General features: G+C 40.9%; 1 protein-coding gene across 1 annotated transcript; it reads right to left on the reverse strand.

The window, feature by feature from the left end:
* Window positions 1-14,714: 14,714 nt before the first annotated feature.
* On the reverse strand, window positions 14,715-45,603 carry LOC308306791 (transmembrane protein 269-like; the record flags this gene model as incomplete). The annotated part of the gene is made up of 6 exons (XM_080751833.1): window positions 14,715-14,884; window positions 15,935-16,135; window positions 16,501-16,644; window positions 18,091-18,188; window positions 20,981-21,128; window positions 45,579-45,603. The coding sequence occupies 6 exons, from the start codon at window positions 45,601-45,603 to the stop codon at window positions 14,715-14,717; spliced, it is 786 nt and encodes a 261-aa protein (XP_080607959.1).
* Between the last annotated feature and the right edge of the window lie 26,486 nt (window positions 45,604-72,089).

A 72,089-nucleotide genomic window follows, 5' to 3' on the forward strand; every position in this document is an offset into this window, starting at 1 on the left:
GAAATACTCCGATTACATTTACTCAGATTGATTTCACCCCAAGCCTCCAAAATATGAAGAAAAAGAAAATCAATAAAATCAAGGCACTCAGCCTACATAGAACTTTTTTTTCTTTTTTTTAAAACAAACATGGTTAACAGATCCTGTGGCTGTCTAGTGTAGTGGTCAGGGAATGTGCCTTTCATGCAGAAGGACGTTGGATCGAATCCCGCTTGGGGTTGATATAAGCTTAAAATCATGACATTTGGTAGACTTTACAGTTTGGATCCTTGAACAATGTCTGATATGGAGCCTTCCCAATAATAATAATATCCGCCATTACTAAATAATGTAGTTTGCATCATAACTCCTGAACCAAGCGTTATAATACAAACTGTGATGTCTACACCTATGTTGTGATGACCAAGGATTGCAATGATATCATGTACCAGCTCAGTGGCCTAGTGGTTTCAGTGTCTGCCCTGAGACTGGGAGATCCGGGTTCAAACCCGGGTCGTGTCATACCAAAGACTATACAAAATGGGACCCAGTGCCTCCTGCTTGGCACTCAGCATCAAGGGTTGGATTGGGGGTAAGTCCCTGCGACATACTAGTGTCATGTCCAGGGGGTGTACTTGTACATCAAGCTGCCTCATGCTACATAAACAGGAGATAGGCTCCTGCCCTGTGAGACTCATGGCTCGGCTGAGTCATATGGTCTTTATGGCTTGGCAAGGCTTACTATGTACAGTATCAAACTGGGTGAATAGTATCACAGTATTTTATGTCTGTTGCATATAGTATTTTGCATACATGTTGTGTAAAGGTCAATTTGTGCTTTTACCTATAACTCCCCCGATTAGTGTAAAACTTTGTATGCACACTTCCCAGAGGCCAAGGAAAAACCTGTGCCCTGCATTTTTCACATCTGCCACCAGAAGGCCGAAAACACATTCTTCGATATTACTCCTTCAGATTTTATCAGAAAATCACACAAATCAGTACACACAGTATCTCTACAGTGATGGATTGCTCCTTTTTGAACAAAATGTCTCAAATCATGAACGTAGCCTGCTATGCGTGTGAGATTTTGCACACACATTCCCACTAGGCCAAGGAACAGATGCCACCCTTCTCACATTGGCCTGTTATAGCGCCACCAGCGGGTCAACTTTAGCAAAACACATTTTTGGAACAAAATGCCTCAAATCCTGCATGCAGCGTACGATTGCCGTGAAAGGCCCAAGAACGCATGGCACCCTTTTCACTTTGGCCTATTATAGAGTCACCACTAGGCCAAAAAAACCTACCTGACCTGCCGGAGTCCTGTTCGGAAGAACACTGCTTCTTGATGTCTTCTTTGCTTTCCCTTGATGCCTTTTTGCTTTCCTGCTTTTTATGCCTTGGCCACTTTATCGCTGCTTGCAGCTATATTGATTGATTTATGTTCATGGTGTTTATTTAGGTTTGTTTAAATATATTCCACTACAGTCGACATGTTTAATATAAATGACCATTGTGTTACTGTTAATGGTGAAGATGGCTGAATACTAATTGTTTGTATGTTGTTCCCTGTAGAACCACACACCTTGATCACCTGTAACTGTGCCTGTGGATTTATTAGTAAAACCCTCAAAAGACATTTCTGCCTCCTGCGTTGTGACTGACACCCCATATTGTTGGCTACATCGTGACTACTAATTGAAGCCGAGGCCGAATTGCACGAAAGAGCCCTGACAGCACATGGTTGGTTCTACAGACTCCAAATTTCGCACACAGATAGCTCAGACCTTTGCCTACGTTCTTAGCTATGCCTCGACCCGAACCGATGTGCGGTTTTCCGGAACCAACGCGAAAGGTTCGGAATCTCCATATGCGGAGTCCTGACTACTAATTGAAGTCAATGGACGCGAATCCGAATTGGCCCGAATCGCATGAAAGAGCCCTGACAGCACATGGTTGGTGCTACAGACTCCAAATTTCGCACGCAGATAGCTCAGACCTTTGCCTACGTTCTTAGCTAGGCCTCGACCCGACCCGATACACAGTTTTTCGGATCCGGCACGAAAGGTTTGGAATCTCCGTATGCGGAGATGACTGACATCGGGCCGTTCCGGAGCAAGCGCTGACTCATTGTGACATCACTTCATAAAAGGCTCTGACATCACATACGCCACATGAGTCAACAAAAAAATCTCTGTGAGTGTGTATGTATGTATGTATATATACAGTATGTATGTATTATGTGTGTAATCCGCGTATCTTGAGAACCGTTTGTCCCACCAGCTTCAAATTCAGCGCGCGTGTTCCCTGCCGCAGCAGGTAGTGCAGTGCCCGGCCTCGACCTGACCCGATACGCGATTTTTCGGAACCCAGCGCAAAAAGTTTGGATTCTCCGTATGCAGAGCTGTTGTCTGACATCAGGGTCTTCCGGAATCGGCACTGTGTCTGCAGAGATCTCCATATATGGGCATAAATGGACTCAGGCAAACAGATGGTCAAAATGGATCCTATGACAACAGGTATAATGGGGTTTGCATTACACAGAATTCGGCACACGCGTTCCCCGCCGCAGCAGGGAGTGCAGTGCCCGGCCTCGACCTGACCTGATATGCGGTTATCCGGAACCAGCGCGAAAGGTCCGGATCTCCGTATGCGGAGCTAATGTCTGACATTAGTGTTTTCCAGAACCGGCACTGTGTCTGCAGAGATCCCCATATGGGCATAAATGGACGCAGGCAGACAGATACAGATATCTACATATATGGGCATAAATGGACACAGGCAAACAGATGGTCAAAACAGGTTATGACAACAGGTATAATGGAGTTTGCATTAAAGGGTGGGGCATTCATTCCGTATTTACATCGTTCCCGAGTAGGCCGGTCCTCGACTAGACGCTCTTCCGACTGTCAGGCAGATACAGAGATCTCCATATATGGGCATAACTTGGACGCAGTCAGACAGATATCTCCATATATGGGCATACATGGACACAGTCAAACAGATGGTCAACACGGGTCCTATGACAACAGGTATAATGGGGATTGCATTAAAGGGCGGGGCATTCATTCTCTATTTACATCATTCCCGAGTTGGCCAGGTCGCCGACTAGACGCTCGGCCACCCCTAGTAGCCTGAATCAATCCTTCACTACAATTAATGGTCCTTCGGAGCCCGGATAGAGTCAATGATATGGCAACCAGTAGAAATGCAAGCAGTCTCCCAGCTTCATCAACTGTGCGCCCCAAACGCTCCACGCAGTGCCCCAGATTCCTGGATTAGTACGAAGTTTCATATCCAGGCCAACGCCGCACACATTATATGCACAGGCACGAAGAGGAAAGAGAGCAGCCCAGTCCTGCTAGAAGCACAGCCGCACTGACAGCAGGGCAGGGCATGAACAAAGCCATCGTTCAGCAAGTTTTGGAGACAGCCCGTCAACAGAGTGAGACGGCCAGGAAGCAAACAGAACTTTTGGAGTTTGTCCTGCGTCATTCCCCCCGGTCCTCAGCTCAGTCATCAAGGAGGTCATCACGGCATCAGTCACCTGTTCGCCAACTCAATGACAGATTATGTGAACTATCCATTTCCCAAGGCCGTATCCCTCAATATTCCCAAACTGAGCACAAATAACGGACCAAATAGTCACCACAGAACTAACCCAGCAGTCCGAAGATGCACATATCCACGCGCAGCAGTGGAAAACACCGCCTCGCAGCCATGTCACTCAACCCACGCAGTGGAGAATGCCACCGCCTCTCCGGCGAGCCACTCAACCCCCTAATCATGCACTTGACTTGAACCTTCAGGCTAACAGTCAGGCGAACGAACATGACTTCGCTTCCCATCTGCGGCCTAGCCAACCTAATGTCCAACAGCAGCCACCCCAGGGCCAACAGCAGCCAACAGGCTCACCAACGGCTGGATCACCATGCAGTAGTGAACTGTCCTCCTATCCCATCCCACTGCGTGTAGCTTACGCAGCGTTACCTAACCATAACCAGGCACAAAGGGCTGTTGCTTCACTCCCACAACAGCTTCCAGCACATCAGCCCTCACACCAGTTTGTGTCTTCGCATGCAACTCAGTCCACACATCAACCTGTGTCTCAGTTCATGCCGCAGTCCATCCACCAGTCGGCACATCAGCCTCCTTATGGCTCCAACCAGTACCACCAAGGAAACACAACCAGATCAGTACCCCATCAACCTATGGTGTATCAGTACACACCTGTCAATATAGAAGGCCTGTCGTTTCCTGATTTTACCATGGAGGATAGAGCCCAATATGTGGAGTTACGCCTTCGCCTCAGCAACCTCCTGCATCCCTCCCAATCCGAGCACTACAAGTATGCCATCCTGTTGAAGCATATTAAGGTGCCACAGGCTCATCGTCTGGTGTTAGCTTATGCAGAGTCTAGAATGCCCTACTCTGATTCCCTGGAAGCACTAGATGAACGTTACGGACGCCCATATCAGTTTGCACAGAAGGAGATAGAGGACATGGAACGTCTACCTCCTATTCGTGACGATAGAGACCTTGATGACTTTGCCGTCAGAGTACAGTCGCTAGTCGGGATGCTGAAGTCTCTCAAAGCTGAAGGTTACGAGGAACTCCACTGTGGCTCAAATGTGAAGCGCCTCCTCAATAGGCTTCCCAAACACCAGCAAGAGAGGTTCCGTCGCCAGCAGTACAGGAAGGATCCTGGCAAGATGAAGCTGTCTCTCATTGACTTCTCAGAATGGCTGAAGGCAGAAGTCAGATGTTTGGACATTGAGCCCTCCCATCAAGTTTATAGTGAGAAGGTTAAGAGAGACAACAAACAGCAGACATACAACCACAAGTTCACTACCGTGATGCATGGAACAGTCAGCCCTGATGATTCTCCCTCCGACATGCCCTCCCAAGTAGCCTCTCCTGTTGAGACCAAAGGGGAGGCTAAGATACGCTGCCCTTACTGCGAGTCAGAACACTACCTCAGCCAATGTGAGCTCTTCACCCAGCTGACCAAGATGGAAATAGTAGATTGGATTACAGCCAAGAGAAGGTGCTGGCGATGCGGCCGGTCTCACCTAGCCTCCGCCTGTGACTTGAAGAAGCCGTGTCGACTTTGTAAGGCCATGCACCTCTCTGTCTTGCATGAGGTCAACCAGAGGAGTGAGAATGGTTCAGAGTGAAGATGAATCCACCATCACGTCCACAGCAGAGACTAGTGGAGTTCTGCTGAAGATTGTCAGAGTCAATCTGCACTACCAGAACAGAGTGTTCGACACATATGCAGTGTTGGACGATGGCTCAGAGAGAACATTCCTGCTGTCCTCAGCAGCACGTTGCCTGGGAATTAAGGGTCAAGCGGAAGATCTGACTCTCCGTACTATCCGCCAGGATATCAAGACACTGCCAGGCTCACGTATATCCTTCACCATTGCTCCATCATCTCAACCAAGAAAGCTGTTCACCATTAAAGATGCCTTCACAAGTGAACATCTAGGCATGTCTCAGTACAGCTACCCTGTTGCTCAACTTCAGAAGAAGTACCGCCACCTCCAAGGCTTGGCACTCCCACCCATCGATGGAGTTCAGCCAACCCTCCTGATTGGATCAGATCATGCTGATCTGATCGTTCCCGTCAATCCAGTGCTCCTGGGCCCCCCTGGTGGGCCCGCAGCTGTCAAGACTAACCTCGGCTGGACACTCCAAGGTCCAGCAAAGTACCTGCAGCAACAGCTACCTCCCATTAAGTGCTTGTTCGCCGCAGTTTCCTCTTCTTCTGCTGAGCCATTCAGTCAGGTTGAACGGCTGAGGCAGTTGGATAACCTGCCTTTCAAAGGTGAGAGTTCAAGGACCAGATCCAGACAGGACAAGTACTCAGTGGACCTGTTGGAGGCCGAGACCATCAGTGTAGACTAGAGGTCAGTGGAGTGCTTCAACAAGCTCCTCCCCTCCTGCGAGTCCAAAATATGCCCAAGCTGCAAGCTCCAAAGGAGGTTTTGATGAAAAACCTACGGAGCCGAGTTCCTGCCTTCCTTAAGCAGCCACGCGATGGCTGGCCACCCTCACCTGCTATCAGTGATGTTTCAGATGAGATAGAGACGAAGAAGTCTGCATCCTGTGGCCTCATCATTCCTACCCCACACCTTTCAGTCACTGAAGACTGTGATCCAGTACCTGGCTTAAAGTCCTGCTCGCAATTTGGTGTTAGGGGAGTTTCTCACCTGAACTGAGTCAGTGGTTCCCTAGACATGAAAAATCACAGAGGTGCTCGTTCGCCATAGTGGCACGAATGGCGCAATGGCCAAATCAAATATGGCTGCCATCGGCTATGATGAAAATCCAACTTTTCTATTTCTGGGTATATATGCACATGTAACACCTCTATTTGGACTAATTGGGGTGTGGGGAATTCATTTCTGACATTGTTTTGACCATTTTGGGTGATTTGGACCTCGAAAAGGTCATGGTCAAGGTAATTTTGCTATTCCGAAGACCATGGCCATAACTTGGCCATTGTTAGGAGTACACACACACACACACACCACATGGGCATGAGCAACTTATGTCTCCATATATGGAGATATGATGACATCACACAGTCCTCAGCCGATGATGTGGCGTGATGTCATACAATACACAAACGAGCCCTACAGTATAAAGGGGCAATTCTTGCCAGGAAAGAAGCATTTCTTCGACTCAGACCTTATCGCCAGGGTTGGCTTATAGCAGCTGTCGGTAGGACCATATATGGATTCTGTTAGTGTGGATCTCCTAACAGGGCATCATCTGGAATACAATCCCTTTTATGCCCATATATGGAGATCCCTAACAGAATCCCTTTCATGCCCATATATGGAGATCCCTAACAGAATCCCTTTTATGCCCATATAAGGAGATCCCTAACAGCATCCCTTTTATGCCCATATATGGAGATCACTAACAGCTAACAGAATCCCTTTTATGCCCATATATGGAGATCCCTAACAGAATCCCTTTTATGCCCATATATGGAGATCCCTAACAGAATCCCTTTTATGCCCATATATGGAGATCCCTAACAGAATCCCTTTCATGCCCATATATGGAGATCCCTAACAGAATCCCTTTTATGCCCATATATGGAGATCCCTAACAGAATCCCTTGTATGCCCATATATGGAGATCCCTAACAGAATCCCTTTTATGCCCATATATGGAGATCCCTAACAGAATCCCTTTTATGCCCATATATTATGGAGAAATCCCTGCTCTGAGTATCTGACATCAGTGTGATGTCACCTGTTTATGCCCATATATGGAGATCCCTGCTCTGCGTATCTGGTTGCTATGGTAAACAGTTGGTTGCTAGGGTAAAAAACATGGTTGCTATGGTAAACAGTTGGTTGCTAGGGTAAACAGTTGGTTGCTAGGGTAAAACCATGGTTGCTAAGGTGGTTGCTAACGTACACTAACAAACCAGCAACAACAGACTGTTGCCACAGCAACGTACACAAAGGTTTGTGTACACATGTGGTGTCATACTGATGCGGAGATATGAGCAGGGCAAAGGTGTGACGTGTGACGTGTGACCGACCGACCGACCGACGGACGGCCGGTGGAGGTTTTCATAGTAAACTGCTCCCTGACGGTCGCAATTATGACATCACACTGCTGACATCACCGGCATTATCTACCGACAGATTAGTAACAAGATGTCAAAATCGTTGAAGGTTGAATCTCCAGATATGGAGATAACCAGTAAGACTCCCTAATCGGGAGATAAGCGACCGTTGGTCGCTTATCTCCACAAATATCACAACCTCCACCTCTCACGTCATACGGGTAGCCATAGTTACACCTGGAATGTTGAATCTCCATATATGGAGATAACCTACGCATCACACAAAGTCTGACCTCACCAGCCCATACTTGGGCATGGACGACTTGTATCTCCATATACGGAGATGGCCATATATGGAGATACGATGACATCACAGAGTCCACAGCTGATGATGTGGCGTGATGTCATACAATACACAAACAAGCCCTATATAAAGGGGCAATTCTCACCAGGGAAGAGAGCATTGCCTGGAATGTTGAATCTCCATATATGGAGATAACCTACGCATCACACAAAGTCTGACCTCACCAGCCCATACTTGGGCATGGACGACTTATATCTCCATATACGGAGATGGCCATATATGGAGATACGATGACATCACAGAGTCCACAGCTGATGATGTGGCGTGATGTCATACAATAAACAAACAAGCCCTATATACTGATGCGATACGATGACATCACAGAGTCCACAGCTGATGATGTGGCGTGATGTCATACAATAAACAAACAAGCCCTATATACTGATGCGGAGATATGAGCAGGGCAAAGGTGTGACGTGTGACGTGTGACCGACCGACCGACCGACCGACCGACCGACGGACGGACGGCCGGTGGAGGTTTTCATAGTAAACTGCTCCCTGACGGTCGCAACCAACACATCCCTCCATATATGGAGATAACCGACGCAGTGGTGTCCGGTAAGAACTTAACCGAGATGCCTTGAATCGTATGGAAGGCAAGTATTGGCTTCCATACGAAGCAGTATTGGAGATGGTTGGATGTGATGATAAGCTATAAGCCAACCCTGGCGACAGGGACGGCTTCAGGGGGGGGCGGGGGAGGGCTCTAGCCCCCTCTAGTGGAGGCTTAGCCCCTGCTCAGCCCCCCCTCCCCACAGACCCAATTGTAATGAAAAGTATTTACAGAATAAATAAATAAAAGATAATAAATATGTGAAAGAAAATGGACTTGCTTCTATGTAAAATCATACAATAAAATGAATTTTCTATAAAGATAATTCTTTGCTATGAGTCTGCATGTCACATGATCTTGCGTGCTGCTAGGGGTAGTCTTGGATTGGTTCCTGAAAATGTAACACTATTTAGTCTACTTCCTGGTGGCTGTCAAGATAACTATAAACAGTCAGTCAGTGTGTGATGCGGCTAGCAGCAGGGCTAGTCATAGTATGAGACCCCATAACTCTATGTATGAGACAGACAAAACGGCGGAGATTTTTGCAGCAGACAACCACAATATCACCGCTCACGGCGTCACGCGCATCAAATACTGAAGTGTTGAAACGGCACATCTGCAGACAGTGCGAGCCCCAGACACACACACGCTCCCAAGAATAGGAACGCTCCAAATTGTACACGAGCACATAGTAGCCTACGACGTCCTTTATTATACAGTGCTCTGCCTCCCCAGACCCCCGCACCAACATGCTAACAGTGACCACCAAATGCTTGCAACAACAGCCAGAGAACCCACATACAGTGGTTAGCAGTTAAGAGTGTCACCAGTTGGCTGCCTCAGTGGCAAACAGGTTTGGGCCCTGTTATGGCCCAAATCCGGCTGAAATCGTTAAGTCTGGCTGACTATGGCTTGTGTGCCACACATCTCCAACGAGCCATCAGTGTCTCTAGTACACTCTACATCATAACAGCTGGGTTTCTCATAGTGAACTAGGGTGCCCAATAACACCAGTCCAGGGTGCCTCAGAATACTTTGATAATATTTAGAATGTATCAATATTACTTCAGTTAAACCAATTCAGACCCTCTAATGCCTCATGCTTGCTTTGTAAAACACCCCTGAGTTGCACTGTACTTGAGTTATATTTATAAACCAATTCTCTTCACCAAAAATAGCCGATCTACAAGCTCTTGTAGCATCTTGTAATGAGCTTTTAAATCTGCTACTTTTGGTGAATATCCCCTTAGAATAGGGATGCTGAGGTTTAGTGATTGAATGCCAAGTTTATTTTAAATCTGTCCTAATGAAAGATTCAAGGGAGCCTCCGCACACTCAAAAGTGAGCAAAATCATGTTCTTTATTTTCAGTTATTAAAGTGCAAGCTTTTGGTCATAGACCTTCAGGCATGCAGCACCTCGATGAGCGGTGGTCCTTTCACTATTAATCTGTCCTAATGGAAGCAGATATTTTCTCAAGTTGTTGTATGTTTGTTAGGCGTATTATGGACAGTATTTGTTATTATTCCAAATAATAATAAATATGCTGTATTTGCATAAAGCAAGTATGCTATTTGTCTACTCCCATGTTGATATGAGTATTAATATCTGTTTAAGGTAGATTTAGAACAAATACAAAATATGCGATTAATTGCGATTAATTGCGATTAATCGTGCGATTAACTATGGACAATCATGCGATTAATGGGATCACATTTTTTAATCGACTGACAACCCTATTATTAACAATAAACAATTTGTAACGTGTATTTTCTTTATGTGGCCCCTTAAATTAGGATCATTGAATCTCGTTTGTTGTATTAGTGTTATTCATTATTATTTGTTGCCAAAATTCATTCGCCCCTGCTCTAAAAAAGTCAGCTCCCCCATAGCCCCCCCAGTCATAATTTTCTGGAGCCGTCACTGCCTGGCGATAAGGTCTGAGTCGAAGAAATGCTTCTTTCCTGGCAAGAATTGCCCCTTTATACTGTAGGGCTCGTTTGTGTATTGTATGACATCACGCCTCATCATCGGCTGAGGACTGTGTGATGTCATCATATCTCCATATATGGAGACATAAGTTGCTCATGACCAAATATGGGCTGGTGAGGTCAGACTTAGTGTGATGCGTAGGTTATCTCCATATATGGAGATTCAACTTCAATGAGTAACCATGGCAAACTGTCAACTGCCCGTATGTCTTGAGCGCAATTGAGAGCCTTCGTTACACCCCTAAAAACCAGTACTTGGGATTTGTTGATGTAAATGTTCACATAGAGTGTAATAATTGGTAAAACAAACTTTTGGCCTATTTGTGGAGATAAGCGACCAACGGTCGCTTATCTCCCGATTAGGGAGTCTTACTGGTATAATATAAAATATGATGCATAATACTTAAGTACTTTTACTCAAGTACAACCTTCACTTGTAATACATAACATTTTTACTTTATGGGACATAAATATCTGTGTAAGCCAGAATATAGGGGGAAATATAGGGGGATATAATACGTATCAGAAATATTTTGAAACAGACTATATCATATAAAAGTCAAATAAATAGCAATGCATTCAGCTGTAGATATGTGGATGTTTGTTAATTAAGTTGTATAGTTTAATTGTGTAAAAACGTGCGGCTGTGAGGGAAGAAACTGATCGGTTGAAGTAGCTGATGGACTTGCAGTGTATAAGTGTATAAGCCACAAGAGGGCACAAAATCTCACTAGGCTGTTTGCAAAGGCCCCAAACACTTATATTAACTGTCCAATATGTCAAAATCATTCCTTTGTGCCTGGCCTGAATGAGCTTCACCAGCTGGAATCATAGGAAATAAGAGAATTATACTTTGAAGCCTTGAAGGGCATTTCATGTCATTTCAACAGCTCCGTATAACTTACAACATTCCAGTATCACATTTGTATACTGGAACTGGTTTGTACTGTATATAGACCAGTTAATAGTTGCCAATTAGAGATTATGTTAGGAAAAACATTCAACATTTTGAGAACCTTTGTCGAACTAATTACTTGACAATATAAAAAGATTGCCCATAATTCAAGGGCAATTTCTTATTTCTACCATAATATACAAAGACATGTTCAAATTGACACAAATGCCCTCAAAAGAAGTTGGGAGGCTTAACTGGAAGAAGGGACACAGGAAGGGACATGGACAGAAACTTGCAAGTGTGCATACAGTATACAGTAGACACAATCTGATACAATTCAAAACAATACATTCTTTATATTACTCTAAAGATAGATTGCACAAGATTTTCCCTGATGTATCCCCCCTTTGCAATAGATGTAAGATAGCAGCACACTGGCACATTCTTTCTGGTCATGACAAAAACTGACTAGGCCACATTCTCATAATATAATTCGGTTTAGTCGTGCGAATGGGAGTTGCCACATTCTTGCATATTTAATTGATACGTTTGCGCTCACACTGCACTTTGTCATCCGAAACAAGGAATCGCTGAGGCCGCGTCTGTCCACGGAACATGTATGTATCCAAGCTGCATAATAATGCCACCTCCATCTCCCTATGTTTATTAATTCTTCAAGTTCGACTCACAATGTAACCGCAGGACCCCCGCAAAATTGCGGCACAGGCGTTAGCCTATTTATCTGCGGTCGGAATAGTTAATGATGTCAAACATCAAACATTTCAAAACCAAATTCATAATATATAGTATAAATACAGTTTCTGACTTGGCATGAACACATTTCTCTTTATATACATTCCATAATGATTGTTGTCATGTTTTTGTCATCATTGGTTTTGTTTCAGTTATAATTGTGGGCTCGCCTATAAGGCGAGCACACTTTAGATATTGTCATTATTTATCTATCAGGCAGGCGGTCAGTAGACGGGAACTTCGGTTCCTTTCTACTCCTACATACTTAGTGAGAAAATGAAAATAAAAACATCAATGTGTTCAGCTTACAGTGGCGAAGTGTGCTATTATTTTTTACAGCAATCGGCCAAATGGTGGCGCTGTAGGTAGCCTTCGAAAGTGCGAACTTTGAACAGGTATAGCTCATGCTGTGTTATACATACAGCCATGAAACCTGTATACACTTATGCGTCTCCTCATGCCGAACAACTTTTACCCTCTAACTTTTGACCTCTGACCTTTAGGTCTCCCACAATTTGGAATTATATGAAAAACAGTAAAAATCTATCTCCTCCTGGGATTTTCGCGTCAAGTGCACAAAACTTTTTTCACATGAACTTTGGACCAATACGGTCAAACTGTCTGGTCGGATTTCTTTTAAAGTGAAATATAATTTTTTAATAATTCAATCAATATTGCGGTTTTATGCAAATTATTCTTCGGCCTCTAAATCATACATGCAAAGTTACACGTTCATGGCATTTGGCAAAGATGTGGAGGGTTAGTCAAAGTATCACTGAAACCAATTTTATTCCAATCGGCCAAATGGTGGCGCTGTAGGAAGCCTTCGAAAGTGTAAACTTTGAACAGGTATAGATCATGCTCTGTTTTAAGTACAGCCATGAAACCTGTATACACGTATGCGTCTCCTCATGCCGAACAAATGTTACGCTCTGACTTTAACCTCTGACCTTTAGATCCCCCAGAATTTTGAATTATATGAAAAACAGTAAAAAATCTATCTCCTCCTGGGATTTTTGCGTTACGCGCACAAAACTTTTTTCACATGAACTTTGGACCAATACGGTCAAACTGTCTGGTCGGATTTCTTTTAAAGTGAAATGTATTTTTTTAATAATTCAATAGATATTGCGGTTTTATGCAAATTATTCTTCTGCCTCTAAATCATACATGCAAAGTTACACGTTCATGGCATTTGGCAAAGATGTAGAGGGTTAGTCAAAGTATCACTGAAACCAATTTTATTCCAATCGACCAAAGGGGGGCGCTATACGAAGCGTTTGAAAATTCAAACTTTAAACGGGCATAAGTCATGCCTCGTTTCGTTTGAAGACATGCAACTTGCTTACACGCGTGCTTTGACTCAAGCGGAAGACATCTGTGTCTTTGTTAAGTAAGCTCCGCCCTTCGATTTTCCGCCATTTTGAGCAGTTTGTAAAACGCTTAAACCCGCTTTTATTCTGGAATTTTCGCGTCACGTGCACACAACTTTTTTTACGTGAACTTTGGACCGATATCTAAAGATCTGTCAGATCGGATTTAAAAAAAGAATTGAAACATGCTTTTTTAATAATTCAATGAATATTGCAGTTTTATGCAAATGATTCTTCTGCCTCTAAATCATATATGCAAAGTAACATGTTCATGGCATTTGGCAAATATGTAGAGTATTAGTCCAAATATCACTAAAACCAATCTTACTCCAATTGGCCAAAGGGGGGCGCTATATCATTTTGAGCAGTTTGTGAAGCGCTTAAACCCGTTAGGATTTTTTTTGTGTGTGCAATTTGCATGAAACATTCTACACACAATCTAAGGACCTTTATCTAATATGCCTATGAAGTGCACACACACAAAAATAATAATAATAATAAATATAGCTGCAAGCAGCGATAAAGTGGCCAAAGCCAAAAACACCTCAAATCATGAACACAGCCTGCAATGTGCATGAAATCTTGCAAGCACATTCCCAATAGGTCAAGGAACAGATACCAACCTTCTCACATTGGCCTGTTATAGCGCCACCAGCGGGTCAACTTTTGCACAACACATTTTTGGAACAAAATGGACCAATCTTTGACGTCAGTAACGTCAAAGAGAGCACTGCCTGCGATCTTGACATTTTGGACTTTTATAGCCATTGTTTTCTGGCTTGAAGCGAGCCCACAATTGTTTCGAAGGAACAATATTTTTCTAGTTACATTATACTGTTGCCCAATACTGAGAAAAAGTATTACTGTAAAAACAAAACAAAATACATTTTTACTGTTTTGCTATTGGGTTATTATTGTGCTAGGGACATAAGACTGAAGATAACCTTCTGAGCATACAGCTGAAGATTGTTTTGGAATGAGCCAACCAAACCCCCTGGCTTGAATGAAAACATAAAAGCCATTACATCAAGTAAGCATGAAATGCTTATCCTTACCAACATTATTAAAGTCCTTCTCATACCTCATACTAATTCTATTCAATCAACTTGTCTCCTGTAGTCATCACATCTAACAGTGAGTGGTCTCCTCAGATGGGTGAGCTTGGATCCTCCGTGGCAGTAGGGGGCAGCAGCAGACTGATATTCTTCGTTCACCAGGACGGGCCAGTAGCAAGCCTAGTGGGAGCTTGGGATGAGACCATGACCCCCACTACACTTTTGCAGCCCCAAAGGGATGTTGGGAACAAAATGTAGGACACAGACCACAGCAGGTAGTACACACATGCTGATGGGAAGGAGGAACAGAGCACCATGATGACTCCTGTAAAATAACAAAAAGAAGGAAAAGTGAGGACTACAGACCTTTAATATCACAATTGTCACGTTCAGGGGTAGGCTATTATAGCCCCCCTCCCTGTAGTGTCATTCTGCTTTGTTTCTTGTGTGAGCATCTGCACCTTTCTGCGCAAAGTTCAGAAGCCTAGCTGCTTTCATCACTGGCATTCAAGTTCCCCCCAGCTACTAAAATAGAGCTCAACAGTGAGTTTCCGGAAGTGAAAATCCCATTTTGATTGTTAGCCATAATTTTGTAACCATCCAAGGTAGACTTACCACAAGTTATGAGATTGTGAAACCATGTTTATGCTCCTGTAGAAGCCACAAGTCTGTATGAGATCAACCTAGTTTTAAGAAAAACATGTTTTAATCGCGAGTAGTCATGTACTACACTACCCACAATTTGAAGTGTAACAGCGATGTCTCTGCTTGGTGGAGCTCACTTACAATCAAAATGTTTACTGCACCCACGAATGTCACTGTTGGCTCGTGAGTTATTGCTACTGTACCACCGAACTCTACGGGCGTAAGCGTTTATGTTTACCTCTTCTGACATGTTTGTTTAGAGTTGAGGACAAGAGTGTCCAAAGAGAGGACAATCACTACAAAGTGTCACTTACAACACTATTATGAACAATACAAATTATAATATTGACTATGGTTAAATTGACAAAGAAACAAGCTAAACACCTTCCTTTACTTTAGCCTTTAGCCGTACATTAGCCTTTTCTAGATTTTCAAATTATTATGTTTTTGACCCGGATCAAAATGTTTTATGGTCACGATTCATCTTGTAGTTGCTTCACTTAGTTCCAGGCTAAAAGCTCTTTAAGGAACTTCTGAAACATCTATGGAGTAAATGAATGAGAATTTCACTTCCAGAAATGAGTTACTGTAGAGCTCTATATTACTGTATGATGTATAATACCTGAATAATAGACAAAAGGCGTAGGCTAAGCACATTCCCACAACTTTTTATACAGTGCTGGATCCAAGAACAGTGAATGAAACTTGGCAGTTATTTTTTTTAGTTTACCTCCAGCATAGACAGCCTTCTTCCAGGCCTGGGACTCCAGCACCCTGTCATGAGGGTATAAGTTCTGGCTGATCATAAAAAGGATCATGGCCACCGCCAGAACTCGCAGCAGAGCCATATTACCCCCCGAGAGCAGAGAGGCACTGGCCAAACTGGCTGAGGAGTAGATACAGGGTAGGCCACGATACATAAACGGGATCCCTGTGCATTCAACGCAAAAGAAAATGGAAATAAATTACATCATTCCACACATGAAACATCATTTATATCATATCGTCGTTGTCGGGTGGAAACCTTGTATGTCCAAAACCGTTCGTTTTGTATTTATCATCTAAAAAAATTACTAAACTAGTGAAAACAGCAGATCTAGAAGCACACAACACCTCGCATCGCGAGGCGTTATGTGCTTGTTTGCTTGCGGTTTTCACTAGTTTTGACGGTCTTGTATGATGAAGCAGGGCTTTGCTTTACCAAAAAAACGTACACATTTGAAACTTGGAGATACGAGGTTTCTGCCCGACAGTGATGATATGGAGTTGTGCTGAATTCCAGAAACATTCACTTACCGCTTGAGAAAAAGCAGAGGCGTACGAGTACAGACATGACATAACACATGCACAGGATGTTGTCCAGTAGGTCAGGTGTCCTCAGCAGCAATGACGTCGCAATCCCAAATGTGGTGAAATCAGCAAAATCATCTAGTTTGGCACCTGGGCATAACAGACGATCCATTTAGAAACAGGATGGGTGATGTATGGTACTTACTGTATGAATGAAACTCTAGAGTAGTAGTAGTACATAATTCAAGTTAGAACTTGCACCCTCTATTCACAGCCACTATATTTTCCTAAAACGATTGCAGGGATGGCCAATGGGCATTGTGTATTATTTGATGCTATATTTAAGTTGTGCAGTGCCACAAATGAAAGTCACAATAATCAGACTAGATACATTTATCAAAGGTCATAATGGCAAAGTGATAGCACATGTGTAACATGGGCCTTCTGTCCACATGCACACGTCTGCATGTGTGTCTCATATGCATGCACGTGTACACAATGTAGATATGCATCTACGTGCAGTGGAAATTCCACTGTCAGCCCAACAGGTCAATATTCTGTAAACAACATTCCCAAAAATGATCCTGACCCACAAGCTCAATTGAACGACATGGAATTCCACAGCCCAGGGTGAACAATTTGAGCAATTTCAGATATGCAGAGAGCTCAAAGCAAAGGGATAAAATAGACAATTGGAGCGTGAGCCTGTGGAATTAGGGTGCTTAATAGGAAAGTGATTGTTCAATTGACAAATAAAGGGGTAGGGGGGCATAACAACACGCACCCGCAAAGTCATGCAGAAAACACAGTCGGGACACAAAGCCCCCTGAAATGTGCAGGGCAACGAAGCATTGTCATGCACCTGGGAGCTATTTTTTGGGTTGCCGAGAAAACGTTGACAACCCGCACATGGGTGTCGGCCATTTTGAAAAGCTATTGGTACATTTTGATTTACTGTATGATGCCATGATCTTTTGAAACGGTGCCAGTGGGGCTAAGTTTTGAATGCATCTTGTTTGCTTAGTGGGCATTTTCATTGATGGGAGTGAAAAGAGGATGTGAGACCACGTTATAACACCTTCTTTAACTCCGAAAAATGCACAACCCATGGATGTTCAAAAAAGTTTATTGAAAAGGCAAAACAGGGGTGCCCGCTGGCCTACTGGTCCTGGCGCATACCACTTAGGCATTACCACATAGGCATGGATGCCTGGCGGCGTCGCCGGTTTGATTCCCGATTTGTCGCATGTCACTCCCCATCTCTCCCCCCATTTCCTGTTAGTCTACTGTCCTATCAATAAAAGGCATAAAAGCCCCCCCAAAAAAAAATCTTTGAAAAGGCGAAACAAAACAGAGCTCTGAAATGTTTAAACCTGAGTATTTGTTAAAACACTTTTCTTTTTTTTTGAAGAAAAATGATTGTGTCCATTATTGTTCCATAGTTTTATTTTATTTTGTTTTCAATTGTACAATCTTGTCTATGACCTTGTTTGACCAAATTATAAAGTCCAGACAAGGGCTGTGCAGTGAGTCCTGCCAATATCTCAGTACACATTTATCACTGGTGAGTGCCCCTGAGCACAACACTGAACTCACCCAGTGCAGAGCATGCATCTAGTCGCCTGGCAACTGCTCCATCTGCCAAATCCAGAAGGTAGCCAATCAGGACCAGCCAGCATGCTGCATATTGATGCCTGGACAAAACAGGGGAAACTAGAAGCAGTGCTCTTCCGAGCACAGGTCTCCACCAGGCCGTGCGTCCTGGTGGTGCTACTGTATTATAGGCCAATGTAAAAAGGGTGGCATGTGTTCTTCACCTTAGATCTTTCATGGCAATCGGACGCTGCATGCATGATTTGAAGCATTGTTCCAAAAATATGTTTTGCTAAAGTCTACCTGCTGGTGGCGCTATAACAAGCCAATGTGAAAAAGGTAGCATTTGTTCCTTGACTTAGTGGGAATATGTGTGGCAAATTTCACGGTAATCGCAAGCATGGTTGATGATTTGAGGCATTTTGTTCAAAAACGGAGCAATCCTGCAAACTTTGGAAGCCGTTATTAGCCAATCAGGATGGAATATGAAATATCAGACGGATTGGACTTGATCACATGACTATAGAGATACTGTGTACCGATTTGCGTGATTTTTGGATAAAATCTCAAGGAGTAATATTCAAAAATGTGTTTTACATAAGTCGGCCCAAAGGTGGCGCTATAAAAGGCTGATGTGAGAAATGCAGGGCAAAGGTTTATCCTTAGCCTCTAGGGAGTGTACCAACAAAGTTTGAAACTGATCGGTGGAGTTATAGGTAAAACCACAAATCGGCCTGTTATAGCGCCACCATGAGGCTGATTTCAAAAATGTGAAGTGGCATTTCTTCCTCGACCTAGTGGGAACGTGTGTGCGCAATTTCATGATAATTGCACTTTGCGTTTGGGATTTGAGGCATTTTGTTCAAAACGGCTCAATCCTACAAATTTTGGAAGCCAATCTTAGCCAATCAGGATGGAATATGCAAAAATGGACAGATCCGTGTCGATCACATGACTGTCGAGATACTGCCTACCGATTTGTAGGATTTTTGGACAAAATCTGTATGAGTAGTGCACAGAAATGTGTTTTGCAAACATCGGCCACTAGGTGGCGCTAGAAAAGGCCTATTTGAAAAATTTAGGGCAGAGGTTCTAGATTGGCATCCAGGGAATGTGTGTGCTCACTTTGGCAGTGCCCGGGCCAACGGCGCTTGCACTTTGCGTTTGGGATTTGAGGCATTTTGTTCAAAACGGCTCAATCCTACAAATTTTGGAAGCCAATCTTAGCCAATCAGGATGGAATATGCAAAAATGGACAGATCCGTGTCGATCACATGACTGTCGAGATACTGCCTACCGATTTGTAGGATTTTTGGACAAAATCTGTAAGAGTAGTGCACAGAAATGTGTTTTGCAAACATCGGCCACTAGGTGGCGCTAGAAAAGGCCTATTTGAAAGATTTAGGGCAGAGGTTCTAGATTGGCATCCAGGGAATGTGTGTGCTCACTTTCAACGGCGCCTGAGATTTGGTGCACACAAACTGCGAGGACGCACGCACGCACGCACGGACGGACGCACGCACGGACGGACGCACGGACGGACGCACGGACGGACGAAGGGGAAAACATACTCTCCCCCATGCCTTCGGCTGGTGGAGACAACAAATATATTTGATTTGGCAACAAAACAGCAGAAAGCACACAGCTTTATGGAAAATGGTTGAAAACACTGATGGCTATATTTTAACATTGTTCCATAAATAATTCTCTTTGACAGATACAATAACTCTTTGGGTATAACTGGCACTAACAGCCAAGGGCTTCATTCCAATAAGGTTCAAACATGCTAAAGATGTATGCAGTCATAGTGAAGTCCTTTGGATAAATGGCCACATTATGCTGTTCCCAATCTTTAAGTTAAATACCTCCCTGGAAACTTTGATCAATTCTGGATGCACTGGCTGTTTTGGACAGCATGTGATTATCAACTTTCAAAGCATCACTATAAGGGTTTGAAAAAAGTTGAGCGATGCGCTGACAAAGAGCCTGCATTAGCTGAATGATGTCCCAACTGCACAGTAAAATGGTCAGTATTAATGTATCCATTTGTAACTCTGAGAGTGTACAAATGGATACAGGTAATTACAGGTCCATTTGAAAATGTCAGTGTGTAGGGCAGGGGTCTTCGACGTTTTCGGGCCAAGGACCCCTTAGCTGAGAGAGAGATGAAGCAGGACAACCTTCTCAAAGAGTCCATAGTTTCATTGTTTGACAACACGATCATCAGTGTATTTTTGATTTGTGTCAATTTGTGTTTTCAGATATTTAACCACTCGAACCGTCAATACTTAATACACTTGACCTCTCTGTAGGCCTACTTGATCTGCTCTTTTCCCCCTCTACACCAAAGCCCTTGGCCGAAAATAGCCGATCTACAAGCATTTTTGGCTAAAGTTCTCTGAATATTGACACTAGGGTTCAAGTGGATAATATAAAAAAGTAGAAAAAAACCTTTCTATCACTCAAAGATTTGGAGGACCCCCTGTAGTAACTCTGCGGACCTCCTAGGGGTCCCCAACCCCCTCTTGAAGACCCTTGGTGTAGGGTTATTGGTTAGATTTATACTGATATGATATATGATATGATATAGTACTTTATTGACAGTTCACACTGAAATTTGTCTTATGACACAGCAGTCATGTATTCAAAACATATATACAAACATTTGTAACACATCAAGGCATACGTGACACGCTGAGTCGCGGTGCAGCCCCTGTACCAGCGCACCACTCTCAGAGTTAACACTGAGGATTTTTAAAATCAATGTCAATCCGCTTCAAACTCAAAAAGGCAGACAAGGCCCACGCAGGGGTGTGTCAAAGCTGCACGAGCGTCTCTCTTGTTTCAGAAGCTGGTAAAGAAACAAGATAAATCATTTTATAAACCCACTCACCCGCTAAGACTGCTCAGAATGGAAGCCATCCCCATCACCATGTTAGCCACTGACAGTGCATTGGCAGCATTCTTACGTGCAAACTCCTTGATGTGTAGGCCCGTGGCCTGCTCACGCAGAAAGAGCTTGTTGGTATGCTGGAAGAAATCTGAGACCACACCACACGACAACAGTGGTTCAGTGGTCAAACTTTCACATTTCAAGGTCTCCGCTTAACACTGGCAGTGTACAAATGGGACCAAATGGACCCGTTATAGGGTCCATTTGTACACTGTCAGAGTAATATACTTGTAAGGGGCAATTTAGACCCCCCTAAAGGAACCCACAGAGTCCCTGGAATCCACTTTGAGAACCACTGCTGTAGTTAACAAACCACAAAAACAACCTCCCCGAGTTTTAAATGATAGATTACAGCTTACAGAAAGGCTGTTGTTATGGTCAGACTATAAAAAATGAAATCACTTTATGTAAAATCAGCCATGTGTGATGAATAATTTAAGTCTAATGGGAGTCAATAATTGCACAATATCATACAGTAGCATACCTTGAGCATTTTCTGTTCTTTTTAAAGCATAGTTTTTTTACAAAATTGATCCTTCCAGCTTATAGAAAGCATCACTTACCACCAAGACGTATGTTAAATGGATGGAGACTCTTATGATACACTAGTCCTTTTCTTCTTTAATTTGTTACACTCATTCAGGCAGTGGTATATATATCCTAAAGGGTGAAACATTGGGAAGTTACCTATTCATTAATTAATTAGCGACAGTACATTATATTTACAGAGGACACCTAATACTGGAACAAACAAATTGAAAGACATACATGTAGTGAAACGTTATTGTCAAGAAATCCAGTATTTGAACAGTTTGCATAGTGTTGACACTCGACCGTAGACTGTCAGGGGTCAACTGCATGCAGATTGGTGTGGGGAAAATACAACAGACATTTAGGACACTACACTAGGCTATGTGAACGGAGGGGCTACACAGTATTGACAATTAAAACACTTCTGATCCATTACCCTGCAGCTCCAATAAAACATAGTGCCCTGAATTAAGCACGAGGCAGCAGAACTCACACTCAAACTGTTCAAATCTATTAGGAACACCTCATCTGCAGCCCTTTATGGTACTCCATGGAGCATGCATGAAATCAATAAAACTACAACTTGCCTGGTAAAATAAAGCACTCAACTGATACTTTATTGGTAGTCACTCCTCACTCATGCCAGAACTGCTTGTGCCTCCGAAAAAGCTGTGATGTTTTTTAATGAAGACAGACAAAGCAATCTTTGTTTCTCTCTGCATCCTCTCTTGTGAGTTTAGAATTCCCACAGAAGTTTATTTTTTATTTATTTTTTCTAAAGTAATAGTACTATCCCAGTGTATGCAAAGATTAAGATCTGTAAAAAGTAATTAAAATGTTTCAGTGGCAACCCTTCAAGAAATTCAGCTAATCTAACTGTGAAAAGAGTTAAAGTGATGTTCCTACTATTATGTTTTTCAACCTGAACTTCCTGTGATTCTGAAGGCAGGCAAGTTCAAGAGACTCTTCATCTGAAAGAAAACAGTGTATGAGACACAGCACAAAGCCAACAATAACTTGTACTTTACTTGACAGCATGCTTTTATTTTATTATTTTTGAAAGATATTACACAACGTGCAACCTGGTATATTAATTGCTATTTTAGCTACGAATCATAAATCAACCAACCAATTAATCGATACAGCACGTTCTGCCTCCAAAATCTATACCATTGCCAGTGGTAGATAAAGTGTATTTTTTTTCCTTCCGAGCATTCGGACACTCATGCATAAATCTGTGGGGATTCCAGATCATTTTGTCAGCAAAGTGCTGCAAGCCAAACTCCAACTGTCTCAGTCATTAATACATAAAAAATAACACTCGTGTGAACTGAGCGGTGGAGGCTGTGTGTGTGTGCGTGTGCGTGTGCGTGTGCGTGCGTGAGTGCGCGCGCGTGTGTGTGTGTGTGTGTGTGTGTGTGTGTGTGTGTGTGTGTGTGTGTGTGTGTGTGTGTGTGTGTGAATGTGAGTCTGAACAACAGCGCCCCTCCCTTAACATGTGTGGTCAGAAAAGGTTACTGCAGGCTACAGACACGCATACCCACACACACGGCCACGTATAGGAGCGTTGTGACCACCGCTCAAAAGAGAGCCAGACACACTGACATTTTCAAGCATGTCTATTTCTGGCTTACTGCCTAATGAGTACAAGGCATGATGGGAAAGCCCAAGTTATGTAAACTAGACCTTACCCGTTCGAAGATATGTGCTCCAAAATATGTGCAGAGTGTGGGTTGTGGGGAAAGTTATTGTAACTGGCGCGTGTGTGAGAATATGTGGGAGCATCATAATGTAAGGAGCAGCTCATGCAGGAGTGCATATTTATGATGGATACAAATAATCTAACAGCAAATTTAGGTGAATAGAAGAAGTATGGGGATGTATGCGCTTGCTCCACATAGTTTTTTCATACCCGTTGGAAGATGAGACACACATCAAACGCGCCTGGTGAAAGCGTGTGTGAGAGAGAGAGAGAGAGAGAGAGAGAGAGAGAGAGAGAGAGAGAGAGAGAGAGAGAGAGACAATGCGCATTCCTAACTGTGAGAGAGAGGGGTGTGTGTGTGTGTGTGGGGGGGGGGGGATGTCTCGGAGCCGGCTCCGTCACCGTTGGTATAATGCTAATGGCCAATACCATGTGAACTTTGGGATCAGTTGCTGAAGCGAGTGAATAGATAAACGTGGATAAGCGTGAGTGAGTGAGTGAGTGAGTGAGTGAGTGAGTGAGTGAGTGAGTGAGTTTGCTCGTTTAATAGATAGATATGCTGTTGTTAACTGACAGAGACAAACACAATAACAAACATAAATCTCCCAACTTGGGGAATTTGTCAGTACCTGCCATGGCTATTGTTTGCTATCTTTTATTATTAGGGGGCCAAGCACGTACTGCTAATGGTCCCCAATTGAAACTATAACTTTTATTATTAGCATGTATGGTTCAGTCCCTTCTTGTTTCTCTACCTATTATTATTCTTCTGCAGGTTTAGCCTATAAGCATATGGTAATTTACAAAAATTATGAAACTCAGCAATATGGGAGGGCTATGTCAACTTGCAAAGACAAGAAACCCACAAACATTGGCCAAAGGGTGGTGCTATAGCTCTCAATTGAAAATGCTAACTTTGAACAGGTATAAGTCACACATTGATGAGCTATTGCGATGATACTGTAGTGAACCTGCAGATGGGAGATGACGTAAACAATGACAAGTGTCACTCACAGTCTGATGGCACACACCGGACTTGAATGAGAGACGGAGCGCTGATCAGTCACGGCTGGACATGATTGCGGTGGGTGAAGGAACAATACAAAATGGTTTGCTCAGTACGACAGAGTGTGTCTGGAGAGCGGAGCTCAGTCCACGTTAAAGAGGCTGTTAGCCTGCTGAGCTATCTACCAAGGAACGTGCACTCACTACGGGGGGTGGGTGCCGCTCGCACGCTGTTTAGGGCTGCCGGCGGTGAAGATAGAAAGTGGGACTAAGGCCAGGTTCCTGTGTTAGGCAGGGCGAGACAAGATAGTGGGGACGCAATAGGAGTGCTTTAATTCCGCTCTCCAGTGTGTGCGAGCTGTCTCCTATTGTCGACGGAGACTGCTCATACGGCGTTGGACGGCACTGACGCTGACTCCCACAACCACTGTCTAAAGCGGCCGTCCCACGCCAAGCTCAGACCCTGTGGGGGGTCTCCGAACATGGGAAAGTTAAGTACTGACTTGAGTGGCTTCGCTTTATAGGAAATGTCAATGACTGAATAGGCTTATGAATTATGCGGCTGATGATGAAATGTAATGCTGGTGAATTGTAATGTTTTTTTATTTATTTTTTTATATTTTTTATATACATTTTATTCCACAAATTATTCACACAGTTAACAAATTGCATACGTCATAGTTACAGCATGCCTCAACATCTGAATTGTAAATTACATTAAGTAAGTAGGTAAGTACATTCTAGCAAGAAAGCAAAATTCAAATAAGTAGGTACATTTTCTTACGTTCTTCATTACAAAAGCTCTTAAGATGTCAAGGTTGGTGCTTTGTGCTTTTTCGTTTTTTTTTAAAACATCCCTTCCCGTTTACCCCCAGCTCCTCTCTACCCCTACCCCCCACCCACAAAAGCTAAGGAAAGAGAGAAAAAGAGAAAAGAAGGGAAAAAAGAAAGAAGAAAGAAAGAAAGAAACCAGCATGTTAACTCAACCTCGAGTGGCGCTTTGTGTGTTGAGATCCAAAAAAGTAATAATTTGTAGTTCACACCCTTGGCTCAAGTGGACTGACAGTCATCAATATTTATCACTATTCCAAAGGGATATTTTGTAGACTGTCAAAGTAGGAGATAAGAGGTTGCCAATGTTTGTAAAAGTTTTCTGCGGAACCCCGGACTACAAATGTAATTTTTTCTAGTTTCAAAAATGACATCAGGTCCTGCAGCCAAGAAGTGTTTGCAGGGGGAAGCCGGTTTTTCCACATGAGGAGGATTCGACGTCGAGCAATTAAAGAGGCGAATAAAATTATGTTTCTTTGTCTAGTGTTTATTCTGATTCCCTCTTCAGGGACACCAAAAATGGCAATACGAGGTGATGGATCCACATTTAGTCCTATTATTTCCGAGGTTACCTCGAAGAAAGATCTCCAATAATCCACCAGGCGTGGGCATGACCAAAACATATGAGTCAAATCGGCTGGGGCTTGAGAGCATCTATCACAGGAGTCAGAAAGATCTGGGTATATTCTCGATAATCTAGCTTTACTATAATGTATCCTATGAAGTACTTTGAATTGAATGAGACCAAGTCTCGCACAGGATGATGAAGAGTTAACAGCATTTAATGCAGCGTCCCAGAACCTTTCTGACATAGTGATACCCAGTTCAGTTTCCCACCCTTCTTTGATCTTCGACAAAGCAGGGGGAGTCGCTGCCGATAGTAGATTATATAAAAAAGAAATTTGGCCTTTTGGCAGTTGAATTACTGGTAAAATAAGGTCAATACCCGAAGCCGGTGGAATCTGTGGAAATGATAAGGTATTATGTCTAGCAAAATTACGAATTTGGAAATATCGAAATAAATCGAAGTGTTGTAGATTAAATGCCAAGCGTAACTGTGTGAAACTGGCAAACGTGCCGTCTATATAAAGGTCTCCCAGACAAGACAGACCTTGTGTCGACCAGAAGGAAAATCTACCATCAGTTTTGCCCGGTTTAAATTGTTGGTTGTTACATAATGGTGTAGCTTGAGACCAGGATGTCCATCCAAAGTGTTGTCTAATTTGTTGCCAAATTTTTAAAGTGGAAATTACAAGAGGGCTAGAAGAATGTTGCCTGGGTTTGAGTGGGAGACTGCTACATACTAAGGCCTTTAAGGACGAGGAGTGACAGGAGTTAGATTCCAATTGAACCCAGCTGTCCTCGATCTCTGTAAGCCAGAGTGAAATTTTAAACATAATTATTTGCTGCCCAATAATAAGCCTGGAAATTAGGTAAACCAAGTCCGCCCTTTGATCTTTCCCTCTGAAGTAAAGGTTTACATATTCTTGGGGTTTTCCCGTTCCATATAAAATTTAAAATGATTGAGTCTGATTGTCGGAAGAATTGTTTGGGTAGGAAAATAGGTAGACATTGAAATAAATATAAATATCTGGGGAGTATATTCATTTTGATAGTTTGCACTCTGCTTGCAAGGGAAAGAGGTAGTGTATTCCATCGGTGCAAGTCGTTTTTCACCTTTGCTGTTAAAGCTGTAAGGTTTTCCTCACAAAGAGAGGGAATAGATCTAGTGACAATAATTCCTAAATATTTAAATCTATTAGATAAGTTAAAGGGAATTCTAGTTGGGGATATCATCTTGGCCAATTGGTTAACAGGGAAGCATTCACTTTTCTGTACATTCAGCTTGTACCCTGAGAAATTGCCAAATAATTCTAGAGTAGTTAAAATATGTGGTATAGACTTTATTGGGTCTGAGACAAAGAGGAGCAGGTCGTCTGCATACAAGGATACTTTATGTTCAATTCCATGTCTTTTAATACCTGTAAACAGCTTGTTAGTCTTAAGGGCAATTGATAGGGGCTCAATGACTATCACGAAAAGCAGGGGGGAAATCGGACAACCTTGTCTTGTGCCACGTGAGAGTGGGAAAAACTCTGAGTGTTGACTATTGGTAGATACGCGTGCCTGTGGAAAGGTATAAATTAAACGTATCCAGGAAATAAATCTCTCACCAAAACCAAAATACTTTAGAGTGAAAAATAAATGGCCCCACTCGACTCTGTCAAAAGCCTTTTCCGTGTCAAGTGTGATAACCATCTCGGGGTTAGATAGTGAGGCTGGTGAGTGAATAATACTGAGAACTCTTCGTATATTTGTAAAAGAATGTCGATTCTTGATGAATCCTGTTTGATCATTAGAAATGATAGAAGGCACTATGTTCTCGAGCCGAGTAGCCAAAGTCTTAGCAAGTATCTTTTCATCCACATTAAGAAGGGAAATGGGGCGATAGGAGCTACATAGATTTGAGTCTTTGTCCTTCTTAAGAATGAGTGATATAGAGGCTTGGGTGAGTGTTGGTGGTAATCTACCTCGTTGAAAGGAGTCCTCAAACATTTCTAAAAGTAGAGGCGCCAACTGTATTGAAAACTTCTTATAGAACTCCGCCGGGTAACCGTCAATTCCTGCGGATTTCCCACTCTGCATTGAGTTAATAGAATTGATTATTTCGCTGAGTTGCAGCGGTGTCTCCAATTTGTTATGGTGTTCTGAGGTTAGTTTAGGAGCATTAAGCCCATTAAAAAAAGTTGTCATATCTGCCTCATTATTCGATGAGTCTGATTTATATAATTCTGAGTAGTAGTCTTTAAAGGTCTCGTTAATTTCAGAGGGGTCAGTTGTTACTGAACCAGCATTATTAATTATTTGGGGAATTTGACGTGAAGCTATCTTACCCTTCAGCTGGTGTGCGAGAAGGCGTCCTGCTTTGTCCCCATGTTCATATATTGTTCCCTGGGCTCTTAATAACATTTTTTCAGCATCCCTAGTGGACAGGAGATTGAACTCAGTCTGAAGACCAAGTCTCTCTTTGGCCAGTTCGGGAGATGGAGAGATGGAACATTGACGGTCTAGAGCAGCTATTGCCTCCATTAGTTCCTGTTGACGTCTTTTTTGTTTCCTATGATTGTGGGCAGTATAAGAGATGATCTCCCCCCTAAGGAATACTTTAAAGGTTTCCCATAATAAAGACGGGCTAGTATCCTCATTTTTATTAGTCTCCACAAAGAGGTCTATAGAACGAGTAATGCGGTCGCAAAATGTGTTATCAGTGTGTCGAATCCAGTTTCCAAGAGTAGGTAGCTTTATGTTGATTAGCGAAGTTTAAATTAAGTATAACAGGAGAATGGTCAGAGTTAACTATAGGAGAGTATTCGGTTGAAATGACAGAAGACAGAAGCATCCCATCTATAAAAAAATAATCTATACGAGAATATGTTTTATGAACATGTGAGTAGAAGGAATATTGCCTGTCGTTTGGATGCGCAACCCTCCATGGGTCAATGCAACCACACTGGTTCAAAAAGGTGTTGTGAACCATAAGAAGTGCCAACCATAAACAAAACCAGACTTAAATCACAAATTCTCAGTCATTTTGATGCATGTCAGGAGCAATCTTGCGGAGTTGGACGCACAACATTGATTGTTTTCAAAGATGGATTGCAGGCCATACTGAAAGAAAGCACACTGGAACAAAACTATGATAAAGAGGCACTTGCTATGGTAAAAGTAGTCAAATCAATTCGCAATGATGTGTTTGACTATACAGGTTTTGAATTTGATGGTAATTTCCCACAGAACTGTCAGACTGATTCCGTCCCACCCAGCTTGAAGGCACTCATTTCCATGCTATTGAATGGCCCTAATGTCTCTAATCAAGACAGCAATGTTTCTCAGGCATGCCTAACCATTTCTCAGCTGATACTTTTCAATATGAAGAAGAAATCTGCTAAAGCAGCAGGCCCATCAAGGCCATCCAAACTTCATGAGCCACCCCTTCCTCTTTTTATTGGTCTTAAAGTTCATACCCAAACAAGAAGCAAAACCACTCTCAATTCCCTATACACACTGGGAATCAGTGTAAACTACAAACGTGTCCTTGAGGTTGAAAACCAGCTTGGATCCGCTGTCTGTAGAAAGTACATGGCACAGGACCTGGTCTGCCCTGCTATCCTAAGGAAAGGTCTTTTCACTGTTGGGGCACTTGATAACATAGATCATAACCCTTCATCGACCACAGCTCAGGGATCATTTCATGGAACTGGGATAAGTGTGTTCCAATTTCCAACAGTTTCAAACTCTGGTGTTTGTAGAGAACAAATTACCATTGAACCAAAGGAAAAGGATACACTCCTTCTTCCTGAGAAGTACACAATTGTTCCTGCTGTTACTTGCAATACAAAGTCTATCACAGTGCCTAAAGCAAAGCAAACAAGTATCAAGGGAAAACTTGACACTGCAAAAGCAGAAGAGGAGAAATGGGCAGACCATGCAACCCTACTCCTGCAAAGTGATATAGATAGAGATAATTACATCTCTTGGGCAGCATACCACGCCTCACATCAGCCAGAACCATCTGATCCACCAGCCATAAACTCACTTCTTCCTCTTTTTGATGAAAAAGCAGCTAGTTTTGCTATGGTAAAACATGGTATGGATGTACTAATACAGATAACGGAACACCTAAATCCTGGTCAAGCCCCAGTAATGGCATTTGACCAACCACTGTACACCCTTGCGAAAATGGTTCAGTGGAGTTTTCCAGACTCCTATGGAGAGAAAGAGTTTGTGGTTATGTTTGGTGGGTTACACATAGAAATGGCTTTATGGCACACAATTGGAGAGCTCTTAGATGGAAGTGGTTGGACAACAGCATTGTGTGAAGCCGGGGTGGCCACCACTGGAACAGCAGACTCCTTCTTGAAGGCAGCGCACTTGACCAAAACCAGGCACAGTCATCAAGTATCGCTGCTAGCCTTGTCAAAACTCCAGAAGGATGCATGGCTAATGGAATCTACAAGTACTTCCTTTGAGGTATGGAGAGCAGACATGATCAAAAAGTACCCGACCTTCCAATTCTGGAACATTGTTCTTGAATTTGAGAGACTTGTGATGATTTTTGTCCGTGCTCACAGAATCAGGGATTTTGATCTTTACGTGGAAGTTCTGGAGGCATTGGTCTGTTGGTTTTTTGCACTGGACAGAACCAATTACGCAAGATGGATCCCCATACACATACGTGACATGAAAGCTCTGCCACCAAGCATCAAGAAGGAACTGAGTAACTTCTGGTCTATTCCAAAAACAAAAAATAGGTTCTCATGCATGCCGATTGATCAAGCCCATGAACAAAACAATGAGTTGGTAAAAGGTACAGGGGGTGCCATTGGTCTAACAGAGAACCCCACTGCCTTTCGGCGATGGATGGTATCAGGACCAGAGCAGGCTAGACTTCTTGTTGATTTTGAATCACAGTGCGTGCATTTAGATGACACCTCTTTGCATCTACAGCATGAGCAGAGCTCCTCATACCAGAAAACATTCCAAAAACAAGTTTCCAACTTGTGCAACACAATATCAATCATGGGAAATCCATTTCTGGATACATGTCAAGAGTTGCTTGTACTCGACACTCGCAACTGTGCAAATGAAGATGTGGTCAACACTGTGCGTACCATTGAAATGTTGGGCACTACCCAGTACCAGACATATGTGATGGAAGTAATTGTTGATAGGAAAACACCCATTCACCAGACTATTAAGAGGAATAACCTTCCTCTTTTCAAGAATGGAAAAGCAAAGCCAAGATCCAAGGAGAAAGCAAAACTTTCAGCATTGAAAAGTGACTGTAACCTCTTCAGTCAACTTTACATTGCTAGTAAGTTTAGAGATGGCAACCTTGATGAGTTCTTCTCTCATGAGAATAATATCTATCCGCCGGCCCTGTCCAAAGAAGGTAATTTGCCATCTCAGAAATCTGATTATTATTGATTATGGTGACATTATCTATCAGAACACTTCAGAGACACATCTTCATTCATTAAATGTAGCCTACAATAGTATCTGTAGATTTGTACTCAGGTGTCCCTACCTTACACATCACTGTATGATTCACTCAACTGGTTATCTCCTCATGCTAGAAGACAGTTTCATTGGTTACTTTTTATTTTCAAATGCATTTATTTTAATTACCCCTCATATTTGAAGCAGCATTTATGTCCCTATAGTTCGAGATATCCTTTAAGACATACTCAACAACCTTATTTTGAAGTACCTAGTAATTTACAGACAGAAATTGGGAGACGTTCATTTAAGTTTAAAGCACCTGATGACTGGAATAATTTACCTATTGCAATTAGATCAGTTACCTCATTTGCTGTTTTCAAAATGTCTTTGTTTGATTCACTTAAATGCAACTGTCCCTGTTTTTGATTTTCGTTTTATATAATTGATGTTTTCATTTTATTTGGACAGTTTATTATTATTATTATTATTATTATTACCCATATATATTTTTCCCCCCATTTATCATTATTATCTTTTGATGATGTGCAACAGATGTAGAATGGTCTTGGATGGTGCATGTGAGAGCCCTTATATGTTTTGTCAATGTATTATGTTTGTTATGTGATTGTTTCATGTCATTGTTTGTGTGTTGAGCCTGAGGACACTCTGGAAGACGAGATGCTGCATCTCAAGTGTTTAATCCTCCAATAAATTTTCAAATCAAATCAAATCAAAAATTTGTTGGGTCTAATAGCAGCCGATACTTATCCACCAGTACCATCCTCTGTTGATGTTAAAATTATTGATGGAGCAGCTATTGCCCACGCCCTACCTGTTGATAAAGTATCTACCTTTGGTGAATATGCCAGTGATGTCTTCCTGCCATGGCTAGAGCAGCAATTGAAGACCTGTAACAGAGTTGACATGGTCTGGGATGTATACAAAAATAACAGCCTCAAAGACTCAACACGAGAAAAGAGAGGACAAGGCATCCGACAAAAAGTTGGTGAGATGACTAAGCTTCCCCGCAAGTTCCCCGATTTTCTAAAGAACCCATTGAACAAGGAAGAGCTCTTTGAAATGCTAGCTGAGAAAGCTAACGCCACCACTTTCGAATCAGGGAAACAAGTATATGTGACTAAAGGTAGGCATGTGCTTTCATCCGGTCCCCTAGCCCCAATGCCAGAGTGTGACCATATGAAGAAGCTGACACTAGAGTGTGCATCCATCTGAAAGATGCTCTAGAAAAGGGTGCACAGACAGTCGTAATTCGAACAGTGGATACAGATATCATAGTGATCCTCGTTGGTCTGTTTGGACAGCTTACCAAAGACTACCCAAATATAGGCATCTGGGTTGCTTTTGGTATGGGGAAGAATTTCCAGGAAATATGCATCAATACTATTTCCAAAAAGCTGGGGGAAAACATGAGTTTGGCTCTACCTGGATTCCACTCATTCACAGGGTGTGATACAACATCACAGTTCCAGGGCAAAGGCAAAAAGACAGCCTGGGCTGCATGGAAATCATTTCCAGAAGTGACAGATGCTTTCATTGCTATGGCAGCTGATCCTTTTCAGCAGCTTAGCCAGGAATCGAACACTTTTGCATTGCTGGAACGATATACATGTGGTTTGTATGACAAGACAACTGACATTGAAAATGTCAATGATCTAAGGAAGGACCTGTTTGCTAAAAAATGTCTCTCAATGGAAAACATTCCTCCCACACAGGCTGCACTGCTACAACATTCAAATAGAGCAGTTTATCAATCTAGCATTTGGTCCAACAGCCTAAAAGCTATTCAGTCTCTACCATCCCCTGACAATTTTGGATGGACCAAAATCACTGATTCGTGGACACCGTTATGGACACTCTTGCCAGAGGCTGCCAAAGTTTGTAGAGAACTCCTTAAGTGTGGCTGCAAAGCTGAGCCCCTCTGTTCTCGAAAGTGTCGGTGCCGGGATGCTGGGTTACCTTGTACAGCATTATGCCAATGTGCTGGTGGATGTGAATGGCACATGTGAGTCACTACTACAGGTATATTGTAATGAATAAGAAAGAAAATTAGTGCAAAACAATCCCGAAGATGCAGAGTGCAACATTTTTGAATTGTGTCAATAACTCACTTCCTGTTTAAGAATTTTTTGGGCACCCCTTCTAGGATGTATTTGGATCACCCAAGGGACATGCATGCCAAATTATATGCTTTTATTAGATTATTTAGCTGTCTTTTGAATCAACTACCGATGGTATATGCGGCCATTTTGAATTTAGTCAATAACTCATTTCCTGTTTAAGATTGTTTTGGGCACCCCTTCTAGGATGTCTTAGGATCACCCAAGGGACATGTGCGCCAAATGTTATGCTTTTTGGAGATTCTTTTGGTGTCTTTTGAGTCAACAGTCAACAGTTTAGGCGGCCATTTTGAATTTTGTCCATAACTCTCTTCCTGTTTAAGATGTTTTTGGGCACCCCTTCTATGATGTCTTTGGATCACCCAAGGGACATGCATGCCAAATTATATGCTTTTATTAGATTATTTAGGTGTCTTTTGAATCAACTACCAATGGTATATGTGGCCATTTTGAATTTAGTCAATAACTCATTTCCTGTTTAAGATTGTTTTGGGCACCCCTTCTAGGGTGTCTTAGGATCACCCAAGGGACATGTGTGCCAAATTTTATGCTTTTTGGAGATTCTTTTGGTGTCTGTTGAGTCAACAGTCAACAGTTTAGGCGGCCATTTTGAATTTTGTCCACAACTCTCTTCCTGTTTAATATTTTTTTGGGCACCCCTTCTAGGATGTTTTAGGATGACCCAAGGGACATCTGTACCAAATTTGGTGCTTCTATCCAACGCGTAATGGTTCGGCCCTTATTTCCCCCTACTATTAGCTTCTAATTGTGGGCTCGCCTATAAGGCGAGCACACTTTAGATATTGTCATTATTTATTGTGGGCTCGCCTATAAGGCGAGCACACTTTAGATATTGTCATTATTGTGGGCTCGCTGAAGGCGAGTCCAGCTTGTTATACCCCAGTTTATATTTATAAATGTATAACTTCCAAGGTTCCGTACCCTTTCTTCGTCCGCTTTCAACTCCCTCACACTTTGTGCTACAAACTTCGTTCCAACTTCAACATGTTCAGCTTTCTACAGTGATGTGTGCTTGTATTTTTCTTTTCAAAATATTTCATATTTTTGGAAATATTTAACTTTTAAACTTTAATTTTTCCTCCTTATAATGGGAGTCTATGTAGAAAAGTGCCCACCTTTCTGGTGCAAATTCTTTGTGCTCTTATAGCTCTTTCATACTTTCACATAAAAACCTCGTTCCAACTTTGAAATGTTCAGCGAGGTTTGAAGTTTCATTGTTGTTTTAATAATTTTGAAAAAAAGTTTATACTGTTTGAAATATTTAACTTTATTCATAAATCTTTCATCCCATCTTTCATCCCACTTTAACATTTTTACTTTTTCACTAAACTTTATAGCCTCATTACTCTGGCATACATTTACGTAGGAACGCGATTCAAACTTGAAAAACGCTCACACGCTTTTGGACTTCATCGTGGTTCAAACGGTATTCGAAAACGTCATACCGTTCTTCCACAATCGCAGTCCAAAGGTAGAGTGTTTTGGGGTATTTTGGGGATATTTTTGGCGGGAAAACCAGTCCTAGAGTGTAGCTAGAGTGTGGGAGACTTGTTCTTAAAGTAATGAAGTTCTCTGAACGAATCGTCCTCACGGCCAGAATATTTAAAATGTATGCATGTTTTTTGGCACGTTTGTAGCCACGCTTGTCGTGTTTCGTAAAGTGCAACTAAAATAAAACAGAGACTTACAGAATTTCATCTATGGCCCTCTGAGTGTCGGGTCGCGCCTCAGACGCCCCATTCACCTCAAGTCATTTTTTTTCTGGTTTTCGGAATTTTTTTATTTTCCCCCAAACATTTCTAGCTTGCTCTCATGCGCACATTATTGATCCTTTTAACATCAGAATCGCAATGTTCGTAGAGCCACTCACCGAGCCACTCCCCGAGCAAAGACTATGTGTTTTCAACTTTTCGTGTTTCCGGGAGAGCGATCAGTTCGTACACTTGCGCTCCCTATTCAAACCAATGGATATGGCCCATATCTTGAACAAACAGTTCTACAGCTCAGAAGCAAAGGTGCTCCTTATTAACTTTAATTACAGTGCTGAGTCAGTGGTCTCACATGATTTACAAGCTCACAATAAGTTGCACTGTGTAACTTTGTGAGCTTGTAGATCGGCTATTTATCTGGTTCTCAAAGTGTGGTCCAGGGAACACATGGACGCACGGTCGCACGCACGCATGTATGCACACATACACATGCATACTCACACACACACACACACACACACACACACACACACACACACACACACACACACACACACGCACACAGTCACTTCCACATGATTGGTAGATCTAATTCTAAAACCAGTCCCATCCCAATGATTTTTAGATCTAATTCCATCGGCAGTTCCAAACCATAATTTGTAGCTCTAAATCAATCACCTGTCACATCCACATGATTTGTAGATCTAATTCTAAAACCAGTCCCATCCCCATGATTTTTAAATCTAATTCCATCGGCAGTTCCATACCATAATTTGTAGCTCTAAATCCATCACCTGTCACATCCACATGATTTGTAGATCTAATTCTAAAACCAGTCACATCCACATGATTTGTAGATCTAATTCTAAAACCAGTCCCATCCCCATGATTTGTAGATCTATTTCAATCGGCAGTTCCATACCATAATTTGTAGCTCTAAATCCATCACCTGTCTCATCCACATGATTTGTAGATCTAATTCTAAAACCAGTCACATCCACATGATTTGTAGATCTAATTCTAAAACCAGTCCCATACCCATGATTTGTAGATCTAATTCCATCGGCAGTTCCATACCATAATTTTTAGCTCTAAATCCATCACCTGTCACATCCACATGATTTGTAGATCTAATTCTAAAACCAGTCCCATCCCCATGATTTGTAGATCTAATTTGTAGATCTAATTCCATCGGCAGTTCCAAACCATAATTTGTAGCTCATCCACATGATTTGTAGATCTAATTCTAAAACCAGTCACATCCACATGATTTGTAGATCTAATTCTAAAACCAGTCCCATCCCCATGATTTGTAGATCTATTTCAATCGGCAGTTCCATACCATAATTTGTAGCTCTAAATCCATCACCTGTCTCATCCACATGATTTGTAGATCTAATTCTAAAACCAGTCACATCCACATGATTTGTAGATCTAATTCTAAAACCAGTCCCATACCCATGATTTGTAGATCTAATTCCATCGGCAGTTCCATACCATAATTTTTAGCTCTAAATCCATCACCTGTCACATCCACATGATTTGTAGATCTAATTCTAAAACCAGTCCCATCCCCATGATTTGTAGATCTAATTTGTAGATCTAATTCCATCGGCAGTTCCAAACCATAATTTGTAGCTCATCCACATGATTTGTAGATATAATTCTAAAACCAGTCACATCCACATGATTTGTAGATCTAATTCTAAAACCAGTCCCATCCCCATGATTTGTAGATCTAATTCAATCGGCAGTTCCGTACCATAATTTGTAGCTCTAAATCCATCACTTGTCTCATCCACATGATTTGTAGATCTAATTCTAAAACCAGTCACATCCTCATGATTTGTAGATCTAATTCTATAACCAGTCCCATCCCCATGATTTGTAGATCTAATTCCGTCGGCAGTTCCATACCAATTTTCAATTTTCAAAAAACTTTTTTTTTTTCAAAAAACTTTTTTTTCAAAAAAAATTTTTTTTCCAAAAAATTTTTTTTTAAAATTTTTTTTTTCAAAAAATTTTTTTTTTCAAAAAATTTTTTTTTTCAAAAAATTTTTTTTTTCAAAAAATTTTTTTTTTCAAAAAATTTTTTTTTCAAAAAATTTTTTTTTTTTCAAAAAACTTTTTTTTTTCAAAAAACTTTTTTTTTTCAAAAAACTTTTTTTTTTCAAAAAACTTTTTTTTTTCAAAAAACTTTTTTTTTTCAAAAAACTTTTTTTTTTCAAAAAACTTTTTTTTTTCAAAAAACTTTTTTTTTTCAAAAAACTTTTTTTTTCAAAAAACTTTTTTTTTTCAAAAAACTTTTTTTTTTCAAAAAACTTTTTTTTTTCAAAAAGATTTTTTTTTTCAAAAAGATTTTTTTTTTCAAAAAGATTTTTTTTTTCAAAAAGATTTTTTTTTTTCAAAAACTTTTTTTTCAAAAATTTTTTTTTTCAAAAAACATTTTTTTTTCTAAATTTTTTTTTCAAAAAGTTTTTTTTTCAAAAAACTTTTTTTTTCAGAAATCTTTTTTTTTTTCAAAAAACTTTTTTTTCAAAAAGTTTTTTTTTCAAAAAACTTTTTTTTTCAGAAATCTTTTTTTTTTTCAAAAAACTTTTTTTTTTCAGAAATCTTTTTTTTTTTTCAAAAAACTTTTTTTTCAATAAAATTTTTTTTTTCAAAAAACTTTTTTTTACACCCTTGCGCTTAAATGCATTTTCTACTATTACTTTATAACAGTTTCGAGCGAGCCCACGCAGTTTCTGCAGGAACTGCTTTTCTAGTTTATTTCTATACTATCAAGTTCTCCTCAATACTTTGGCACCTTTCTACTCCTACATACTTAGTGAGAAAATGAAAATAAAAACATCAATGTGTTCAGTTTACTGTGGCGAAGTGTGCTATTACTTTTTACAGCAATCGGCCAAATGGTGGCGCTGTAGGAAGCCTTCGAAAGTGCGATCTTTGAACAGGTATAGCTCATGCTGTGTTATACATACAGCCATGACACCTGTATACACTTAACCTCTAACTTTTGACCTCTGACCTTTAGGTCTCCCACAATTCGGAATTATATGAAAAACAGTAAAAATCTATCTCCTCCTGGGATTTTCGCGTCAAGTGCACAAAACTTTTTTCACATGAACTTTGGACCAATACGGTCAAACTAGTCTCGGTGGATTTCTTTTAAAGTGAAATATATTTTTTTAATAATTCAATCAATATTGCGGTTTTATGCAAATTATTCTTCGGCCTCTAAATCATACATGCAAAGTTACACGTTCATGGCATTTGGCAAAGATGTGGAGGGTTAGTCAAAGTATCACTGAAACCAATTTTATTCCAATCGGCCAAAGGGGGGCGCTATACGAAGCGTTTGAAAATTCAAACTTCAAACGGGCATAAGTCATGACTCGTTTCGTTTGAAGACATGCAACTTATTACACGCGTGCTTTGACTCAAGCGGAAGACATCTGTGTCGTTGTTAAGTAAGCTCCGCCCTTCGATTTTCCGCCATTTTGAGCAGTTTGTAAAACGCGTAAACCCGATTTTATTCTGGAATTTTCGCTCCACGTGCACAAAACTTTTTTTACGTGAACTTTGGACCGATATCTAAAGATCTGTCAGATCGGATTTCTTTAAAATTGAAACATGCTTTTTAAAATAAATTCAATGAATATTGCAGTTTTATGCAAATTATTCTTCTGCCTCTAAATCATACATGCAAAGTAACATGTTCATGGCATTTGGCAAAGATGTAGAGTGTTAGTCCAAATATCACTAAAACCAATCTTACCCCAATTGGCCAAAGGGGGGCGCTATATCATTTTGAGCAGTTTGTGAAACGCTTAAACCCGTTAGGATTTTTTTTTTGCAATTTGCATGAAACATTCTACACACAATCTAAGGACCTTTATCTAATATGCCTATGAAGTGCACACACACACAAATAAATAAATAATGAATATAGCTGCAAGCAGCGATAAAGTGGCCAAAGCCAAAAACACCTCAAATCATGAACACAGCCTGCAATGTGCGTGAAATCTTGCAAACACATTCCCAATAGGTCAAGGAACAGATACCACCCTTCTTACATTGGCCTGTTATAGCGCCACCAGCGGGTCAACTTTTGCACAACACATTTTTGGAACAAAATGGACCAATCTTTGACGTCAGTAACGTCAAAGAGAGCACTGCCTGCGATCTTCACATTTTGTACTTTTATAGCCATTGTTTTCTGGCTTGAAGCGAGCCCACAATTGTTTCGAAGGAACAATATTTTTCTAGTTTATCTACCAGTCTATACTAGTCAGTCATATCAAGTTCTCCTCAATACTTTGGCACCTTTCTACTCCTACATACTTAGTCAGAAAATGAAAATAAAAACATCAATGTCTTCAGCTTACTGTGGCGACGTGTGCTATTATTTTTTACAGCAATCGGCCAAATGGTGGCGCTGTAGGAAGCCTTCGAAAGTGCGAACTTTGAACAGGTATAGCTCATGCTGTGTTTGAGGTGCAGCCATGAAACCTGTATACACGTATGCGTATCCTCATGCCGAACAACTTTTACCCTCTGACTTTTGACCTCTGACCTTTAGATCTCCCACAATTTGGAATTATATGAAAAACAGTAAAAATCTATCTTCTCCTGGAATTTTTGCGTTAAGCGTACGAAACTTTTTTCACATGAAATTTGAACCTATATCTACACAGGCTATGTGGTGAGAAGTTTGTACGTTAAATAATGTTTTTTTAATAATTCAATGTATATTGCGGTTTTATGCAAATTATTCTTCGGCCTCTAAATCATGCATGCAAAGTTACACGTTCATGGCATTTGGCAAAGATGTAGAGGGTTAGTCAAAGTATCACTGTAACCAATGTTATTCCAATCGGCCAAAGGGGGGTGCTATACGAAGCGTTTGAAAATTCAAACTTCAAACGGGCATAAGTCATGACTCGTTTCGTTTGAAGTCATGCAACTTGCTTACACACGTGCTTTGACTCGAGCGGAAGACATCTGTGTCTTTGTTAAGTAACCTCCGCCCTTAGATTTTCCGCCATTTTGAGCAGTTTGTAAAACACTTAAACCCACTTTTATTCTGGAATTTTCGTGTCACGTGCACAAAACCTTTTTTACGTGAACTTTGGACCAATATCTAAAGATCTGTCAGATCGGATTTTTTTAAATTGAAACATGCTTTTTTAAACAAATTCAATGAATATTGCAGTTTTATGCAAATTATTCTTCTGCCTCTAAATCATACATGCAAAGTAACATATTCATGGCATTTGGCAAAGATGTAGAGTGTTATTCCAAATATCACTAAAACCAATCTTACCCCAATTGGCCAAAGGGGGGCGCTATATCATTTTGAGCAGTTTGTGAAACGTTTAAACCTGTTTTTATTCTAGGATTTTTCTTTTTGCAATTTGCATGAAACATTCTACACACAATCTAAGGACCTTTATCTAACATGCCTATGAAGTGCACACACAAATAATAATAATAATGATAAATATAGCTGCAAGCAGCGATAAAGTGTCCAAAGCCAAAAACACCTCAAATCATGAACACAGCCTGCGATGTGCGTGAAATCTTGCAAGCACATTCCCAATAGGTCAAGGAACAGATACCACCCTTTTCACATTGGCCTGTTATAGCGCCACCAGCGGGTCAACTTTTGCACAACACATTTTTGGAACAAAATGGACCAATCTTTGACGTCAGTAACATCAAAGAGAGCACCGCCTGCGATCTTGACATTTTGTACTTTTATAGCCATTGTTTTCCGGCTTGAAGCGAGCCCACAATTGTTTCGAAGGAACAATATTTTTCTAGTTAGTTTAATAGTAACCGGACAGAGGCAAATAAAACCACAAGGAAATTATACCTCAATACTATAACAAAAAAGAAAAAAGAAAGAGACAAATCACTTAAGCATGTCTCATAAACATATAAACATGAAAGTAACAGTTAGTGCCATAAATAAAAATATAACAGGCATCTGAAGCATGTCGTGCACTACGCATCAGTCCCGCTCATCAAACTTACAGTTTTATGGATTTACTTTATGTAACTGCACGGCTCTGCTATACACGCACACACACACACACTTTCACTCACACACACACACACACGCACACGCACACACGCTACGTTACCTCGTTGAAGTCTCGTCGTGAGTTAGAAGGGTTTAAATAGAATCGTGGTCTTCAGTTAATTAAAAGAGAGACCATCAAACTGTCAGATGAGCACCGGCAGTGTGTTAAGGAACGGAGTCTGAAGTCGTGGTGATTATTAATCTTCTGAGTCAGTGATCAGTTTTCCGACGGAGGCCTTGACAAGATGGAGGTCCATAATCCAGTAATTAAAGTCACAGATCAAATCTGTTTGATCTGAGGATTTGAATCGGGCTCCGATCCATATTCCAAAAAGCCAATCGTCCGATCCTAGTTAATTGTTCGTTTCGTTATCCAGGGAGATGTAAGAGGATGAAGGAAAAAAAGAAAGACAAAAAAAATGAAGAAAATATTAACAAGAACTAACTAAAAGTAATTGTAGGAAAAAGGGGGGAAAAATACTTTGATCAAACTATAACACTAATTTAAACAAACATTACAAAACAAAATAATAATTCTAAATAAACGAATAATTAACTTAGACAACCAAAAAAAGAGAAAAATAACTTAAACTAAATGGAGTAGTTTTAGATGTAAAAAAAAAGAAGAAGAAAAGGGAGGAAATACTTAAATTAAACTAACACTAATTTAAACAAACAGAACAGAACAAAAATAATATTACATTCTAAATAAACAAAACCTTAACTTAAACGACCAAAACAGGACAAAAGAAAATAATTAAATTCTAACTAAACAGCACATTATAGCCTAACTATTGGGCCTATTCCTAATAGTTCAGACAACCAAAACGAGGATCCCTAAGGGCCTCAGTTACTGTATTAGACTAGAGTCATTTCTTTAGCACATGTTCTGTAGAACTTCTCAGCATCTTCTGCAGTATGGAATTTGTTTTCCACACCTTCCAATGAAACGGATAAGACTGCAGGATGGCGGAGGGTGAATTTAACGCCTTTCTCAAAAAGCTTGGACTTTATTGCAGAGAAGCTAGCACGCTTCTTAGCATCCTCCTTGCTAAGGTACCTATCTGGGAAAATAAATATGTTCTTCCCCTGATAAGTCAGTTGGCCCCGCTTCTTTGCTATGCCAAGCACCTGCTCCCTCTGTTTGTAGCGTAGAAAGCGAACAATAATGGGGCGAGGTCGCTCACCAGAAGCCGGTTTTGCTTTCGGCATGCGGTATGCGGCCTCCAGTTCCAATGGTGCAGATATTGCGAGTGAATCATCTTGTAGTATCTCGGCAAGAAGCGTGGACATGAATTCTGTCGGCGAGCGTCCCTCGCCGCAGTTCTCGTCCAAACCAATCACTCTGACGTTGTAGCGATGATAGGCCATTTGTTGGCTTTCTGCCTTGTTTTTCAGGTAGTCGTTTTCCACTTGGAGGAGTTTCATCTGTGCTTCAATGTTGTCTAGCCGGCCGCTGTGATCAGTTAGGGTCGTTTCAGTTGCAGCCAGGCGCGTACCAATATCATCCACTTTGGTTCGAACAGCGTTTAAAGTTTTTTGGATTGGAGCAAGTGATGATTTTATTTCGGCTGAGATTGCTGCTCTGTTCTTCTCAAATTCAGATACCAGGTCCGCTATGGTCACTGCGTTTGCTGCAGAGGCCGCGGCAGCTTGTCTGGTAGTGGTGGGTGTAGTCATGGCGTTTTTTTGAGCGTCTGGCTTGTTCTGTCCTCCAGGCATATAAGCAAAGTTTAGATTAGACGATACTTTGCTACAGCAGTGTTGCTGGAGATAAAATGTGTTTGCTGATGGTGTGGATAGTTAAAACATATATAAAAAGTAAAATGCTCAGGAGCTGCTCTCATGTGCGTCTGCCTCACTCAGCAGTCATACCGGAAGTCCTGTAGTGTAGTGAATTGTAATGTTGATGAATTAATGGGGTTGAATTAATGCTGATGAAATGTGTTTAGGCTCGTTATGAATTAGACTAGACTGTGATATGATTATGAATTCATGCTTTTAGAATATAGGACTATCTGCTGGCAGCTCTAGTACTGGGTGGGAGGGGCGATGAAATGATTTGGGTCAAGTAATGAAATGTGTATTGCTCTAGTTAACTAGTTTTATTATTGTGTCTGTGCTATACTCTGCCTTAGTTTAATAAAGAAGTATTTCGATAATTGTGACACTTGAAGTCTGCCTCCATCATTATATGCTCACAGTAGAAATATTCTGTGGGCGGGCTCTTTACATTTCTCCTACCTGAGACAAGGTTTATTACAATACTTTAATACACTTATGCGTCTCCACATGACAAACTACTTTCACGGTCTTACTTTTGACCTCTGACCTTTATATCTCCCACAATTTTGATTTATATGGAAAAACAGTTGACCAAAGGGAAGCGCTATAGCAATCATTTGAAAATGCTGACTTTGAAAAGGCATATGTTATGCCTGTTTGGCCTAAACCATGAAACTTGCTTTTCATGTTAACAAACAAGGCTTATCTGTAACAAAAAAATAGTTAATGCAAAAAAGTAATAACCAGTTACTAGGGCTGTCAAATTGAAATAAATGTTTCGACTACAAGAAAAATGTATTACAGTCGAATACTTAAATTGCTATTCGGAAGTAAAAAAAAGAAAAAGGTCACTCTTGAGACTGTGAGAAAGCCGACACCGCTCTTCCGTTTCTCCCACCACACTGGTTCAGTGCGATGAAAAGGCTGGCAAAACAAACTCGCTAAAGCTGGCCGTACATTACACGATAATCGGGCCCGACTGAATCGGGTAGAATTAAACACTACAGGATAATTTTTTCAGATTATCTGACCAGATAATCTAAACGGGCTCACACTAGCCGTTTGAACAGTCGGGCGCTCCGCACGATACAGGATTCTATCTCGATTGAGTCGGGCTCGAACACAGCAATAATAAATAATATAATTGATACAAAATGCCACGGGGGCTGTTCTGAGCGCTGTGCTTTGCAACACGCACGCACACACACACATACAAACACATTACGTTATCCACTCACTCAACACACAACACCGCCTCACGCAACAACAAAAAAAAGCTTCAATATTGAAGTTGTGTCCTATTTTGATGATCCACCGTTGAGTTTTAATTTAAATCCCAATCATTCATGATACAACCTAATGGACGTATCGAGTGAGTGAGACGGAGAGGGAGCGGTGGAGAGAGAAAAAGAGAGAGATCTGTCACATACTATGCTCAGATTTGCGCAGCGGCTGTATTTTCCTCGGTCCCCCGCAGTTGTTCCAGGCCAGTAGTGATCCAGGAAAATATCAAACATTTTTGAAAAGAGTCGGGCTGGCCCCGATCGTCCTCCGAGCCACTCGGCTGGGCTCCGAGTGGATCTGTGAGACCTCACGCTAGACGACATTCATGCCCGATAGACGTCCGTTTCAGTCGGAGGCAGCCAGACTGTCGGGAGGGTAATTAAATGCCCCGATTATCGGGTAGTGTACGGCCGCCTTAAGTCCTCCCCCCAAAGTTTCCCCCACTTCACTTGATAGTTAATTTAAGAAACGTAATCATTGACAACAGCGTGTAGTAAGATTGTTGTCCGTGTCCATTGGTAATGTTATGTAGAAGAATCCTCTCTGCTTCTTTCTGTCGCTACTCGCAGTGTCAGTGTGCACTGCAGTGCGCGTCTGTGACTCTGTGTGGAATGTGGATTGGAATTCTCTCTTTCTCACACAGCTCAGCACATGCTGTAGCTCCGCCCCAGCCGATCTCTAAACCCATAATGCGTTGCTGAGGCAATCTGGTGAGGCTTGTAGATCAGTGTAATTGTTCCATGCCACATTAAGCTACAACATTATATACGCGAGGTAATAAGTTGTGACCTAATATTTCTCTCCTCTTATCAAAAAGCTAACCGTTGTACTTTACAATACAAACCCCAAAATCAATCCTCCAGTTCTAGGCAACACAGAGGGGAACTTTTTTTTATTTCCACACAACTCCTCTAAGGTATATTAATGACATAGTTCAATATTGAAAATGGGTGGTCTTCCCCTTTAAGATATGATCTTCTGCCGTGGACTCATGCTTTAGGTATTTTCAAATTAGGAATGTAAGGGAGCATCTGCCTGAAAATGTAACCCCTGATAAACTGGATGGGTGTTTAGGGCTGTGCGCAGGTTAATCGAGTTTGTGTGTTATTTTTGCGTGTTTTTTTTTTCTTTGAAATGCTTCATTGTCCTTGCATCATGTCCATCATTTTATGCTTAAAACCATTAAAAATATTTGAAACCATTGTAATAAGTAATAATATTAAAATATTCATTTAAAATTATTATTATAAATATATTATTATCATGATGATGTATTATATTATAATAACAGTAATAAGTACAAACACATCTAGGCCTACACATTCTCTCATGCCCCATGACTGGTTATTTTCCATAAAAACATTGACAGCCATGTCCTTTGACCATGTACAGGAGTACATATTCACATTATAAAAAGAGAGCTTGAGAAGCAAACACCTACCAGAGGAGGGAGTCAGTAGAATCATGATTGTCTCTTGGTCAGCTCAAAGCCACTGAAATAGTACAAAAGAAAAAGGAACACTTAGTCTTTTTTTAAATATATTGTTATAACCCAAGCCCTGTTGTCAAGCATCATTCAGTTAGTCTCGCGTGGCCAGACTGTTGACTCCGCGATTTGGAAATGCTCCCGTCATACAGTCTGGTGCATCGAATGAAGAACGATGAGTACCGGTTAAAGCGGAAGTGAAGCCTCCTCGTCACTTCCGTTTCCGTCTCACATTGCACACATTTATCATTATATAAATAAAAATCATATAAGCATGTTTAGCTTGCTGCTTAGCACAAATGACATTTTAAAATATATTTTCTTGAACGGTAATGCCTGTTTCCATTACTCACCGTTAGGGAGCTGCTGTTCCAGACTCTATATAGCACCTGTTGGGCTGTGTGGCTATTGGAGGTCTACCATATACCATCTACAGTACAGTGACTATGGGTGGGAGGAGTTTTTGCTATAGACCTATCTGTGACTGTCATGCAATGAAGACTGAACTTGTACTAATATGGCTATAGATCTAATCAAAATGACAGATACTGAAGAAATACTTCTTCCATTTAGAGAGGTTGAGGGGGATGACTTTGAAGAAATAATTAATCAAACTGTTCAAGGAGGGCAAGTAGAAAATCTATATAGAAAGTATGAACACCTCACCTATAAAAACTTTGATCCCATTGAACACAAAGCATATGAGTTTGATAATGACATAGATCCTGAAAACAATTTTTATAACAACCTAAAAATAAATTGCGAGTATTACACTAATGACCAGTTTAAAGGGTTAAAAATGGATGAAAGCTTTTCATTAATACACTTCAATAGCAGAAGTTTAAATAAAAATATAACGAAAATAAGGGATTATTTGTGTCAGTTTAAAAAGTTCAGTGTGATAGCGTTATCCGAAACCTGGCTTGACGATGAAAAAACACACATGGTTCAATTGGAAGGCTATGAACTATTTACATCTCATAGGACAAATAAAACAAGAGGAGGTATGGTATGGTATGGTATGGTATGGTATGGTATGGGTTTATTGCTTAGTCCCCGAAGGGAAACATGTTTTGCCACCAGAGCGAATACAATACACAAAATCAATGACAACATATAACAAACATACAAATACACAACAAGTAACAATAACAGACTATACAAATGACATGACACCCTCCCAAAAAAAAAGCTATATATAGTCTAGTCTAGCTATATATATGTCGATAAAGCAAGAAGTAATCTGGTAAAGACAGACAACATCGAAAACATACTTGAGTCCATCACAGTTGAAATTTATGTTGAAAATCTTAAAAACATTGTTATAACTTGTGTTTATAGAACGCCAGGCACCTGCCTTGATACATTCAACTCCAAGCTTGACAGCATGTTTGGAAACACAAAAAATAACAAGGTCCATCTAATCTGTGGCGACCTGTTGACCTTCTAAATCCGCAAGGAAACAATAAAATAAACAATTTCATTGACACCATGTTTACAAACAATCTATTCCCTGTTATTACAAAACCTACCAGAATAACACCAGATACAGCAACGTTGATTGACCATATATATACAAACTAGGGATGCAGAGATATACCGATACGGATCGTAATCGCGATACAAACGTGCGCGACACGAGTGAATCGGTTCATTCAGGGTGGATCGGTACAATTGACGGCTGGAATCGTGATTGTATCGTATCGTGGGTGTCTGGATCGGTACATTCCACGGTTGGATCGGTTTTTGCATAGTATTTCATTCTATACTGTGTTTCCGAGGCGCATTGAATACCGCATCAGCCCTCCCCCAAAAAGCACTTGTAGCGACTCTACATACATGCGTCTTTTACAGCAGCACTGAGCTGTAGCGCAGTGAACACCCGACCAATGCGGACAGACAGCACTCGTGAGTCGTGAGCCCACTGGTTAAACATGCAAGATTAGTACCACGTTTAGCTTTACATCCCTGTCCAATGTTCGCTGATGTGATCCGTTGTTGTGTCACTGGACAGGAGCACGCTGTGTGATATTATGATCCACATTCCACACCCGTTTGTTCTTCTTGTTGAGTCTGCGACGGAATTGATTTAAACAAAGCAGAAGCTTCCACGCTTTAACTACACACACGTATGAACTACAACAACGATACTGGGCGTGCAACTAGCGATTTAAAGTATTTGACACTGATTCACAACTTGTTACTGTAGCTGCAGGCTGGCTGCTGCTGTTCCCTCTGCAAAGAGAGGCTCAGGCTGGAGCCTGATTTATACTTGGCAGCTCGACGGTGTCGCGCACGCACCTAAATAGCAGACCTACAAGCTCACAACGCAACGCGTTGTGACTCAAATATCTACGTTTTAAAACATTTTGACTAGAAATGGCAAAATCCTAGATTATATTCATACAATATAATAATAATACAGGTCAAGGATCCTTAACTGAGAAGAGAGAGATCAAGCAGGGACCCCCACTGTAGGCTATATGTTAGACTACTGTAGGCTATTATATAAAACTGTTGCAGATTAAAACTTGTCAGAGACTTGTTTGACAGCACACTATATCATCAGTGACATTAATACATTACTATGTTGTGTTTATTTGTTCACACATTATCTTTTCTATTAATATGATGGATTTATGTTATTCATTATAATCCATTAATTATTATCTCTTAAACCCCCACTAAGTGTTAATGTATTGGCTAATGTTCCCCTATAGGGTTGCTACTTGCTAGGGTTCAATTGGTTACTGTAACAACTAACTATTAATATTTGGCCGCCTCACATAACTCTGAGGACCCTAGGGGTCCCTGACCACCTGTTGAGGATGTAATGATATATAATAATTATATCATGATATAGTATTAATCAAACAATTCTACCAGCCAGGGAGTGTTCTCCCAGATTTCAATAAGTTGGATTGTTAGACAGAGCCTAGTACTACAGTGAAACAATAAATTGTTTGGAAATTAAATGTAATGCATTTTTAGTCATTTTTTTTTTGGGGGGGGGGGGGGGGGGAATTTACATGGGCTTTAATATAAATCCTTTGCATTGTGTTGAATCGCACCGAATCGTGAATCGGATCGCATCGTAAGGACCAGGGGTGTATCGCAAAGTATCGTGAAACATATCGCATCGTATCGGGGTCAGGGGTGAATCGTGATGTATCGTAACGGCAAGATTTCAATGTATCGCAATTATATCGTATCGCTGGTAGTGTATCGTGATGCGTATCGTATCGCCTCAGTGGTCGAGATTCGCATCCCTAATACAAACGCATTAGAAAGCCAGTTAATAGCCGGACTACTTATAAACGACATAAGTGACCATCTCCCTGTCTTTGCTATATTTCAACAACTCCTCACAAAGGAAAACAAACATACAGATCATTCCTACACACGACAAAGAACACCTGAAGCCATAAATGCACTAAAAGCAGATCTCCTCAAGCAGAACTGGAATAAGGTCTACGCAGCAAATGATCCAAATGAGTCATATGATGCCTTTCTGTCTGTTATAATACATTTATATAACAAAAACTGTCCAATAAAAAAGACTTTCCACAAAAATAAACAAAAACAGGAAAAGCCATGGATAACCAAGGGTATAAACAATGCATGCAAAAAGAAAATTTTACTTTACAAAAATGTTCTAAAAAATAGAAATAAGGAAACAGAAACTAAATATAAGAGATAGAAAAATAAATTAACACACATAATAAGAACAAGTAAAAAAGACTATTATCACAAGTTATTAGATCAACATAAAAACAACATGCAAGGAACCTGGAAAACATTAAACAGCATTATTAAAAATGGCACTGCAAAAGCCGAATACCCAAACTATTTTAAAAAAGATGATAAAATAATGGAAAACCCAAAGGAAATTGCAGATGAATTCAACTCTTTTTTTGTTAATGTAGGACCAAATCTTGCAAATGAGATCGAGGAGCCGAGAGAGAAGGACGGTCTGGATGAAAGACTTATTAATTTGAATCCACAATCAATCTTCATTAGAAGTGTAAATGAACAGGAAATATAAAAAATTGTCAACAAATTTAAAAATAAGAAATCAACTGATAACACAAATATTGACATGATGATAGTTAAACACATAATTGAAACCATTGTAACACCGTTAACCTACATTTGCAATCTATCATTCCAAACTGGTATTTTCCCCTGAAAAAATGAAAACCGCAAACGTAATACCCATATATAAAAGTGGAGAAAAACACCAACAAACCAACTATAGACCGATCTCTCTCCTATCCCAATTCTCAAAAATTCTAGAAAAACTTTTTGTGGAAAGGCTTGATAATTTTATTGAAAAGCACCATCTACTTAGTAATCATCAATACGGTTTCAGAGCCAATAGATCCACCTCAATGGCAGTAGTTGAACTGGTCGAAAACATCTCAAAAGCAACAGAAAATACAGAATATACAGTAGGGGTTTTCATAGATTTAAAAAAGGCTTTTGACACTATTCACCATGACATACTACTCAAAGAATTGCAAAGATATGGAATTGGGGCATTGCCCTTTCTTGGCTTGAAAGTTACCTCAAAAACAGGAAGCAATATGTCCATTTAAATGGAGTTAATTCAGAAACCCTTGAAGCAACATTTGGAGTTCCCCAAGGCTCGGTTTTGGGCCCAAAACTATTTATTCTCTATATTAACGATATATGTGAAGCCTTGAAAAATATGCATTGTGTTCTGTTTGCAGATGACACGAGTCTGTACACCTCGGGTGCAGATCTTGGACAGCTCTTGCAGGTAGTGGAAAGTGACCTAAAAATCTTAAAAAAGTGGTTTGACCTAAATAAATTATCATTAAATATTAGTAAAACAAAATTCATAATTTTTGGCAATAAAAAGGTAAAATTTCAAATCAATCTATCAATCAATCAATGACATTAAACTAGAACAAACTAATCATATTACATTTTTGGGAATAACCATCGATAGCAAACTTAGTTGGAAACCACACATAGAAAACTTAAAAAGAAAATTAGCCAAAACAATTGCAATTCTATATAAAATGAAAGGTCTCATCAACAAAAAATCTCTTCAGACCCTGTACTGCGCCTTATTTTTGCCGTATTTAACATAATGCGTAGAAGTGTGGGGAAACACTTATAAAACAATCATTCACCCAATCATCATGCTTCAAAAAAAGGCAATAAGAATGGTAAATCTGGCTGATTATTATGCACCAACAAATTCATTATTTATTGACAACTACACACTTAAATTTGAAGATTTAGTCAAACTCCACTCTGCAGCAATAATGTACAAGGCACACAACAAAACACTTCCATCTTCCACTTCCACACTTCCAATCTGTGGAACCAACTAGATAAAGACCTTAAAATGGCAAATTCATTAAAAACATTCAAAAAAACATATAAAGCCAAGTTAATTGAAAAATATATAGAAACTGTATAATTATTGTTTATGTGTATATTGATTGATAACTTTTTCTTTTGTTTGATCTACTTTTCTTTTGTTTGATCTAAATTGTAATTTTTGAAGATTTAATATTTTAAAATTCCTTTGTTATGCTTTTACATTATAATCATTATTATTATTATTTTCTTCTCTCTGTGCGATTTTGATCATTTATTTTGACATGAAAAAAGGTGGGCATTATAAGCTTCTGCTTCAGCCCATACCTTTTCGGATTAATTTGCATTTTGATGACAAAACTGCACTGTATTTGTTTTTAAAATGTTTTAACCAAAATAAACTTAACTAACTAACTAACCATAGAGGGAACACAGCGCACTCAGACCATAATGATGGATCAGAAGCAGAGCTACAGTATGTGATGTGGATGTTGATGTTTCAAATGGAATAAAACTGACATTTCTGTCCAGACACAAAAGTCCCGAGCTGCGTCACAGCTCTGAGATCCGTGATCTCAGTGGGGTAGCGTTATGCTGTTGAAGGCGACACCTCAAAATATGAATGATAAATAATTAACATATCTCAAGTCTTACCTGAAAGGACGTCCACGATTAGATAGATTTGTGCAAATAGAACGATGGAGACGTCTCACACGCACGTGTAGGTGTCGTAATTAAGATTCAACTATTTCTTCCGCGAGCGTCTATCTTTTGTGTATGCTATCAAACTGCCAACTGCATGTTTACGAATAACATCAGTAAGCTTCATCTCTGTCACTTTTCAGCACGTCCCTTTTTAAAGCCCTAGGAGAAATCCACTGGAATATTCCAGCGGAAATGACGCCACTGTGCGTTCTAGTTTTTTTTCCACAAAAGGGGAGTAGAAAAAAAACAACAGCTCTTTGATCATGTCATGCAAATGACATGTGCACCTGTCATTAAATACTACAATCACTCGATTAATAAGCTAATGATTTGCAGCGTAGTGCCAGCCCAGACAGTGCAGGTAGGTAGGCCTACATAGTTCTGATGCATCACTCTTGTTTTCTTTTTCTTTTTTCTTGTTCTGATAGGCTACAGCCCAGAGAAAATAAATTAAGTTTAAATGGATAAAGTAAGGAAAATTCAAGCTACCGTATAGTGAAAGTTAGAAGAAATTATAACTCAGAAATTAACTGCTCTGGCTGCTCTACATGCACTAACTGAGAGAGTGAGCGTCGAGAGCTGATCGAGGCTCGATCAGCAAGGCTGTCAGAAAAGTACTCACGTTTTACTTAAGTAAAAGTAGAAATACTTTGTTAGAAGTCCCATGTTCGAAATGTAGGCCTACTTGACGTTTTGGTAATCAAAATGTAGGCTGTAGCCTATAAATAAAACGTAGCCTATAGTTATTATGCAGAATGTCCCATTTGACATGTTTTCACAAATGTAGCCTACCATTTGTAGATAAAAAAACATTTTAGCAGATCTAAGCTTACAATATGCGTCACATTTTGAGCTTGTATTTTTCTAATGGCCTATATGTAGGGCTGAAGTGGTTAATCATACATTAACTGTTAATGTTAGGGTGACCATAATTCAGCCACTCAAACTGGGATGCAAAACACTGTTGCCTAAAACTGGGACCCTAAAAGCAATGTGCACGTTACCGCGCACGCGTGTGCCCATTCTCTAACGTTCGTGCACGCGCACACACGCACCGCAGGGTTGCAAACAGGCAGTGAGTGATTGACAAACAGCCTCAGCGTTGAATTCAGACACGCAATGAATTTGTTCCTTTTTTCTGATTGGTTAGGTGAGCATGTTTTCATGAAAAGAACATGATAAATGTCTATGCAACCACTGAAAACAGCTACTATTATTTTAATTCTGGCGAAAACCGGGACAATTTTGCAGTGAATGTTGAAAACCGGGACATATTAGTGTTTTAGAGATATTTGTCGGGACACCGGGACACGCAGCTTGAAAACGGGACTGTCCCGGGTGAAACGGGACTGTCCCGGGTGAAACGGGACTGTCCCGGGTGAAACGGGACGTCTGGTCACCCTAGTTAATGTATTCCTTTATAATAATCGAAATTTGCAGTAACTAACTGTTTTCAAAAAGTTGTAGTTGCCTATGTGGTGGAGGAGTAGAAGTAGGCTACTTGAGTAAATGTACTCAGTTACTTTACACCACTGATCTGCATGGGCCGTTCAGCAGAGCAGACATAGAACCGGTTGAACATGTTTAGCACAAAGACTTGTGTATTGGAAGCAATTTGCATGTCTGGGGTCGCCGGATGCGCCAACCTCAAGACAATGGCAACGTTGGAACTTGGGACTATGGTGCCGATTGAGGGAAAAAAAGAAAGACAGAAATACAGCAAAATAGGTTGATAACATGAAAAGTGGAGGGACAGTCCGGACCAAAAAGACCCGGCTCCGGCGCCTATGCTACAGCCTCCCTAGGCCAGTAGGCCTACTTACCTTTTACATACTGTAGGCCGCCCTTAGTAGTAGGCCTATTCCTTTCGGAACATACAAATAAAATAAAGTAAGAAAACTTGTTTTACGTAATGTAAAGTAGGCATATACCTACATGATTTGAACATGCATGGTAGGCTACAAGCTACATCATTATCAGACTTAAATGTATATATAGCCTCAGCTTCATTAGGACTATATTTTTATCCTACTTCACATTTACTTAAAATGATCCCTGGCTAATACGACAAATATGCCGTAATACATTATAATTGTCCTCTATAACTACAATGTAAAATTAGAAACACCTTAAATATTTTATTTCTTCTAGAAATAGCTAATCTTTCACTCAATAGGGGAAATACCTATCGCAAGTTGATGATGTCATAAATGTCATGTGTGATCTATCCATCTAATTTATGGCATGCATGTGTAAAAAACACATTTGAAATATTGATTTGATGCTCATATTAACCATAGGAAGTATTATGTTTGTTTTTATTTGCACATGCATTCTATAAATTCCATAGGGATAGATCACACATGGTTTTATGACATCATCAACTTGCGACAGGCATTTCCCCTATTGAGTGAAAGATTGAGAGATTAGCTCTTTCTAGAAGAAATAAAATATTTAAGGTGTTTTTAATTTGACATTGTAGTTATAGAGGAAAATTATAATGTATTAAGGCATATTTGTCATATTAGCCAGGGATCCCTTTAAGGCTATTAAAGGAGTGCTGTATTAAGTTAAAGGAGCATAGAAGCAGTCAGCAGTACAGTATAGGATTGTGTCATCTGCATAAAGATGAATTTGACATAGTCACATAGTCACATAGTGAGGAAACTATTTCATTGATGTAAATGCTGAACAGGACAGGGCCTAGAATGGATCCTTGTGGTACGCCGGCAGGAAGCCAGACTGCCCATCTCCCATCTTCACACATTGACGAATGCCATGCAGATCGTTTTTGAAACAACTGCAGGCATCCTCATCAAAGCCGGACTCACTCGCGAGCTTTCGCCGTGGACTGAAGACTCACCTTTTCAGACTCCACCTAAACCCTTAGCACTACAGAAAAAGAATCAATGAATACATGAAGCTAGTTAGCATTTGTTTTTGTTTTTTAGGTTTTTTCAGAACTTTGATTATATTGTGTTTTTTCTAGATAGATATCCATTTGCATTTGTTATATTGTTGATGATGTACTGACATATTATCTTGTTTATTATTGTGATGTTATCTGCTTATTGTAAGTCGCTTTGGATTAAAAGCGTCTGCTAAATGCCTAAACTGTAAACTGTAAACTGTAAAGCCTGAGATTAGTCTTTCTTAAAGTAAAGAGTGATCTACAGTGTCAAATGCTTTGGCAAGGTCAATAAAAATGGTTGTTGCATGTTTGTTTTTGCCTACCGCTGTGATTAAGTGATCAAGAACTTAAGTGACAGCTGAGGTGGTGCTATGATTAGCTCTAAAACCAGATTGGTGAAAAACCCTATAAAAAATTATAAAAGGGTTTACCAAACTTTAGTTGATCCTTAAGTAATATTTCCTGTAGAATCCATTTTCTACAAAGTATATTGCCTGCCTGTCTGTCTGTCTGTCTGTCTGTCTGCCTGCCTGCCTGCCTGCCTGCCTGCCTGCCTGCCTGTCTGTCTGTCTGCCTGCCTGTGTGCGTGCGTGTGTGTTGTGCTGGGAAGTCTCAGAAGCCACTAAGTGTCCAGAATGCTACCAGCCTCCACCTGAGGGGTTCTACTGCCCACAGTAAAACCCACTCACCTGACACAAAGTCCTGGATGAAGAGGTGAACGTCTCCCTCACTTACTCAGGACCCCAGAGGCTCTGATTTAGTCAAATATGCTAATTATCTCATTAATTATGCACAATACAACAATATACTTTGCAGAAATGGATTCTACAGGGAGGAATACATAGGAATCAATTGAGAAAAGTTTGGTACACCCTTTAATCAGGTTTTTACAGCTTTCTCCTGTCTATCATGTTGGGGTAATGCGAGATCTTTTTTGAATGACCTTCTTTGTAGTATGACACTGTTGTGTTGCATCAGGATAAACATGAAAGTAGTTGTGACATTGCATTCCATGCCATGACAGTCATTTTAATCAGTGTTCAAGTTTCTTCCCCCGTTGTTCCTAGAATGGAATCACAATAATGTTCCAAACCTTTCCTTACCTGTCCTTAATGAAAACCACAACTATTAGCTTCCTTGCCAAAAAGAAAACTAGTTTAGCTGGTAGAACACTCTCTTCAAAGCCAGCAGTCTCTAGTCTATACTGTCGCCTGCCTGCCTGCCTGCCTGCCTGCCTGCCTGCCTGTCTGTCTGTCTGTCTGTCTGTCTGTCTGCCTGCCTGCCTGTGTGCGTGCGTGTGTGTTGTGCTGGGAAGTCTCAGAAGCCACTAAGTGTCCAGAATGCTACCAGCCTCCACCTCAGGGGTTCTACTGCCAGTGTTGGGAAAGTTCACTTTCAAAATGAAGTAGTTCAAGTTAACCCTTAAGTTCTGTTCAGATTCACTACACCTTCGTTCTGTTCGGGTCATTTTGACCCGGTGGATATTTGGTTTAAAAAAAACAACACTAATATAATTTTTAACTTAACAAATCATCATGATACATTGACTTTGACTCAATACCAAACAATTCATATGATATATTTGGTAAATGTTTGCATTTCTGCTTTGCTATATCACATTAAACACTGAAAGAGCTAGGCGTTTTTACTAATTTAGCTGAAATCCATGTAAAAAAAACGAATTCATTTAATACTGGGCAATATTGCTCATGCTTATAGGAAGGGGGGGAGGGTTCGGAATGGGGCTTCGGAAGGGGGGTGTTAGAAGTACGGGTGACTGTGTGTCTGTGTTTTGGCATAATACTGTGTATTTCTGTGCTTCCGGGTCAAAATGACCCGAACAGCACTTAAGGTTCAAAAAATATGAGGGGGGTGTAGCATGGGTGTAGTGCAAAAAAGGGTTACATGTTCATCTCAGAAGAATCTTTAAGGCCAGTGAGTTTCAGGTGGAAACATTTTTAACTTCTACCTTTTTTTTCCAAATGAAAATGTAAAACGGGTCAAAATGACCCGAACAGCACTTAAGGGTTAAGTTCCTAGTTCCTAGGGTTCCTAGTTCATAATTCTACATTTTGAACTAAAGTTCATGGTTCCCCAAAATGAACTAACTTAGTTCCTTTTAGTTCTTTTTTTAACCATAATATTGTTGTACTTTTGGCTATTCAAATGTATTTTTTATTTTATTTTTTTTTGTATTATTTGTCAAAATTATTGACACAGCCCAAATAGAACCACACACAGCAATTACCGTATTTCATCCAACTTAACATTGAAGTGCCCACAATATTCAGGTGCCCACCACTAGTGCCCAGTCTTCCTGCACCCTCATAATGACTGACCACTCACTGACTTTTCATTTACACCACCAGGATAGTTTTAATACACAATAATAGATTCTATTGTGTTATAACCACTATCATAATCTATTATAGTGTATTATAATTATCATAATACATTAATACTTTATAGGCCTAGTGTATTATAATCACAGTTATAATCCATTATAGTGTATTATAATTTAGGATAGTTGTAATACAAATTTATATTGTATTATAACCACAGTTAAGGGTCAATTTGTTTCTTACCAATAGGGCTACTTTTGTGTAATGGAAAATGTAGATATTTTTATGTGGTGTGGTGTGGTGTGGTGTGGTGTGGTGTGGTGTGGTGTGGTGCTAAAGCTGCAGTGGAAAAGGGGCTTATTGTGAAGTCAGGTTTCTAAACGTCGCGCCCATCTGCATGTTTAAGCGTTGGTTAAAATAGCTGATCTACAAGCTCATGTTGTCTTGTGAATGGGATGCGTTGTGAGCTTGCAGATCAGCTATGTTCGGCATGCAACACAGCGAAGTAGTCAGGCTTTACTTGCGTTGCAACTTGCGAGACGTAACAAGGAAGAAGAGAAGCACCCAGGCAGACCGCACCAAGGCGTGCCTCAGTCCGCTCACATATCAACTTTCGTGAGGTCTTCTGCAGCTGCGGGTGTTATTTGGAGCATCATGTTGAAATGTGAATGAAAAGAAAGACGCGAGGACAGAAGCCGTTGAGCGCCGTTCATGGACGTCAGAATGAACGCGTTCGACAATATCGTTCACCAAGCGGAAACAAAGAACGTTCAGTTCACGTTCGCCCAAAATATGAACGTGTTCGTGAACGATCGTTCATTGAAAGCGGTTGGGTACAACACTGTCTACTGCCCACAGAAAAACCCACTCACCTGACACAAAGTCCTGGATGAAGAGGTGAACAGAGGCTCTGAATTAGTCAAATATGCCAATTATCTTAATTATGCACAATACAACAATACTTTGCAGATTCTACAGGGAAACATACATAGGAATCAATTGAGAGAAGTTTGGTACACCCTTTAATCAGGTTTGTACAGCTTTCTCCCGGTCTGTCATGTTGGGGTTATGTGAGATAGTGTCTCACTTTACCCCGAAGCAATTGTCTCACTTTACCCCATAACCACATTTTGGGAAAAAGGACATCTCTTATCAATTCAGGGTAATCTTTAGCTAGCATCTATCACATGGATTTATAAGTTGGTAACAGGGACAGACTGGGACTAAAATTCAGCCCTGACATCTTGGCCAGACCAGCCCCCACAACCAGCGTGCGTGCAGATACTCTAGCGACTCGTCGGGTCAAGGACGGCACATATAAATACACAAGCGTTTAATATCACAACTTTTACAGACAACATAAATGATAACTACACAACTACACAATCCATAAATTGTAGCCTATACGTTAGCGTACAGTTCTCACCACCAACAAGCGGAGTATGAACATGATTAGTGCCAGAACTTTGGCTAGTTAGCTAACGAATGGAAAATAAGCATATTAATCTGAGAATTGGACAAACAAGTTGTATTTGATTGCTCAATATGCAGTAGGCTATTATAGGCTATACTGTATTTCTTTATGTATTCTTTTGCCACCAGCCCCCCCAGACCCCTAGCCTACCGGCCCACCGTATCATACATCAACATGTATGATATAAAATGTTCTCCCCAATTCAATTTGCTTTGACACAACAGCTAATTATGTTGACAGCAAGAAAATGTACTTTCACATGCAAAAAACATATTTTTGTGAAAAATCATGTTTTCAACAGCACTATCAGGTCCACTCCTGCACACATGCACACATGCTCCAGGACTCCACCCCTTTACACATACTGCCTTGTCTGTTAGCCTATTCACTTGTAAAGATGGCGGATCCTAAGGTCGCAAAAAAGCAGGCGTCCCTACGTTCTAATACAAACAAGAAAAATGATGATGAACTGGCTGAAATTAACAAGATGAAAGATGGCGATGACCCAAAGGACATCTTGACAGCAATTACGAACATGGAAACAAGGATATCTAACAATATCAAAAGTTTGGAGGACACCATTGCAGACAAAGTGGCGGCGGCTATCAAGGAGCAGATGGAGGCTATCCATCAAGAATTCAAGAAGGATATTACTGAACTTTACAGCCGTGTTTCTAAACTGGAGGAGAAGATAAACGACCTCCCTGTATCGGACCCCCAAGCTATCTCCGACCTCGATGGCCGAGTGAAAACACTGGAGAACGGGCCGGGGCCGAGCTCACTGGGGGGGCGGAAAGACCTCTCGCTCAATGTGGTGATTAGAAACCTCCCGCGCAGAGAGAATGAAGTGCCGATAAACACCGTGAACTGTCTGATTAAAGACGGTCTTAACATCAAAGACGTTGAATGTGTGTCGGCGGAAAGGAAACAGTCATACAATGACAGACCGGGAGTCGTGATAGCTAAACTCAGCTGTCCGGAGCAGAAGAAGGCTGTAATGAGCAAGAAAGCGACGCTGAAGAAACATGCAGTGTACAAGAAGGTGTATATAAATCATGACGTACCCCACGAACAACGTGCTATGGAATCCAGCTTCCACGCTATCCTGCGAGAGATGGGGACGGACAAACTGACTGTACGAGGCGGGCGAATTGTGAAATCTACTCGCCCAAATCCAATTCACAACAACGGCAACGCGGGTGCAAACGTGTCGGGGAATCCTGGGGAGTCAGGGGAACCTGCCTCCGAGCACCGTCTGCGGTAGGTCGTTTGCGGGTTTTGGAATGTACAGAGCTGGAACACTGACATATCATCAGATAACTATAAAACACGTTCGCAGTGTATTAGTCACTTGGGCTTGGACTTAATAGGAGTGGCAGAAACGCATCTGACTGGAACTCATGTTGCATTTATGGATGGATATAGTTGGGTCGGGCAAAACAGAACCAGACTTCATCACCGGGCTCGTTCTGGGTCAGGGGGGGTGGGGATATTTATCAGCGACAGACTGTCTAAGGATTACCACTATGACATTTTAGATAATTCTGTGGAAGGCATTCTGTGGGTAAAATTGACTAATAAACCCCATCTGAATATAAGTCATACTTTCTCGGTGGCGGTGTGTTATTTACCACCTGCCAACTCCACCAGGCAGGTGGATGCTGCAGACTTTTATGAGAACCTCCTCGCAAATGTCTATAGTTTTCAGAAACTGGGGCCCTTCCTCATAATGGGGGATCTGAACAGCCGCTGTGCTAATTCTCAGGATTATATTGAGGGAGTGGATATAATGGCAGAGCGGAATGTAGTGGATTTTTCATCCAATTCATATGGTGAGCTGCTTATTCAATTTCTTATCAGTGCAAACTGCTGTATGCTAAATGGGAGAAACTACTGTAAAAATGATTTTACCTGTGTGTCTACTAAGGGGCTGTCAGTTGTTGACTATTTAATTGTTCCTCATGAAAACCTGCACTGGTTTAGTGATTTTACTGTAACTAGGAGTAAGGATTTATTCACACAGGCAGGTTGTGTCTCTATTTTAGACACATCCAGAGTAATTCCAGACCACTCATGTCTCACCTGCTATATGGCTCTCCCTGCAGGATCTTTTCCCGCTCAGTCAACAAATCAGAGAAATGAGGATGGGGTCCCCATTACTGCTTTTGATCTGTCCACTATCCCAGAACATTTCCTGTCTAGTGTCTCCTGTCAAACTGAACTGAGGGGCTGTATAGCTCAGCTAGAGGCATCAGCAGCCAATCAGCTGACGGTGGACTCTGTGTATGTTCAATTCTGTGACATTGTAAAACATGAGATGCATATACAGCTACCTCACAGGAACATTATTATTAAAGCGGGTCGTTCAAACAAGAAGAGGAGAACTAAAAAGGTCTGGTGGACAGAGGAGCACTCTTTACTATGGAACTCTCTATGTGAAGGGGAGAAAGAATGGGCATCTTGCCCCCCTGGCCCAGCCAGGGTGAAGGCTAGGGCTGCAATGAAGGACAGACAGAGGAAGTTTGACCGTTCAGTCCAAGATGCAAAAAGACGCCACTGGAGGCAGCAGCAGGAGAATATACAGGAACTGGAAAGCAGCGACCCTAAGGCTTTTTGGCGCCAGGTTAACCAACTTGGTGTGGGTAACGAACGACAGCCTAATATCCCTTGGGAGATCCTGGGGCCAGATGGGTCCCCCAGTACTGACAAGCAGGCTGTTCTAGAGACCTGGAGGAGTGAGTTTTCCAGCTTGTTTCAATCTGACCAACTTGCCCCCACTCCCACCAGAATCATAGAGCACCCGCACACCAGCCCGGACAACCCCCTGAACCAGCCCATTAGCGAGGCTGAGATTGTGAAAGCCCTGCAAGCAGCTAAGACTCGTAAAGCTTATGGACATGATGGGATACCTGCTGATGTTCTGAAAAATGGTAATGCACTCAGTCTACTGCACACACTCTTTAATCAATGCTTCCTTTATGGTGTAATCCCAGAGTTATGGAAATATGGTATCATCAACCCTATTTACAAAGGGGGCGGAAAGGACAAAAGAATACCCCTAAACTATCGGGGAATTACTCTGACCTCTGCTATATATAAATTGTTCTGTTGTGTGTTACAAAATAGGGTCTCAGAGTGGGCAGAGTCAAATTGTATTATAGCAGATGAGCAAAACGGTTTTAGAAAGAAGAGGAGTTGCTTAGACCATATTGCCACTCTAACTAACATCATAGACACAAGGAAAAAGTTAAAGAAATCCACTTTCTGTTCATTTATAGATTTTTCCAAAGCGTTTGACCATATAAATAGGAGCATGTTATGGGAGAAGCTGGCCGCTCTGGGCCTACAGGGAAATATACTTAATTGTCTCATTGCTCTGTATGAAAATGTGAAATGCTGTGTCCGTGTAAACGGTAGCCTTACAGACTGGTTCCCTGTTGACATCGGCCTAAAACAAGGCTGCATTTTATCTCCTATTTTGTTCGCTATGTATATAAATGACCTTACTCTGGCTATTAAGGCCCTTGGCAAAGGTGTCTCAATTGCAAATGAGAAAATATCCATACTTCTATATGCTGACGACATTGTCCTCATATCAGATACAGAAGAAGAGTTACAGGAGATGCTAAATCTGGTCCATAGTTGGTGTCAGCAGTGGAAACTAAACATAAATGTAGATAAAACTAAAGTAGTGCACTTCAGAAACCCAGCAGTGCCCATCACTAGCTTTACATTTTTCTGTGGCCCTCTTCCACTAGAGGTCACCAAAGAGTATAAATACCTGGGCTTAGTCTTGACTGAGTGCTTGGACTTTAATGTAACAGTTAAGCTTTTAGCCCTGCACGCAAATAGAGCACTAGGTGCAATTATAGCCAAATGTAAAGTTCTGGGTGGGTTCCCTTATAAATGCTTTACTAAACTTTTTGAATCCATGGTTCGGCCCATCCTGATGTATGCAGCTGCAGTATGGGGTTATAAGAGCTACTCATGTATCAATGCTGTCTTTAATAGGGCATGTCGTTTCTATCTAGGTGTGGGTAAATATACTCCTAATGCCGCTATACAGGGCGATATGGGCTGGAAAACGCCATGGCAAAACCAGTGGTCCTGCATCTTTAAAAACTGGCAGCGGCTGTGTAGTATGCCGGACACTAGACTCTGTAAATGTGTATTTGTGTGGGTGGACCAGACTAGAAATGTGAAGAACTATGCTCATACTGTTAGAACGTTCATTGGCTCGCTGCACTTAGCTCATCTTGCCAACATAGACACTGTACTCACAAGAAGTGATATAAAGTGCCTTGATCAGGCTGTTACAGTGGCAGATGAGGAGAAGTGGCTTCAGCTAATAAATAAGCCAGAAGGAAATAAACTGCGTACCTACTGTGGCTTTAAGAACAAATTTGAAACTGAATCGTATTTACAAAGTATTATGTCCAGGCAGCACAGGAGCGCTTTTGCTAAGTTCAGATGTGGAGTGGCTCCTTTAGCCTTGGAAACAGGCAGATATACAAACACCCCAGCAGATAGCCGTTTTTGTACACTATGCAGTAGTGGTTCAATTGAATCGGAGGCCCATGTCCTATTACACTGTGACCTTTATAAGGACATTCGTTCCAAACTTTTTCGTCCATTATCACAAGAGGTTGAACTTTTTAATGAGCAGGATGATGAAAATAAACTGAATATAATTTTAGCTGGTAAACACTGTGTAACCGAATGCGCCAAAGCCTGCCATCTCATCTTAAAAAGAAGATTAGCTTTTCTCAGTACCGGTTCATAAACTGCCCCACTGTTTTATTATGCTTTTTCTTTTTGTGTATTTGTATTTTATTTCTATTTTTTGTATTGTCTGATTCTTTTGTTTTTTAAATATGTAACTGTTTTTTTACATGTTGGTACTTTAAATGTACGTTTTTTAACTTATGTTAACGGAAAGGTGTCTCACAACTCCAAGTGAGTGGTCCTCAAACTATTATATGAAATATGCTGCTCGTTTTTAAATTGTATGGTCTGAGGAGTGACACTATAATAAAGTTTTCTATCTATCTATCTATCTCCTTCATGGCAAGGGGAAATTCAAGGGTCTTGAAAATATAATGGTCACATGTCCACAAATGTGTTCCAATGCCTAGATACAGGGGGTGTCTCAGTTTACCCTGTGTCTCAGTTTGGGGACTGCCCATAAGTCCGAAGGTTCATTAGTCCGAAGGTTCATTAGTCCGAAGGTTCATTAGTCCGAATTTAGTTAGGGTTCCTGAGGTTAAGGTTATATTAGAGTTAGGGTTAGGGTTAGGGTTAGAGTTAGGCTTAGGCATAGTATTCAAAAGAAATTCGGACTAATGAACCTTCGGACTAATGAATCTTCGGACCAATGCCATCAGTTTACCCCGCTCTCCCTGATATGGCAATAAATATAATTATAATTCCCCTTTTTTAAGAGACTTTCATAGTAGACAATTCCCGCAACTTCTGTTGACCTTAGGCACACACACACACACACACACACACACACACACACACACACACACACACACACACACACACACACACACACACACACACACACACACACCCTGACCTGTTACTACCTGCTGTGAGACTGTCTTGCAGCTGCCCTGTGATATAACCTTTGATCTCCAGTACTCTTTGAGGTTACCTCTCCCCCCCTCTCCCCCTCTCTTCCCCTCCCTCCCTCTCTCCCTCCCCTCCCTCTCTGACACACACACACACACACACACACACACACACACACACACACACACACACACACACACACACACACACACACACACACACACACACACACACACACCACCTCCTCCCTACCCACTATTCTCCTCCCATCTCTCTTCTCTCTCTCCCTCTGCCTCTCTGTGTCTCAAATATATATATATTCTGTCTATCTTACAGTATGTATTTTCATATAGTTTAACATCATGTACCATGTTGTAATGTATTGATGTATCTGATGATTGACAATCAATGTATGTACTGTATATTACTCTGACAATCACCAGCTAAATATGTACTTATGTATGCGTATCTGCTTAACCAGCCTGTAATGATCCTCCTCTCTCCAAGGGAGGAGGAGTCTACCTATGCAATATAAACTGTTTGTTTGCTGCCATTCTGGGCCTTCACTCTCTGCTAACAGCCACGTGCTGTTGGTAGACAAATGGGCCCGGACACAGCTATGCTTCTCTCATTGGCAGACTTTGTCAATGAGACAGAGTATCCATTTGACTGTGTTCGTGATCAATAAAATACACCAGAAACCAGACCCAGTGCGTCTTATTCAAACATCTCTAAACACCGTTGGCCTCCGAGATATACTATATGTACATCCCAGAAAACCGCCCTATCAGATGGTGTCAGAAGTGGGATTCAGCGTCTCGTCTTCCTGGGAGGAGAGGAACGCGCCGGGCCTTAAGTCGACAAAGGAGAACCACGGACGTACTCTTCTCCCGGACCGAAACGCCTGGATTTCAACGAACTCAAGGGCAACGCTATGAAAACGGTGAGATGTTTTATTTTCCATACTCTAAATAGAAAAAATCCTGACAATTAAGAGCAATTAAGACCGTGAAAGGAATTAATAGAAACTGAGTTAAAATAGACCATATTTAGCCGAGCTGTCTTTGTAGTTTTCGCCCATGTATTTCTGAAAGAGTCATTTGTGCATTTGCCTGTGTGGGGAGAAAGGAGTCAGTCATTAGATTTGTCATTAGATTTGTGGTCAGTCATTAGATTTGTCATTAGATTTGGAGAGAGGTCATTAGATTTGTCATTAGATTTGGAGAGAGGTCATTAGATTTGTCATTAGATTTGGAGAGAGGAGTCACATTTTTAAGACGTTTTAAATGTGTCATTTGGAGTCATTTGGGTTACTGTACACCTAAGTACAGGTGAGGTCTGTAAGGAAAGATGGGCGAAAATAAAAGTCAGTGTAAAATACATATATAATTTGCTAAACTATTTATTAGGAGAGGTAAAAACTAGTTAAACGTGTTCTATTTAAAATAAAATATTACAAATAAGATAGTTGACCGATTCAGTTTAACTCAAGCAAAGTAATAATGTACATAGTCTAGGCTATGTACATGAGCATATTACATACGAGATACAGTTAAATGTTTCAGTGCAACTCAAGCCAAGTAATAGTTTTAGAATAGTTCAGTTTTGCCAATTTGACAACGAGGAAGAATAAAAAGTTAGCAAAAGGACCAGTTTTACGAATTAAGGTAAAGTTGGTAAAGATATCACCGGAAAATGTCAGGTTAAACCAAATAGGAATCAAATTTAGGGAAATTTTAGGAATACGATATGAAGTAAAGTATGGAAATAAACCGGGTTGACTTTCTGGTGTAAAATAAGAAGGAATGGATTCTCTCCTCCTGTCTCTCTCTCTCTGTCTCCCCTGCAGGGGGAGGGTGGAGAGAGGGGAGGACAGAGGTGACAAAAGCTATTTAGACCAGGTGCCCCCTAGGGTAAGGATCTCCTAAGTGGAGATTGGAGAAACAAAGAAAAATGTTTTTCTTTGAAACCTTTATAGCCTTTAAATATGAAAAACTAGAGAACATTGTTCTGTACTGACTAAAGTTAAGAGTGCCCATATTAAAATTGGAACAAATACAATTAATGGTTGAGTTGGGTTAAATATTGAAGATGTAAAGTATTTCTTGTGTGTGTGTGTGGGTGGAGTCTCTGGACATTAGTGAGTAAGCAAACTGCAGATGTTTGCTCATGATGTGTAGGGCTTCATGTACACATAACAAAAGTTACATAGTAATCAAGTAAAGTGCTTGAGTAATCTGCTTGGTTACTTTACTCCACTGTCTACGTAATTCCCAAACATTTGTTATGGGAAATGTTGGACGGGTCATAATTTGTGTATACAGACGCCAGGTCTGTGAGAACCAATGATGATATTCATCTGTTCTCGATAGAGATAAAGTGACTGTATTTAGCATCTCTATTGTATGTTTGGAGGGCCACCAGGACTGGTGACCTTTGTGTTGCAGATAAGAATTTGAGACCTTTTGTTTAGATCTGGGAGACTTTCCTTGTGTCTGTAGAATTTCTTCCTGCCTCTCAGCAGGGCACCCAACACCTCTTCTATAGTATGGTAAACTTCTGTTCTCTCATGTTGACGTTGGGTGTGGACAGAAAACACTTTGGTTCTTTTTATTCAAACTTGTCATGCTGATTGGCTGTATGGTCATGTGACTGCCGTCACTCCTCTTTCTATGTAATGTGACACGTTAACTCAGTAGTAGTGAAAGTAGCAGATCTACAAGCTCACAACGAGCCGCTTTGCGCTGCGTTGTGTACTTCTACATTGGGTATTTCAGGACCCATACATAGGTGACTGCCAAGTTGTGAAAATCTACATTAAAATGGAAAACATACAATTAGAAAGGAAACCAATGATTTAGATATGTTTAACACAAGTGTGGGGAAATTAGAGGAAAAGTGTGGAGTATTGTTGAATACTGTTTGGGGATTGTGTTAAGCTTAAGCATATGCGCAGTGCTTGCTTGCCATCGTACTCAGACATGTAGTTAAAGGGATATTACACTTTCAAAGTCATTTTATCGTCTAATCAGGCTTTTATGAACACCCTGAACAGTTTTTAATTTGCTTGATTCAATATTTAGATATTTGATGTAAATGTTACCAGGCCCGACACGCCCAGGCCCTCTCCACATACACACCCATTGTAACTTCAAACTCCATTTTAACCGTGATAAATTCATTAAAAACAACCATTATTTTTTCTGGTGACTCATAATACCCTCCTAATACGTGAGCAGGCCGTGTTTTTTCGATAACTTTTTTCATTTATTTTTAATAATCCATTTTTGTATTAAATATTTTTCATTTTCCCAAATAATTATTAAAAATTAATGAAAAAAGTTATCGGAAAAACACGGCCTGCTCACGTATTAGGAGGGTAGTATGAGTCAACAGAAAAAACAACGGGTGTTTTTAATGAATCTATCATGGTTAAAATGGAGTTTGAAGTTACAATGGGTGTGTATGTGGAGAGGGCCTGGGCGTGTCGGGCCTGGTAACATTTACATCAAATATCTAAATATTGAATCAAGCAAATTAAAAACTGTTCAGGGTGTTCATAAAAGCCTGATTAGACAATAAAATGACTTTGAAAGTGTAATATCCCTTTAACATAATTTTGTTTTCATAAATATGCATAATGGTTGAGTACACTGTTTGAGGATTTGTGAAGGCCAACATGTGCACGATGTTGACGTATCATTGTCCTCAAGCATGCATTCAAGCAATGTAGTTTTGTTTTATAGAAAATGAATGACGTAATGGATGATGGATGATGAAAAAAAAAAAAAAAAAAAAAGAGGGGATTTATAGATAATGACTTATGAAAAAATATGTCAATATGATGCAGAAATGATGAGAACATATGCAAGTGACCTGGTGTCTATTTTTAATTTTTCCTCTGCAGGCGCGTCTGTCCTGTGCTGTTCTCGGATACCCCCCCTCAACTCGCTCCCTAATGCCTGCCTGCCAGCGCCCGATGCCCAACCTGCAGCAGCAACCACAGCACCCTGCTCAAGCCTGGTGGCTTCTGGTGACCACAAACCCTGCTCAAACCTGTCTGCCTGCCTGGTGACCTCAACTCTCTCCTACCGTCTGCTTGCCTCCAGTGCAGACAAGGGGAGGGGGCAATGGCCACATTCAGCTATGAGAGAAACATTGACCTTTTTGAGGAAGAAGAAGAAACTGAAAAACACTGACATTTTGAGAAAACTAAGCAGCATAAAGAAGAAAAGACATTTTGAGAAGAAAACTGACAATGCAGCTCTCAGTAAGATGGACATGGTCGGCCCAGCTGTCAATCAGCTGTCACAAAACAATTGACCAAATGTGGTTGCCTACGACTCATCGGAAGAAGACAGCATGATGACGACAATGAGGGCAGCGTAGCAGGGACTGGCGCAGGGTGACGGGGAGGGTTTGAGAACTGCACACGGCGGCGTCCTCCAGATGAATTCAACAAGCAGGTTGTATAATGCATTCAAACACGCACTGTACCTCATGACATATGACACATATGACAAGAAAGAAAACTGCAAACTTGTTAAATTTTGTTAGCAACTCTGTCAAAGTTAATGTTGCATCATGAAGAACATTTCAGTCCACCACAGCCAAGGATCATCCTTGGATGTGTGTATGTTGACACCTGAAGAAGCTATTTTAGCATCCAGTGATAACATACCAAGTCACAGCAGAAAAGAAGTACTCACTTTTAGATTAAGGGCCCTCCCTAAAAACACATACTGTAGTGTAAACTGATGCACAAAGCAATCATTCACTGAAGTGAATCAAAGTATGACAATGCTATGTATTTTGTTGAATTTAAGAAATTATTATGGTATATTCCCCGGCCACATACATTGTAAGCTAGAATTACATTTATTGTCGTAATTGAAGTTACATTTATTGTTTTAATTAAGCAATTTAAATTGTTTTAATTAACAAAAGGAAGGAATATGATATGGCAATAAATATAATTATAATTCCCCTTGTTTAAGAGACTTTCATAGTAGACAATTCCCGCAACTTCTGTTGACCTTAGGCACACACACACACACACACACACACACACACACACACACACACACACACACACACACACACACACACACACACACACACACACACACACACACCCTGACCTGTTACTACCTGCTGTGAGACTGTCTTGCAGCTGCCCTGTGATATAACCTTTGATCTCCAGTACTCTTTGAGGTTACCTCTCCCCCCCTCTCCCCCTCTCTTCCCCTCCCTCCCTCCCTCTCTCCCTCCCCTCCCTCTCTGACACACACACACACACACACACACACACACACACACACACACACACACACACACACACACACACACACACACACACCACCTCCTCCCTACCCACTATTCTCCTCCCATCTCTCTTCTCTCTCTCCCTCTGCCTCTCTGTGTCTCAAATATATATATATTCTGTCTATCTTACAGTATGTATTTTCATATAGTTTAACATCATGTACCATGTTGTAATGTATTGATGTATCTGATGATTGACAATCAATGTATGTACTGTATATTACTCTGACAATCACCAGCTAAATATGTACTTATGTATGCGTATCTGCTTAACCAGCCTGTAATGATCCTCCTCTCTCCAAGGGAGGAGGAGTCTACCTATGCAATATAAACTGTTTGTTTGCTGCCATTCTGGGCCTTCACTCTCTGCTAACAGCCACGTGCTGTTGGTAGACAAATGGGCCCGGACACAGCTATGCTTCTCTCATTGGCAGACTTTGTCAATGAGACAGAGTATCCATTTGACTGTGTTCGTGATCAATAAAATACACCAGAAACCAGACCCAGTGCGTCTTATTCAAACATCTCTAAACACTGTTGGCCTCCGAGATGTACTATATGTACATCCCAGAAAACCGCCCTATCATCCCCTACATGCTTATTTACCTATACTGGACTGCTGGTTCTGCAACTTCTGCCTGTGTTGTTTAGTAATGTTAGGCTGTGGCTACTGGGTTGTGGGTTCAGTTGGATGAACTGGACATTGTCTACTGCCTGGTGTTGTCTTACTGTACTGTACTGTACTGTACTGTACTGTACTGTACTGTACTGTACTGTACTGTATGTAGTGTACTACTGTAATGTACTGAGATCAGTTGGTTGAACTAGACATTGTTTTTTTTTCATCAAAAGGATGAGAGGAAATGCTGTGTGAAATAATTATGATTACATGGCAATCTTTGTCCAATAAAGGGGTATATAAAGGGGTAAAATAATTGTCATGATGACTAAAACTAAATTATGTCTAAAATGTCAACAGTTTTTGTTTATACTTAATCTTTAAGCTAAATTAATTATGACCGTCGAGGCATGGACTCTAAATCACTGTTTTAATTGATGGCCTTCCTGCCCTGGCACTTGGCCTTTGTGCCCTCAAAAGGTTGACAACACTAAAGGCCAAGTGGTCTTGCCCCTAAAATGACGAAATTCCAGGCCTGATGTACACACTTTGAGTTGAATGGTAAAGCAACATGCTATAGGGAGGGGAATATAAAGCCACTGGGCGCAGCCAGGGTGCAAATCGTCGCTGTCTGCCGGAAACCTTGTACATGCAAAACCTGTGTTCCAATATATTCAATGTAGTTATTATTTAGTCACAAGCTCTTGTTAATACTTTTCATTGGCTAAATATTTATAAAACCCACAGACATTTTCCAAAAATAGCAAAAGCGCACAACGTGTCGCATCACAATGCGACGCGCACTCGTGGATCAACTATTTTAGTTACTTTTGCATGGCTGTCGTATCATATGACAAAGTATAATATAGGGCATTCATTTATGATTTTATGAAAAAGCATAAAAATATGAAATATGTAGATAAAAGGTTTCTGCTTGACAGTAACAGAATGATCACATCCACACATGCTCACTGGGCCACACAGGCATCAAAATACTGTCAAAGCCAGGCCAGTCTGATAACATGCCTCCTAACATTACTGTCTCTCTCAGTCTCTGCACAGTAAAATCCACTCTCTGGATTTTGCTGTGTGAGAGGTCTGCAAATGAGTTCTGAGAGAGAGTCATTAACTCATACAGTGCCGCCGGCCACAAGGGGTGCTAGAGTGCCAGAAATTTCTCTATAGACCTTCGCTCTAGCTTCCGTCGACACTGTCCCAAGTGCCTTGGGATTTCACTCCAGCCAATGCTATGGGTGACGAGAGGAGGAAGCTAGCTGACACGTAGCCAAAATGCTAACCCATTTAGAAGCCCGATCTAAAGCTATTTCAGTCGCAAAAAACGTTTTCTTTGGGTCTGGGAACACAATCCGGAGATAATCCTGTCTAAAGATGTGATTTATTATTGGAGTGGGCGGCGCGATGCGGCCGTTAGCGCGACCGTGTATGGCCGAGTGTTGGCCTGGACCATGGATGGACGTTTAGACCGGGGCTTCGTTGAGGCCTCCGATTAAATAATTCATTTTATTAAATATCCCGAACTAGTTCGGGATAGGCACCCTGGAATACGTCGCGCCGCCGACAGTATATATTGAGGTTTTTTTGGGGGGCTCTAAACTTTATTTTAAACCATTTTCAATGGAATAAATCGTCGGACCATCTAGCGTCTCTCGTTGGCTAGCGCTGGACGAGAAAGGACCACCCACGTTGCTCCAAGCAGCTCGGGGTAAGTAAAATAGCAAATAAAATATTGTATTGGATTGAAATAAAGCTGAACTTGTTCGGGATAGGCACTTATAGGGTTAAGAAAGAGAGGTGATAGCAAGATGGCGGACGGGTGTGAGTAGGCATGAGAGAGGCTCCTACTCGGGAATTAAGAAACCTTTATTTTTCCCTTTAATCTGCGATTTAAAGTCCATGCTGTAACCCTAAAGCCGATGCTGAAGTGAACAATGTTAATATAGTTAGGACCAATCGCACTTTTCGAATGAATCTGCATGGCACTCCATGAAGCGGCGGAGTAGGCCTGCCAAACAATTGAAACAATGACACGCAACCAGAAGGACATGGAGCGATTGGAAAAGATGATGGAAGAAGTGGTCTCATCGAATAAACAACTTGTTAAGCAGGTCGCCTTGCTAGCGGCAAAAGTTGACAAGAT

The sequence above is a fragment of the Nannobrachium achirus genome (assembly GCF_963921795.1).
Source record: "Nannobrachium achirus genome assembly, chromosome: 21".
NCBI lineage: Eukaryota > Metazoa > Chordata > Actinopteri > Myctophiformes > Myctophidae > Nannobrachium > Nannobrachium achirus.